The following is a 67,221-nucleotide window of genomic DNA, read 5'->3' as shown; positions in this document are numbered from 1 at the left end:
GCATTTCTCCTTTGGATTCATCTGTACTAGTTCTCTTAGGGAACTTTTCATCCACTCCAACCTCTTGTGAAGAAGGCTACATTTTTCATCAAATGCCCATGTTAATCATGTCAGATCGAAGATGGCATGTTAGTGCATTTTACAAGTCCTGCAAACCAAATAGCTAGGCCTGTAGTAATGTTCAAAACTGCATGTAGGCACTAACACGTTTTCTTCTTTTGCAGAGAAGATTAGGCTCAGTGGTGGATAATGTGATACAGTGTAACAATCACGTCAAATGCCTTGATCTGCATCTCTCAGAAATTACTTTGAACTCCTACCGAGGGACCTTACCAGAGATTATATTCGCCAGGTTCTTTGTTCTCAGAGCAAGGGTGCTGAAGGAAATGAGGTTTGCCCTACATTTATTTCGCAAAAATGAATGGTTTGTTGATCAGCGCCGGTGCCTACGGCGGAATAGAGTAGGCTCCAAAAATGCTGAATTTCATTTTGGAACTTCGGATGATAGAGTAATCGGAAGTCATCATGTCAACCCCATACATGACTTCTCAGTGGCTGCCCCTTCGCAAAAAATGTGAGGTTTCGAAGCCAGACTTAGAAACGGTGATATTAGTTTGAACCTCTCTGATATCCATGTTCAGTGGATGAGCGCGAGCGTTTGCAGCTGATGAGCCGAACTTCATTTCTAATATCAGTTTGAACCTTGTAATCTTCGAATTTGAGCCATATAACTCTGGAATTTGAACCTTGTAACATTTCGAGCTTTTGTGGTACAATCATTGAAATGGCATCGTATGAGACTCGTATATTGCTAGCACTATTTTGACCTTAATATGCAATGGTCTTAGATTTTATTAACCATTCTCGAATCAGTTTACCTTGTCGATCTCACAGCACATGCTGTATAGCTAACTCGACTGCGATCTTCGATATTATTGCACACAGTTGGTTTCTTCCACCGTGTGCAGTGTAGAGCGCAGAATTAATTATCACCCTCGAGTATCCATCATCACCCTTCTGTGTAACTTTGACCTCATAACCCAAGGGTAAACTTATGACCGAAGTCATTCCACACACTTCGTTTTTACAAAGCTTTTTGCCAATAAACGCCCATGATTTGTCCCTCTTCTATCCAACGCGTGGCCAAACTAGCTGGGCGGGAAGCTTTCGCGGTAAACAGCGCGGTAGTGTGGGAACAGGCTCACCGATGATACATTTGGCGCCTCTTCGAGCCCACGTGTGCGCTGCGGTGTTGTCAAGCGTGCACTAGAATCCTCCGCTATGAACGTCGTGACAAGACATGACGATTACAGGTCGGCCAGCCCCCATTTATTACAGCGGCCATTTAACCTACCCTTGTGTCTCTTGAACCTTTCGATCGCGCCCCACCATTGCAAGAAGCACACCCACCACGAGAAATTCTTAGAGGGTATCTTGCGCAGCTCCAATGGCGCTTCGAGCGGCTACCGACGACGAGCAGCAGTTCACCATGCGTGCCGTGGTGGACACCCACAAAAGGTTCATGGACCTCTCGGTGGTGTACACCAACGACCCGGTCTGGGTGGAGCACTCCATCCACATCATGGAGCTGTTGCTTGCCGAGGAGAAGTACAAGGTGGTCGGGTTCGACTTCGACTACACCCGCGCTCGTGTCGGGTCTCGTCCCAAGGTCGCCGTTGCCCAGATGTGCGTGCGCCACCACGTCCTCATCTACCACTACTACCTGGCCACAAGGCCTTGCGAGCATTTCGCCAGGTTTGTCAACAGCCCCCAATACATGTTCGCTACGGTGGACATCACCAACGATGTAAAGGCGCTCAAGAATTCGGGCATCGCCTGCCAGAATCTTGTCGACATCCAGGGCCAATACAAGATCAGGGGCAGCAAGGAGCATGAGAAGGACTTACTGGTTCACCTCGCCGAGGCCATCATCGACCCCTACTACAGAGACATGAAGGATCCATGCAACAAGGACAAGCATGCCTGGCACTCGGCCTGGATGGAGAAACTCGACAAAGCTCACGTCGTGTACGCGGCCAAGGAGGCGTACACGAGCTACGACATGTACAGGCGGATCGTTGACATGAGGAAGTCCCTCCTTCCCCAAAACGTCCAAGGATCCAGCCGGAAGCAGAGCAATGGCAAGCATCGTCGCAACAATAAGTAGATGATTAGATCCTCATTTCTCCTACTTTAGTATGCATGTAATTGCTTTCTTTGGTGCGTGGAAATGTTGTGTGTGTAGTCACTTGTGTAATTGTATGCTTAATTTGGTTATGCAATGCTGTCTTTTTAAGTATATATGTTGATGCTCTGTAGACAGAGCGTAGATGTTGTGCGGACAAAGAAAATCACATCGCACACGGACTAAACAATGGAACCCGTCGGTGATGTTTTCATCAATCACTCACAATTGTATACCAGCAATCGTTTGCTCACAACACACACGGCTTGTTAGCAGTAATCGTCTATGTTATTATCGGTCTTCGCACACGTTTCCGATTACAGACCTGTTTGCCTCGTATCACACACATCTTGTTCATTTGAACCGTTTCTGTTCTCATGTTTCAATGCAAACAGTTCATCCGAGTGAACCGCATGCCGTATATCACACACACCTTTGATCTGGCTGACTGTTTCTTTTGTGTTGCCTAATCACAAACAGTTCATCCGAGTGAACCGTATGCTGTGTATCACACATGCCTTCATCTGGCTGCCCGTTTCTTTTGTTCCTCCTCATCGCAAACAGTTAATTGAACTGAACCGTATGCCCTTCATCGCGCATGCAACTAAAACCTGAACCGTGTTTAATGCATCCGTCATCGCAAACGTTTTATACATTTCTGACGGTTTTCATACAGCACCGTTTGCGATTATTGCATCGCACACAGTTTCTCGAAGGGTCTCTGATCGTAATGTCGTGTTAGCAGCATCCTGCAGTAGTGATACCTTGTGCCTCGTCGAGCCGCTTGTTAATAAGGACAATGTCCTCATCGGCCTGCTTCAGTTGCCGCTTCAGTTCAGAAACCTCCGCGACCTAGGCGGTTGCCGCTAACAGTGAAGCCTGTTTTTTCAGCCAAATAAGTATGTTAGTTCCTGCAGATATATATTGATCTTTGTTCGCCCTTCTTCATGGGCCGACCAGAGTCTCAGGGACTACTATCTATACACAGGCATATTTTTCATTTGCAAAGTGGCTAAAGACATTACATCGCATACCTCGAAGCCTGTTAGTAGGCTTGTAAAGGCTTCATCCAGCCCGCTTTTAGCGGACTGAATCTTCTTAGCCACCGTACCCATCAAGGTATGGTGCTCCTCCAAGATGGACGCACTCTGCAGTTTGTCCCTCAGCGTGTTCGGTGCCTCCGGATTCATGGAGGTCGCCGCAAGAATAGGCGCTCCCCCCTCCCTTGAAGGGGGCCGCTCACTCGACTCCGGATTCATCTTCGGAGCGGCATTTGGCTAGGGGCCGAACAATCCAGGGCCCCCATCCCCGGCCTTCACGGGGGTCGCGCCCCCCGTGTCCTTAACGGCTGAGGTATTACCCTCCGGTGCCATATTGATGGTCCCCTGCACCTCTCGACGATCCGGAGAAATCCTCTGGGATGACACCTCGATGTCATCCACCCTAGGGGGTGAGGAAACTTGTGGAGGCGTCTCGCTCTCCATCATCTCCGGCGGAAAATCCCCTGATGAGCAGGATTGTTGAGGGAGATCGCGGGCCGGACTGAAACACATGATTTAGTATTATCCTCACAATTCATAAAGGAGTGGATGTATGTAAAGCATCCTCGGGTACATACGATTCGGCAAGGGGCTTGGTTCGGGGGCGGGGCTTGGGGATATCCTTGGTGTTCGAATCCGAGTCATCCAAGAGGGATAACTTTTCCCTCTTAGACGCCCTCGCCTCCGGGTCTACAGAGGCCGCCCTCTTTTTCCCTTTGAGAGGAGGGTTATCTTCTTCCTCCTCCTCCTCCTCCACGTCCTCATTTTCGTCTCCCTCGTGAGAGGAGGGAGCCTCAGTCCCTCCAGACATAGCGTCCGAGGTCCCTTCGTGGTGGAGGCCACTTTCGGCCTCCTTGTTCTTCTTCTTCTTGTCCTTCTTTACCGGCACCTGGTATGGCGCCGCGGCTGAGCCTTCGGGAAGGGGGCCGGACACCTGATTTGCTCCGTCTTCTTTGTCCAGACCTGTTCAAAGGATGGAACGGTTGGTGTATCCCCTTGGATTAACAAACCAAACTATAGGCGGAAGCTTAGCCCTTACCGGGGGGCTGATGGTTACAGTCAAGACCAACGTCTTCGGACGTCTCCGGCCATGACTTTTGAGATTTAAAGAGCAATTTCCAGATCTCTTTGTGCGTCGTGCCGAAGAATTGTTGCAGAGTTCGCGGCCCTTCCAGATTAAACTCCCACAAACGGAGAGGCCGTCGTTGGCAGGGAAGGGTGTTCTTCTCTATGATACTCTTGATGCGCTTTTGCAGCATCAGCACCTCATCGGTCGATCCCCAATCTGGACCCTTGTTGGTCCATGACGCGAGTCGTAGAGGGGGTCCAAATCTAAATGCAGGAGTGGCCGCCCACTTGGTACCGCGGGGTTCGGTGATATAGAACCACTCCTGCTGCCATGTCTTGACGGTGTCCACAAAGGCCCCTTTAGGCCAGATAGCGTGAGGAAGCTCGCTCACCATGGCCCGCCGCAATCCACGTGCTCCCCGTCGACCACCTTCGGATTCACATTGAAAATCTTGAGCCACAGGCCGAAGTGTGGGGGGATGCGGAGAAATGCCTCGCACATGATGATGAACGCTGAGATATGGAGGAAGGAGTTCGGGGCTAGATCGTGAAAATCTAGCCCATAGTAGAACATGAGGCTGCGAACAAAGGGGTGAAGGGGAAACCCTAACCCGCGGAGGAAGTGGGGGATGAACACGACCCTCTCGCCAGGCTCTGGAGTAGGGATGACTTGCCCCTTTGTCAGAAGCCTATGTGCGATTTCCGTGGTTAAGTACCTCGCCTCCCGGAGTCCCTGGATATCCTTCTTCGTCACGGAAGAGGCCACCCACTTGCCTTGAGAGCCAGATCCGGACATGGTCGGAGAACGTGGTGGCAATGGAGAAATATTGAGACTTGGGCGATGGAGCTCAAAGATGGGAGGACTAAGGAAGGAGAAGGTGTGGGGTAAAAGAGGGATCCTTATCCCTTTATAAAGGCAACGAATATCAAACGACCTCGCACAAGCCTTAAAATTTGCCTATTCCCAAGGGGTCGAGCGGATGGCACGGTTGGATTACCCGAGCCCTCATTGATGGAAATCCCGCAATTAGGGGACACGATCTCTGCTTTGACAAGACGTGTCACTAGGAGTTGCATCTCGAAACGCGAGACGGGAGGCTGAAAAATCGGTTCAAAATAATAATAAGGCCGGGATTCAATGCCTCGCCGAAAAAGTTGTCAGAAGACATAACCTATTTTTGCTTAAGTATTTTGCCCTTGTGGTTCAGGGTTGTGACTATTGTACACAGCCGGATATAGTTCTTTTGATCAATTACTTTGGAGTATTCGGAGGAGGAACCCGCCTTGCAATGCCGAAGACAATCTGCGCGTTGGACACATCGTCATTGAAGCCTGGTTCAGGGGCTACTGAGGGAGTCCTGGATTAGGGGGGTCCCCGGGCGTCCGGGCTATGTGACGTGGGCCGGACTGGTGGACCATGAAGATACAAGATAGAAGGCTTCCCCCCATGTCCGGATGGGACTCTCCTTGGCGTGGAAGGCGGATATGAAGATTCCTTTCTCTGCAAACCGACTTTGTACAATCCTAGCCCCCTCCGGTGACTATATAAACTGGAGGGTTTAGTCCGTAGTGGCAACCATAATCATACCGGCTAGACATCTAGGGTTTAGCCATTACGATCTCGAGGTAGATAAACTCTTGTAACCTCTATACTCATCAAAGTCAATCAAGTAGGAAGTAGGGTATTACCTCCATTAAGAGGGCCCGAACCTGGGTAAACAGCGTGTCCCCTGTCTCATGTTACCTTTGATCCTTAGACACACAGTTCGGGGCCCCCTACCCAAGGGGTGCCGCGCCATGGGGGGAGTCCTACTAGGACTCCACTCCTAGTAGGACTCGGCCCCCCTTCCTTCCAAAGAAGAGGGGAAAGGGGAAAGAGGGGAGAGGGAGAAGGAAAAGGGGGGCCGCGGCCCCACCCCTTGTCCAATTCGGATTGGGCAAGGGGGAGGTGCGCGCCACCTCCAGTGGCCTACCTCCTCTTCTCCACTATGGCCCATGAGGCCCATTAACTTTCCCGGGGGGGTCCGATAGCCTCCCGGTACTTCGAAAAATCCCCGAACCTCTTCGGAACCATTCCGGTGTCCGTATATAACCTTCCAATATATCAATCTTTACCTCTCGACCATTTTGAGACTCCTAGTCATGTTAGTGATCTCATCCGGGACTCCGAAGAAACTTTGGTCACCAAAACACACAACTCATAATACAAATCGTCATCAAACGTTAAGCGTGCATATACATGACCGAGACACATCTCTGGTCAATAACCAATAGCGGAACCTGGATGCTCATATTGGTTCCTACATATTATATGAAGATCTTTATCGGTCAAACTGCAATAACAACATACATTATTCCCTTTGTAATCGGTATGTTACTTGCCCGAGATTCGATCGTCGATATCATCATACGTAGTTCAATCTCGTTACTGGCAAGTCTCTTTACTCGTTCCGTAATGCATCATCCCATAACTAACTCAATAGTCACATTGCTTGCAAGGCTTATAGTGATGTGCATTACCGAGAGGGCCCAGAGATACCTCTCCGATACTCGGAGTGACAAATCCTAATCTCGATCTATAACAACCCAACAAACACCTTCGGAGACACCTGTAGAGCATCTTTATAATCACCTAGTTATGTTGTGACGTTTGATAGCACACAAGGTGTTCCTTCGGTATTTGGGAGTTGCATCATCTCATAGTTAGAGGAATATGTATAAGTCATGAAGAAAGCAATAGCAATAAAACTTAACAATCATTATGCTAAGCTAACGGATGGTCTTGTCCATCACATCATTCTCCTAATGATGTGATCTCGGTCATCAAATGACATCTCATGTCTATGGTCAGGAAACTTAACCATCTTTGATTAACGAGCTAGTCTAGTAGAGGCTTACTAGGGACACGGTGTTTTGTCTATGTATCCACACATGTATCAAGTTCCAGTTAATACAATTCTAGCATGAATAATAAACATTTATCATGATATAAGGAAATATAAATAACAACTTTATTATTGCCTCTAGGGCATATTTCCTTCAGCGTGAGTAGTTCACCACAGACCTATGGGTCCATAGCTAGTAGCTAGATGGCTTCTTCTCTCTCTTTGATCTTCAATACAATGTTCTCCTCGATGTTGAGTTCTATTCGATGTAATCTTCTTTTACAATGTGTTTGTTGGGATCCGATATTGTGGGTTTATGATCTGAATACTCATGAGAAGTAATTGAGTCTTTTCTGAACTTTAATATGCAGGATTGTTATAGCTTTGTATTTCTCTCCAATCTATCCATTTGGTTTAGCCAACTAGATTGATTTATCTTCACTGGAAGAGGTGCTTTGTGATGGGTTCAATATTGCGGTGCTCTATATCCCAGTGACAGAAGGGGACAAGACACGTATTTGTATTGTTGCCATTAAGGGTAAAATGACGGGGTTTAATCATATTGATTGGGTTTACTTTATCTACATCATGTCATCTTGCTTAAGGTGTTACTCCATTTTTCATGAACTTAATACCATAGATGCATGCCGGATAGCGGTCGATTGATGGAGTAATAGTAGTAGATGCAGGCAGGAGTCGGTCTACTTGTCTCGAACTTGATGCCTATATACATGATCATTCCCTTGGATATCGTCATAACTATGCGCTTTTCTATCAATTCCCTTGGATATCGTCATAACTATGCGCTTACAAGTAGCAGCAAGGTATTTTTGGTTTTAGTAATATGGTTAAAGTAGACCCGGTGCCATAGTTTTCACTAGAGGCTTCTCTCTCGAAACAATAGCATACGGCGGGTAGACAAATTACTGTTGGGCAATTGATAGAAAAGCGCATAGTTATGATGTTATCCATGGCAATGATCACATATATAGGCATCACGTCCATGACAAGCAGACCGACTCCTGCCTGCATCTACTACTATTACTCCACCAATCGACTGCTATCCAACATGCATCTATGGTATTAAGTTCATGATAAACAGAGTAACGCTTTAAGAAAGATGACACGATGTAGACCAAGTAAACTCAAGCAATATGAATAAACCCCATCGTTTTATCCTTAATGGCAAAAATACAAATACGTGCCTTGCTACCCCTTCTGTCATGAGGTGAGGACACTGCAAGATTGAACCCATTACAAAGCACCTTTCCCACTGAAGATAAATCAATCTAGTTGGCCAAACCAAATGGATAGATCGGAGAGAAATACAAAGTTATCATAATCATGCATATAAATTTCAGAAAAGACTCAATTACTTTCAATGAATAATATGATCATAAACCCACAATTCATCGGATCCCAGCAAACACATTACAAAGCACCTTTCCCACTGAAGATAAATCAATCTAGTTGGCAAAAATACAAATACGTGCCTTGCTACCCCTTCTGTCACGTGGTGAGGACACCGCAAGATTGAACCCAACAAACACACAGCAAAAGAAGATTACATCGGATAGAACTCAAAGAAGATTGATGAGAACATTGTATTGAAAATCAAAGAGAGAGAAGAAGCCATCTAGCTACTAGCTATGCACTCATAGTTCTCTGGTGAACTAGTCACACATCATCAGAAGGGCAACAAGGTTGATGTAGAGGCCCTCCGTGATCGATTCCCCCTTCGGTAGAGTACCAGAAAAGGCCTCCAGATAGAATCGCGGAAGAACGAAAGCTTGCGGCGGCAGAAAAATTCTTCAGGGTGGCTCTCTGGGGGTTTCCCAATATTTGAGAACTTATAGAAGTGGAATTTGGTCAGACGGAGCCACGTGGGGCCAACAAGGTAATAGGGTGCACCCTGTTGCCTTGCCCTATCATCGTTTGTCGTCTGGTCTCCTCCCGAAGCTTCTAGGGTCTCTTTTGTCCAGAAAAATTTGTCAAAATGTTTCATGGCGTTTGGACTCCGTTTGGTACTAATTTTTTGGAAAACCAAAAATAAGCAGAAAACAACTAGCACTAGTGAAAGTGCAACTATCCCTGGGTGGTTTTGGTAATTCCTAACAACATATAGCTCATTGAACTAATGCTCTTTCAAGATGATCATTTCAGAAAGTTCGATGATTGGCATGGCATGGACTAGGAATGTGGCCCCTCAAAATGCTATGGACAAATATTGGCTCAAGCTCAAGACTCTACATTTTCATTTTAGTGATCCAAGATCACATTGAGTCCATAGGAAAAGCCAATACTATTAAAAGGGGATGAGGCGTTACTTAATGGCTTGCTTGCTCAAAATTCTTAGTGATATGCTCCAAAAGCCCTCAACCACTTCCTCATATCCACATATGTCCCAAACCAAAAGTCAAACTCGGCCCCACAGAAATGATCTATCCGGCGCCACTGAGTTCATTTGACATAGCCACTGCCAGAAACCCTAGTCAGCTTGGTCTCACCGATAGGGATCTCGGTCTCACCGAGATGGGATTGCAAACCCTCTGTTTCCCTTCGTAACGTTTCGGTCCAACCGAGATAAGCGATCGGTCCCACCGAGTTCACAATGCAAACTCTCTGTTTCCCTTTCGTAACGTTTCGGTCTCACCAAATGAGTGAATCGGTCCCACCGAGTTTGCCTGACCAACTCTCTGTTTGCCTATTACAGAAATCGGTCCTACCGAGTTTATGTGATCGGTCTCACCGAGGTTACGTTATGCCCTAACCCTAATGAAATTGGTCCCACCGAGTTGACATGTCGGTCCCACCGAAAATCCTAACGTTCACATTTTAAACTAAATCGGTCTGACCGAGTTTCATGATTCGGTCCCACCGAGTTTGGTAAATTGTGTGTAATGGTTAGATTTTGTGTGGAGGCTATATATACCCCTCCACCCACTCTTCATTCGTGGAGAGAGCCATCAGAACGTGCCTACACTTCCGCATACATTTTCTGAGAGAGAACCACCTACTCATGTGTTGAGACAAAGATATTCCATTCCAACCACAAGAATCTTGATCTCTAGCCTTCCCCAAGTTGCTTTCCACTCAAATCATCTTTCCACCAAATCCAAATCTGTGAGAGAGAGTTGAGTGTTGGGGAGACTATCATTTGAAGCACAAGAGCAAGGAGTTCATCATCAACACACCATCTATTACCTTTTGGAGAGTGGTGTCTCCTAGATTGGTTAGGTGTCACTTGGGAGCCTCCGACAAGATTGTGGAGTTGAACCAAGGAGTTTGTACGGGCAAGGAGATCGCCTACTTTGTGAAGATCTACCCTAGTGAGGCAAGTCCTTCGTGGGCGATGGCCATGGTGGGATAGACAAGGTTGCTTCTTCGTGGACCCTTCGTGGGTGGAGCCCTCCGTGGACTCGCGCAGCCGTTACCCTTCGTGGGTTGAAGTCTCCATCAACGTGGATGTACGATAGCACCACCTATCGGAACCACGGAAAAAATCTCCGTGTCTACATTGCGTTTGCTCCCTCCAAACTCCTCCCTTTACCTTCATATGCAAATGATTTACATTCCGCTGCTATACTCTTAGACTTGCATGTGTAGGTTGATTGCTTGACTTGTGCTAAGTTGCTAAAATCTGCCAAGACTTAAAATTGGGAAAAGGATAGATTTTTATTTGGTCAAGTAGTCTAATCACCCCCCCCTCTAGACATACTTTCGATCCTACAAGTGGTATCAGAGCTTTGGTCTCCATTTGCCTTGATTTCCATAGCTTTGGTGATCATAGCCTTGGTTTCACAACCTAGGAGAGTATGGCGTCTAGCGAGGGAAATTACCACCGTAGAGGTCCTTACTTTGATGGTACTAATTTTGCTAGTTGGAAGCATAAGATGAAAATGCATATTCTTGGACATAACCCCGCCGTTTGGGCTATTGTGTGTATTGGCTTGCAAGGTGAATTCTTTGATGGGAGAGAACCAAACCGTGAAGCTACCGCGGAAGAGTTGAAGATGCTGCAATACAACGCTCAAGCTTGCGATATCCTCTTCAACGGATTGTGCCCCGAAGAATTCAACAAAATCAGCCGTCTTGAGAATGCAAAGGAAATTTGGGATACTTTGATTGATATGCACGAGGGTACCGACTCCGTCAAGGAATCCAAATTGGATGTGCTTCAAAGTCAACTTGACAAGTTCAAAATGAAGGATGGTGAAGGTGTCGCTGAAATGTACTCTAGGCTTGCTCTCATCACAAATGAGATTGCCGGCTTAGGAAGTGAAGAGATGACCGATAGATTCATCATCAAGAAGATCCTAAGAGCCTTGGATGGAAAATATGATACCGTGTGCACATTGATCCAAATGATGCCCAATTACAAAGATCTCAAGCCAACGGAAGTCATTGGAAGAATTGTTGCTCATGAGATGTCACTCAAGGATAAGGAAGAGCTTCACAACAAGTCAAGTGGTGCTTACAAAGCCTCATGTGATGCTCCTACATCATCAAGTGAGAAACAAACCTTCAATGAGGAATTGAGCCTAATGGTGAAGAACTTCAACAAGTTCTACAAGAGTAGACACAAGGAAAGAAGTTCCAAGTCAAGGTCCTACAATGACAAAAGATCTTCGAGTCGTGAGCGTAATTGCTACAATTGTGGAAGACCCGGACACTACTCCAATGAGTGTACGGCTCCCTACAAAAGAAGAGAAGATTCACCCAAAAGGAGAAGTAGAAGAGAAGAATCACCTCCAAGAGAGAGAAGGGGTAGAGATGATCGCTATGAACGAAGAACCTCTCGGAGAAGAAAGGATTCGGAAAGGAAGGACAGATCATCAAAGAGCTACGCAAAACGAAGACATCATGCTCATGTTGGTGAATGGGTATTCGGCTCCGACTCCGACCATCACTCCGAAAGAAGTTATCACTCCAACTCCGAATATACTCAAGATGAAGGTGTTGCCGGTCTAGCACTTGTGTCAACCAACTCCTATGACATATTTGACTCACCAAATGAAGGAATTGGAATATGCTTCATGAATAAAGGCCCAAAGATATCACACCCCGAATATGTTGACTTCAATAGTGATGAAGATGATTTGCTAGGTGATGATGATTTACTTGTTGACAACTCTAGTGATGAAAACTATGATGAAATTGCTAGTAATCATGCTAATCAAGATAAAACGAATGATGATGATAAGAAGGAGATTGAGCATCTAACTAAAGAACTGAACACTCTTAAGTTAGCTCATGAAACTACCTTGGAAGATCATCGAGAACTTTTAAAGACTCATGAGAAGCTACGCTTTGAAAAGCTCAACCTTGAGCAAGAGCATGGGTTCTTAAAGCAATCAATGATGATCTTCGCAAGAAAAGTTCTTCTTACATTGCCAAGCGTTTACTCTTGTCTACTTACATGCCACAAGTAAAATCTAGCAACAAGAGTAAGAAAGATTCTTCTTCTAGTAGTAACAATGATCATGTTAAATCCAATGTTGTTGCTTCTGGTAGTTCTCTTGATTCCACTAATGATTCTCTTAGCCAAGTTACACTTGAGCAAGAAAATAGCTTATTGAAGGGAATTATAGAGAAAGGTGTTTACAAGAGCCTTGCCGGAAGTAAGCAATTTGAGGAAATTGTACGCAAGCAAGGAAGGCACCGGAAGAATCAAGGTGTTGGTTTTGAACGAAAGTTCAATGCCAATGGAGTTGAGTGGGAAGAAGATCAATACCCCAAGACGAAGTTTGTTCCTCAACAAGAGAAGTATGATCCTACTTCTTTCCAAGGGACACAAGCTCAAGATGATCTTCCACCACAAGACCACAAGCAAAAAGGCAAGGACAAGCTTCAAGAGGAGATTGATGCATTTGAAGAAGCTCCCAAGGCCTTGGTCAAGTGGGTTCCCAAGACTACATCAAGTTCTACTTCATCAAGTACGACTACAACTCCAAGGATTCCCATCAAGATGATGTGGATCCCGAAGAAGAAGAACTAGAGAGTTCTTGAGGGTGACTCCGCCAACATACTTCACTCATATCATTTTGGCGAGGACAAGTGCAAACAACTTCCACATCTTGCACTAGTTCAAGGAGTCACAAACCCTCTTGTTGGTAAGACAAGGGACAAGGTAACCTAATGCTTTCATGGACATCATCTTGTGTGAACTTCACTCTATGTCTATGGATATCCTTGTTTGTTCCTTGTGGGACTAACCCGTGTAGGTATTGAAAGTGCAACTCACTCTAATGGATTGCTCCAAATGATCTACATCAACATTGAGCATCCACATCTTCAACATCTACATGAAGTCATCATCGACAAAACCCAAGGTTAGTTCATCCCTCTTAGGGGGATATCACATCTAGGGGGGCTTTACTCTAAATATTGAGCTAAAGCAACTCTAATGGTGTGAACACAATAATGCTTTATGTAAAAGTGGTAACCCCACTTGCGCTTAAACGATGAGTATGACCTACGATCAAATGTTCTCATTTGACTCCTAAGTCAATATACTCATATATAGATGACCTAGTCATCGCCAATTGCTTGATAGATGCTAGAGTGTTTGTGCATGCTTTGTCACATATTTCATTTGCCATTTTATTATGTGAGCATGTTGATTGCATATTTTACTCATTCGAGGACATCCATTTTTTTCTTTGATTGTTTGGCTCTTTTTCTTTTGCCAAATGGATGGACAGGAATGCCTAAGAATCTCCTCTAGATATCTATGCTTTTCTCGTCTCAAACTCTATTCATGCTACATCACAAAGTTTGATCAAGTCAAATTCGAACACTCTGTGTGGGGAGCACTCGGAGTTCCCGATTCTTCATAGACTTAAACTTCCAAAACCTCTCTATGCATTTCGGTCTGACCGATTCATCGTTTTCGATCTGACCGAATTCACCGCGTTCATCTAGGTTTTCAATATCGGTGCAACCGATTAGAACTTTTCGGTCACACCGAGTTGCAGTAACCGCTTGCGATTCTGCATCTCGGTGCCACCGAGTCGATCCACTCGGTCACACCGACAGGGTCATGATATATATAGCGTCGGGTTGAATTTAGGAAATTTCTCCAAACCCCTTCATCCCGCGTGTGTCCTGCTCTGCTACCTCGGGTCTCCGGATCGTCCTCTCGTCGCCAGCGACCTCCCGCCGCTGGTCTCCATCGCCGTCAACGGAATTCAACCCCGTCGTTGCCGCCGTAGCGAACTCACTGCCGAACTAGGGTATGAGTTCGAAACTTTGTGTTGTTCCTTATTCCGATTCTTAGCACAAAGCAAATGCCATGTTCTTTACCACGATTGAGATCATCCTGTCCAGCAAGAACATCCCTTAGATTATATTTGATTCGAAATTTAGGGTTAGGTTTCCGCCGAACTCATCTCGGACCGACCGAGTTGTGGAAATCGGTCTCACCGATTTGGCTTAGGACATTGCACTTGCATTTTTCGGTCTAACCGAAAGTTGCAAATCGGTGTGACCGAGTTCAACACTCTGTGGAACCCTAGCAATCTCGGAGTCACCGAACTGTGTCTCGGTCTGACCGATTTCACTAGTTTAGACTCCAAAAGTTGCTTCGGTGTCACCGAGTTTAACAAATCGGTAGCTCCGAAATGCTTTGTGTGGAAAACTAAAACTAAGTTTTTGACTTATTTGTTTTGCAAAACCTCTGCACTTTGTGATGCTCATCCACTCTATCCCATCTATATTTATTCACAGGATCTGCTGTCAGTTTGCTTGGCCAGTATGTCTGATCAGAGTGATAGCCAAAACAAGTCAGAAGAGCAAGTGAACATGAGTGAGGGCACTAGTCCCTCTAGCAGCTATGATGAGGGCAGCAGGAGCACCCCAAGCAATTTGCCCAAGCAGCTACAAGGTCAAGGAAGAAGAGAAACTCAGACTCAGAGGATGAGGTTTATGTTGCTGTTGAGGAAGAAGTGAGCTCCAAGAAAAGGGTTGTTAAGAAGGAGTTTGGCTCAGCTACATCCACCAAGCCTGGCATGCACAAGAAGGCACCTGCCAAGAGAGTTCCTATGTCAAAGGCCAGATCCTCAATTCAGGAAACTATGGAGTTCACACTTGAACCAAAGGAGGCTGGTGAAGGCAAGAAGAGGAAAGAGAGGGTCAAGAAGACCATTGCTAGAGTCATTGGGAGATCCTCTATGATAAGAGATCCAGCTGAAGATGAAGAAGACGAAGAGGATGCTGCACCAGCATCAAAGTCTCAAAAGCTAATGGGGGATGCCATCAAGTCTAGGGCTGCCCCTTCAAAGCCCAAGACTGCCCCCAAAGCTTCTGCTCCAGCTCCAAAGACTTCAAAGCCCAAGAGGAGCACAAGGAATATTCCAGCTGCTGAAAAGAACAAGGCCCCAGTGCCTGAGATTGAAGAAGAAGATGTTGAAGCCCAAGTGCCCAGGAAGCTCAAACCCAAGATTCCAGATCATGATGACAGCCATCCAGTGGCAGAAGACATGAACATCAGGAAGGATGCAGGTCTCAGACTTTGGAGACAAGCTGATCCATATGATGTGAGGAGAAGGACTGTTGTGGACTACAGGTTCCATACCAAGGAGCATCAGGATTTCTATGAGACCACCTTGCTTTACAAGAAGCCCATTGTTTGTGATATGAAGTGGGCGGATTGGGAATACATTGATGAGAATAAAGATCATTTTCCAGGAGTGCATGAGAGCTTTAGGCTATGTGGAGTGGACAAGTTTGTGGGTCAAAAGCTGACCAAGTGGAATGATGAACTTATCATGCAATTCTACTCCACAACACACTTCGATCCTGATGGTAGAATTGTTTGGATGTCTGAGGGTACAAGGTACCAATCAACTGTTGATGAATGGGAAAAATTGATCAATGCCCCTAAAGAGCATGAGGATGACTTGGATGTCTATGCCAAGAAGAAGAAAGACCACAACTCAATGGCCAACATGTACAAAGAAATTCCAGACAAATACTTGAAAACTCATAAGCTTGGGTCTGTTCATTATTTGTTGTCTGGTTTGGCCACAATCAACACTATCCTGAGGCATACCTTGTTGCCAAAATCTAGAGATCACAATATGATCAGAGGTCATTCAATCAACTTGGTGCAACTGTTTGATGTGCCCCAAAAATTCAAAGTCATGAGCCTGATTATGTAAACAATCAAGAGGACAGCTGCAGATCAGAAGAGATCTTGTGGGTATGCTCCACATATTCAGGTGCTCATCAACTCCAAGATGGGCACAGACACCTACCTGTTGGATAAGGAGCATCTACCCTTCAGACCAGACTTTGAGGACAACACTGTTTTCATGAATGAAGAAGATCCCACATCTATGCAGGCACAAGAAAAGAGAGAGAAAGCTAGGCTGACAAAGCTGCAAAGATGCCAAGTGTTGAAGAGGCATCTCAAGTGTTCCTCAAAACCAAACAAGATCAACTTGCATATCTGATTCAAGCAACCTTGAGGATTGAGAAGGGCTTGGCCACCCTGACTCAGAACCAAGAAAGCCTGGAAAGGATCATTGAGACTAAGTTCTATGATCTTGATCTAAAAGTTACAGAGATGCAGACAGCAGTTGAGCAGCTCCAGGAAGAAGCTAAGGAGAGGAAAGGGCAGGCTACCACAGATGCCTTTCAAAGAGTGCCAAGAGGTCAGAGATCTGCTGCAGTGCCCATGGCTGACACTAGAGCAACTACATCAGCACCTGCAGCCACAGCATCAGTGCCACCTCCAGTTGCCACTCCACCAGCTCCATCAACTTCCACAGATGCATTCGTTCTTGGAGTCCTCTCAACACCACCTCTCGAAGATCAAGCCTAGAGAGACGCATAGCACTATGCATTTTCAAACTTTTTGGTAACTTGTTGCCAAGGGGGGATGTATAGATCATAGGCTTCGAGAGAGTGTGTTTTTGCTTCTTTTGTCTCTTTTGCTATTTGGTTGATACTTTTGTGTGCTTGCTTAATACTTTATGTCTATGTGTGTGAGATACTTGTATGATCATGTGTTTGATCATATCCTACATTAATGCTTGCGCTTGAATGATGTTATCTTTTATATCTCTTGTATGATCATTCACTTTGCCTTGGTGATGAGTGCATGTTTTTACTTTCTATCATTTTGAGCGCTCCACCAAGATGTATGTGACATGGAAGAGTAACCCATGATCCTAATCGATTGTGCATTTGCATTCAAAAGAAAATTTTAAATAATGCACAAATTTAGGGGGAGCTCTTACTTATCACATACTTCTCAAAGTGACGATGCATTTCAATCTTATTATCATTTGTCGAAGCTTTGATCTATATGTTGTCATCAATTACCAAAAAAGGGGAGATTGAAAGTGCAACTATCCCTGTGTGGTTTTGGTAATTCCTAACAACATATAGCTCATTGAACTAATGCTCTTTCAAGATGATCATTTCAGAAAGTTCAATGATTGGCATGGCATGGACTAGGAATGTGGACCCCCTCAAAATGCTATGGACACATATTGGCTCAAGCTCAAGACTCTACATTTTCATTTTAGTGATCCAAGATCACATTGAGTCCATAGGAAAAGCCAATACTATTAAAAGAGGATGAGGTGTTGCTTAATGACTTGCTTGCTCAAAATGCTTAGTGATATGCTCCAAAAGCCCTCAACCACTTTCTCATATCCACATATGTCCCAAACCAAAAGTAAAACTCGGCCCCACCGAAATGATCCATACAGGACCACCGAGTTCATTTGACATAGCCACTGCCAGAAACCCTAGTCAGTTCGGTCTCACCGGTAAGGATCTCGGTCTCACCGAGATGGGAGTGCAAACTCTCTGTTTCCCTTCATAACATTTCGGTCCAACCGAGATGAGCGATTGGTCCCACCGAGCTCGCAATGCAAACTCTCTGTTTCCCTTTCGTAACGTTTCGGTCTCACCGAAATGAGCGAATCGGTCCCACCGAGTTTGCCTGACCAACTCTCTGTTTGCCTATTACAGAAATCGGTCCTACCGAGTTTATGTGATCGGTCTCACCGAGATTAGTTATGCCCTAACCCTAATGAAATCGGTCCCACTGAGTTGACATGTCGGTCCCACCGAAAATCCTAACGTTCACATTTTGAACTAAATTGGTCTGACCGAGTTTCATGATTCGGTCCCTTTGTGTGTAACGGTTTGATTTTGTGTGGAGGCTATATATACCCCTCCACCCACTCTTCATTCGTGGAGGGAGCCATCATAACGTGCCTACATTTCCAGCATACATTTTCTGAGAGAGAACCACCTACTCATGTTTTGAGACCAAGATATTCCATTCCAACCACAAGAATCTTGATCTCTAGCCTTCCCCAAGTTGCTTTCCACTCAAATCATCTTTCCACCAAATCCAAATCTGTGAGAGAGAGTTGGGTGTTAGGGAGACTATCATTTGAAGCACAGGAGCAAGGAGTTCATCATCAACACACCATCTATTACCTTTTGGAGAGTGGTGTCTTCTAGATTGGTTAGGTGTCACTTGGGAGCCTCCGTCAAGATTGTGAAGTTGAACCGAGGACTTTGTACGGGCAAGGAGATCGCCTACTTCGTGAAGATCTACCCTAGTGAGGCAAGTCCTTCGTGGGCGATGGCCATGGTGGGATAGACAAGGTTGCTTCTTCGTGGACCCTTCGTGGGTGGAGCCCTCCGTGGACTCGCGCAACCGTTACCCTTCGTGGGTTGAAGTCTCCATCAACATGGATGTACGATAGCACCACCTATCAGAACCACGGGAAAACATCTCCGAGTCTACATTGCGTTTGCTCCCTCCAAACTCCTCCCTTTACCTTCATATGCAAATGATTTACATTCCGCTACCATACTCTTAGATTTGCATGTGTAGGCTGATTGCTTGACTTGTGCTAAGTTGGTAAAATCTGCCAAGACTTAAAATTGGAAAAAGGCTAGATTTTTATTTGGTCAAGTAGTCTAATCACCCCCCTCTAGACATACTTTCGATCCTACAACTAGGCACTGGGTTAATAGGTTAGTTTCCAAAAATGACATAAAATTGCATAATAAAGCATATAAAATATCCAAGATTGATAATATAATAGCATAAAACAATCAAAAATTCTCCAACGTATCAATTGCCTGCAGAGATCCTACTAAGATTCCTTTTGTAAGGTTAATAGAGATGGAAAAGAAGATGTACCCTCTCTCCTTTTCTGTAGAAGGTTTTGACCAATATGGTAGTGATGATCCTAATGATGACTATGGGCCTGTGGATATAGATGTGGACAACAATGTTGAAGAAGAAACTGGTCCTATTGACAAAGACATGCTTGAGGATGAGGATGAGGATCTTGGTGAACTTGACTTGGCTAACAATAAAGATGTTCATGCCACTCCTGGCAATCAACTAGGGCTAGCTTATGTGCCAGCCTTGGAATTTCATCCAACTCAGTTTTCTGAAGCTTTTACCCCCCCCTCCTGATATAAATTCCACTCCCCTAACTACTTTTGATATTGGTAAGGGTTTGTTGCCTTTTTCCGATGATGTCACTATGGTGGATATCGGACCCAACTCTATATCTACTCCCTTGCAACTCTCTAGGTCTTGTGCCATTATCTCTAGGATGTCTAAGGATATCATTGAAGACTCTAAGATGTTGCATGATTTTGTTGTTGAGGAAGTTTTACTAGGTAGTGCAGGTCCTGATCCTGAACCTGATTATTCTTGTTGTACTCCTCTCTCTATTCAAAAATCTTATTTTGCTGAAATACTTACGGATATGGACGATTCTGAGTCTGAAACTGATGAGAACCCTGAAGATTCTGATGATGAGATGGAAGTGTTTGATGGGCATGTCCTTAATGCCTTGGAAGAAGACAGCAAAGACTGTCGGATAGAAGTGGGGCCCTGTGGTTATTCAGAGATCAAAATACCAAACACCGTGACAGGGATAACATTATGGCCAAAGCTGCAGCATGTTATGCCTAGTTCTACTCTCCATAAACATGCATGTGAAGTGGATATAGTTATTGGGGGCAATTCTTCTCATAGTACTAATAATTGATGACATTATTTTAAATGAGAAAAGTCGATGCCTTAAATTTGCTAATCCAAATCCCGAGGTTTCATTGCCTGATAACATTGATATAGTTATTGGGATCCCCTTTCTCTAATTCTGTTTAACTTAGTAGCTAATGTTTTTTCTCTTATAGTGGCCTGGTGGGTGGAGCTCCCATGACCTCCTATGCAATGAGCAGTCTACATGCACGACACTCATCAGACTAAATGTGCACGATATGACATATCCCACAATCCAAGTCCAAGGCAAAACAGCTCCAACGGTTGGATTAGCTATCGTCCTGACGTCGTTCACACAACTGTCGTCTGTGTATTAGTTTAACTATGCAACTACCCTTCTTGCACCCAATGATAAAGACCCAACAAAATACCCAACTACAAAAGGAGAATGGCACGCGTGCCGTCCTAGTAAAAATTCTAGCGCCCATGTGCATCGTTCCGTACAAATACAACCTCTAGCTCGACAGTCCGTCTAGCCAGCGCCGCACCATGGCACGATAGCTACCCTGAATTTCTATGATCAGTTCACTTTCACAGCAGGTCTTGAAATTCTCAATCATGTTAAGCTAGTAGATATCATCAACTGAAATAGCATTGCTTTTCCAAACCAAACCACGAACACAACACAGGGCCAAAGGCTAAATAAGAAGCCACTTTGGTTCCGCCTGCTCACCTTCACATCCACCCAACAAAGGCTTCTACAGCAAGCAAGATACTACTCCCTCCGTCCCATAATATAAGAATGTTTTCTACAGTGTAGTATAAAAAACACTCTTATATTATGACACCGAGGGAACATAAAACATCCAACAAGCACATGCGCAGAGTACATAGCTCAGTACCACCGGTACAGACCGTAACGATAGCAACGCACCAGGCCACACGTTACGATGGCTCGGCGACTTTCTCGTCTTGCCACAGGTTCTTTCTTCTTGTTTATGGCATTCTAAAGACACTACTTTCTCCGTCTCAAAATAAGTGTCTCAAGCTTAGTACAACGGAGGGGGTACTATAGAGGAGTCTTGAGATCTAAGCATACTGAAACAGAACAAAAGGGGGCTAAGGGAAACCTAACTAGCCAATCGCTTCTCTTTCTACCACCCGCCTTGCTTTGGCATGCAGAAATGCACTCTGTGCTTGCACATCTACCGTTTTGCCGGTATGACGTATCTGCCCCTCATTCCCTGGCCATCTCCTTTGTTGCTCATCCTAAACTCTTGTCTCACCCAGGCCTCCTCCGCATCCAGCCAATCCTCATCACGAACAACAATAAACTGCAAAAAGGAAAAGATCAATACATGAAACTAACAACGGCTCATCTCCACATCCATAACGAGTTCAAGTTTTTTTGCGTGACTAATACCTCATTGAATAATTCTTCTGACATTCGCCTACAACCATTACGCCGAACAGGCAACTTATCTCGCTTTTTGTACTCAACACCAGTGGGGTGCTTTACATCATCTCCACATCCACAGCACTCGCCTATAATTATGTTGTAGTTTTGTTAATCAACATCTGATGCATAAATCTGATACTATTCAAAATACAAAATAGGACTGGAAATCTGGAACAAACAAACATTCACAAAGATTTTGGCCCTAGCATTATGGAAAAACTAATGAACAAAAATAGCAAGCATAGAGTATACTAAATAGCAGAATGAGTGACTAAAATAATGCAAAATGAGAATTCCTCGGGAGAAAAGCTGCTTCAAAGTCCTCCCAGCCTATCCACTTCGTTGTATTATTTTTGTATCGCCCGATTGGCTAACTTCTACTGCAAACACTCTTACAAAATGTCAGGGGCGCGTCTTTAGGACTAGTAAACCAATTCATTCGAAAATCTACTTTGGACACGGTCGCACGGCTGCCTTAGCGTGTGGTGGCTCGTGGCCGCGTCAGATTTACATTGGGCGCACCCAATCTGCTGGGGTGACACAAGCGTGAATCTTTTCTGCAAGTGCTACACTAACACGACAGTAGCGCTACAGCGAGGCTTGAATGGTTGCTATAGCCTATAGGGACACTGCAGCTTTTGTGCAGGACCTGCTTTTTCTGATGGGGATGCAGGAGATGTATGCATGCTTCTTTTCTTCGATGTTCATGTCTCTCCCTCTCAAAAAATTTATAATCTAAAACAAGACGTGAAATTCATACATGCAGAGACTAAGGTTAAGTACCTTTTTAATTTCAATGGTAACCTTATACCACAAAAATATGTAGCTAATACCGAACCACTGGATAGCACGACCTTTTATCCTTGACGCTATCCTTCGCGAGTATAAACATGTATATACCGTACAAATCGATGAACCTAAACTATAATATTAAACAAACCAATAACTGCTTTGTAAACAACCTAGTAATTGTTTTTCAGAACCCCATAGCTATTGTTAAATAATTAGTCAACTGCAGCAGGGGAACCTAATAGCTACTGCAAAACAACCTGGCAACTACATTTGAGAATCTGGTAATTGCTTCCACAAAACCCGACAACCGCATCAAAACAGTTTGGCAATTATATCTGAGAACCTGGTAAACTGCTTTTGTAAAACCTGATAACTGCAAGTGCAGAATTGTTTTTCCATAAAATCTGATAAATTAAGAGACATGTTGGAATTTAATTCTATACATTATTAATATGGAGCATGCCTGGACATGCTCGTAGCCTAGTGCTTACGGACCATGCATCGCTAGCGTTACAACCATAATTAGATAGTGCCTATACTTGGAGAGATGCACTCCTTCAAATGTCACGCTCTACATGTGTTGTGTGCAAACCACCAGACTCATATGATTGCTTACATAAAACAGCAGGAGCACCATCATTCAGGCCCTATTTAGGCTGTTTCCCGGGCACCATCAGGTTCAAGGTATTGGTATGCTCTTTTTGCACCTAAGAATAACTGGAGAACATGCTCCCATATTGTTAATATTATGGTGGAAAATCTAAAATGTTACCATGATGTTTCCCAGGCACCATCAGGTTCAAGGTATTGGTATGCTCTTTTTGCACCTAAGAATAACTGGAGAACATGCTCTCATATTGTTAATATTATGGTGGAAAATCTAAAATGTTAGACCATGATGGTGCTTCAGCATTTGAACTATGTAGACATCGGATTCACTCAAAACTCTATTGCAGGAATAGCCTTTTGTGGTAGTTACTTAGCTAACTTAGAAAATGTTCACCTTTAAGAAGCTTGACTGTGAGCATACATGTAAAAATAACGAGCTCCAACATTCAGAAAAATGACTGAAAAGAAATAGCAGCGGAGAAACAGAATATACCGTTAGCTTCTGGCGTAACAACACATATACAGCTGAGCACATATTCCTCCAACTCGCCATCCTTCATACATGTAATTTCAGCGAAGAAAAGATCGCCGACGGTACTCGACCCAGTCTTGACAATCAAATTTAAGTGAGAGAATGATCTGCATTTGTATGGAGAGTTTTTTCCCTGAAAATGTGGTTTGTAACTCACAATTTCCTTCAGTTCATATGCAAAATCCTAACATGGTAAACATACATCATATCAGTAATGAAAGAATCAAAAGCGAAGCCAAAAGGGAACGAGGGAGAGAGCAAACCCCAAAAAGATGATGGTCCTCATTGTACTTGTCCAGTAAAGCGTTAAGTACATCCCATTTGGGGCGGCGGTTCATCATCACATCCAAAGCTTGTTTGGAATTCATCCTTGTACCATTAGGCCAGTACAGGGTCTGCCACACATGGATATCCTCCTCTGAAAGATCCCCCATGTACCTAGTGCAAAGAGAATAAGAGATAGACCAAACAACCCCCAAGGCTAACACAACTCATGGTAGCAATAAACAATAAAAGGCTAAGCAAAACTGAATTTCCTACATACTTATAAAGAACTAAGTTCTTCATGCATTATTTTAGGGGGGGGGGGGGGGGGGGGTAATCGCCGTTGGATGTGGAACTGATGGTGCTTAAAACTCACAGCCTATTAAATAAAGACCATAAAATTATCAACACACTGGTCTGAGCTGAGAAAAAATCTAGCATTTATAACAATGCTCATTAAACGCCAATTTGAGGATTTTAATTGAGATAATTATATTCTCAAACCTGCATGGAACCGTTGTCATTTTTCATTAAGAAGAAATCATTAAGATGGATCGAAACCAATATTTACAAACACCCATCAACGGTGAAGCCAAGAAAGAAGAAAGGAAAAACGACCGTCCTCAGCATATAGCCTACGAGCCCTAGCTAACCTGGACCCAAAACAGCACAGGAAACGAAAGGTCCGTTAAGCAAAGTTGTGTGTTGTAGACTCAGGTTCAGGGGCACTTAGAGAGTACCATTGCCGGTGAATGAAATTGATTGGAAAGTTAGTTAGCAAGCAGTATCTGCTACCTTTATTAGGAATTAGCCTTTCGTATTTCCTACTGGTTTAGGTTTTTGTGATAGAAGATGGACTATGACAAAGGTTGGTTACTTGCAGATCACTTCATTTAAGATTGTTCAGCTAATTGCTATGAGTATTTGGATGATTGATCTTCAGATACAGCAGACATTAGCAAATTGATCTTTTGTGTCACAACAGTATTCAGTCCACTTCATTACAACTGCAACTTATCACCATTGGGTGTACCAAATAGTGGCCTAACTGTACAAGTAACGATTGAGCGAAAGAGAACTATACTTGCATATAAGATGATAGCATAGGATACAACATATAAATATAAGCATTTTCCAACACTTACAAATAGAAACAGATTTGAGAGAAGAATCACTTGAATTTACACAGATTAGTGTGATGACAGTCAGTGGCGTCCTGAGCTTCTTGTAAGCTCTAAAAGTAGATTTTGAGAAGGCATACGACAAAATCGATTTGGAGTTTATGTTTTTCAGTCCTAAAAATGAAAGGTTTCCCTAGGAAGTTTGTTCGGTGGACTAAAGCTGTTGTCTGCAATGGCAAGGTTGCTAATACTCTGAATGACATGATAGGTTTATGGCTAATACTTTGTTACTAGGAAGGGGCTCAGGCAAGCCAAGGAGACCCCTTCTCTTCTTTACATTTTATAATGTTGCTGCTGTTGTTGAAACTAGCATATTGGAAGATTAATCGGCCAAAATAACTGGCTACTCTGATCAAAAGAGCCCAATAATAAGGTTTCACTAAAGGCTTAGTCCCTCAGCTACACAATGGTGGGTTTAGCCATACAGAAGTATGCTGACAACACCATTTTTATGCTTGAGGATGATTTGGAGGGGGCTAGAAATCTTAAGATAATTCTGTGTGTTTTTGAGCGTTTGACTGGACTTACTTCCTGAAAAGTGAAGTTTTCTCTTTTGGGGAATTACCGGCTAAGCAAGACATTTATGCTCAGATTTTTACTTGCTCTGTGGGAGATTTCCCTTTTTGGTTCGTAGGATAGGAATGTCATGGGAATAGGAAAACCATAGGAAATGAGATATGTGTCTCAATTCCAATTAGAAAAGAGATGAAATTTGATTCATAGGATAGGAAGTTTTCCATTGGGTCTAGGCTAATTTTTTTTTCCCTTTGAAATGTTAAGGATTCCTATCCTACATAGGAATAGGAAATCCATTCCTACAAACCAAAAGGCTTCAAATTAATTTTTTCTACAAAATTCCTGTCCTCTAGAATTCCTTCAAAATTCCTGTAAACCAAAGGAGGTCTCAACGGTTTGCTCTTATATCACAGCGGCAATTGCCCACAGTGATCACCAACAAGCAACAAGAAGCCCTTAAGTCCTGACCCGTAAAACAACACTGAGCCAGGAATCTGAAAATACAGTCACATAGCTGAGGAAAAGTACAAGCTTGGATGATTGATCTTTTTAGATACACTGACTTTAACAAATTGATATTTTGTGTCACAATACTATCCTGTCCACTAAACTGAAACTGCTACCTGTCACCATGGTGTGTGCCAAGCTAGTAGTGGCTTGACTATAAGTTACGAGTGAGCTAAAAAGAAATACACTTGCATACAAGATGCTAGCATAGGACATAGCATTATACATATAAGAATTTTTCAGCACTTACACATAGAAACAAAGTTGAGAGAGGATTTACTTGAATTTACACAGATTAGTGTGATGGGAGTCTATAGCATCCCGAGCTTCTTTCAAGCTCTTAAACGGACCGCCTCGATGAGGATATGTGTGAAAGAGTCCATCAGCATCAACCCTCAGGAAATATTTAATGAGCAATCTTGTTGGCATCAATGAAGAAACAGGTGGAAAAGGCCTTGGCGGTGGTGGGGCCTCAAGACGCACTGCCTGCTCGGTGTCCTCGCAGCTAAAAAAACAAAAGATGAATAAGACTGTGGAACATAAATTATTATTATATTTTGCAAAGATCGATATCAAGGAGATCTCATTCTACTAATTCTTAGTTGTCTCTAACATACGGTGGAGGCTCTAGCCAACTGTAGGAGCGACCTTCCACTGCCACATCCGCAAGGCGTCGAGATACCCCGTCTATGTCGGTGAAGAGGTCTCGGGGTCGGGTTGTGGAGGCTGCAATCGATGGTGGAGGGGAGAGGAGGGGGGCGGGGTGGCTTGCGGAGGCTGCAGCTAGTAGTGGAGAGGAAAGGATGGGAGCGAGGTGGGTTGTGGAGGCTGCAGCTGGTGGTGGAGGGGATCGGCTTGTGGAGACTGCAGCTGGTGGCGGAGGGGAAAGGAGGGGAGGGGATCGGCTGTTGGTGGAGGGGAGAGGAGGGGAGGTGGCCCTGGATGCGGCGCCTGATGGCGGAGGGGAGGTGGCACTGGACGCTGCGGCCGATGTCGGACAGGAGAGGAGGGGAGAGGGTCGGCTGGTGGTGGTGGAGGAGAAGAGAGGATCGGCTGGTGGTGGAGGGGAGGTGGTAGCTGATGGAGGAAGGGAGAGGCGGCTGCGGGAAAGGTCGCGCTGGCGCTGCATTTCGGAGTTGATTTCTCTGCAGAGATCAGAGACGAGTCGTGGCTCCGATCCGCCGGTGACAAAATCCCCATCGTCGTTGGTGTAGACATTGATGCTTCGACCGTCTGGAAGACGGAATATCAACGGGTGGCCGGGGCGTCGTCTGGGCGGCATGGGGGGCGGCGGGGTGGTTCTAGGGTTTTGGAGATTTCGTCTCGGCGCGGTGAGGGGAAAAGAGAGAAGCTTTCTTCCTGGGCGGGGATGGGGACTGGTTGGGCGAGAGGGGGAACGAACGAACGAAATGGGGAGGGGAGGCTGACGGCGCGCTGCGATATGTTTTTTTCTTCTTCTTTTTTACCGAACTCACAGCGAGGGCCGAGGGTGCCCAGCGCGCAGGAACACCAAGGAGGCTAATGAACCTAGACCGGACTAGAGGAAAGCAATGTTCTTTTATGAAAAAAATAAAATTTTGTCAAAGAAAATAAACACATTGGTCTCAATTGAGTTATAAAAAAGAAACTCATGAGGAAAAACTTCAAAAAGAAAAGTCATGAGGAAACAATGTTGGAGAGAGACGTACGGGGTACGCATCGACATGTTGCCTCTCGTTGCGGCACTTGGGATCGATCACCGGTCACGCACACAAAATTAGTCCCAACGTACGTACGTATCACCTCCGTTTATATAACAAAACAAATGACCATGAATCCGACTGGACTTCCATCAAAGAAATAAAATCCGACTGGACTTCGAAACGTTCTTTCTGCTACACGTATTAACATAGGAAACTACGACAGCTAAGCGGTTATCTTTATATCAAAAAAAAAGAGAAGCGTTTATACAGGAAAGGAAAAAAAAACATGCAATTTTTGTGCTTAAAAAAGGTAGAGGAATCTGTGTACGCGTTGAGAACGTGGGCTATGGCGACACATCTAGGTCTTGCGTGGGCGGCCGCCGCGGTCCGCCTCTACAGCGGCGGCGACATCGCCGTTGCTTCTCCGACCCCTCCGTCAGCGTGGCGGTAGGGCGATCGTAAGTATCTCTAGCCAATTTGCTTCGTCCGATTGACTGTTTTCTCTCCACCTTGTCCATGAACGCTGCTTCATGCCTGGGCGTTTGTCGATGTCCTAGTCGGCTCCTTCAGGTGGTCTAGTGCTTTTCCAGTCCGTGGACCATCAGTCCTTGAGTTGTTGTGATGTCCTGTTGGAGTGGTTGCTCTTAGTTGTACCGCAAGTACGTGCATGTGCCATTGATCTGGACCGTATAGACAGAGAATTGGTTTTGGTTTGTTTCAACAAGGTGTTCGGGCGCCGGGAGCAATGAAAATCTTCAGTTAGAATTGTCGGGGCCTTCTTGGTGCCCGGCAGTTCAATCGCTTCTGGATTTTCCAGAGGCATTTTGACCCAGATGTGATTTTTCTGTTTGAAACACATTTGGGTAATGATAAGGCAGAGGATCTGATGCGGAAACTAAAGTTTGATCATAGACTGGTGGCTCCTAGTATAGATGGAAGAAAGGGTGGACTATTATTAGTCTGGAAGAAGGAGGTGAGGATCTACTCCCGGACGACTACCCTTGAGTTTATTGATGTGTCCATGGAAGAACATGATGGGCGCATGTCTAGGATGACGGGAATATATGGCGATCGTAGATGGGATCATAAGGAAAGGACCTATCAAACCTTAGGGATTTGCATGCACAATTGAGCTTGCCGTGGATGATGGTAGGAGATTTCAATGAGATTCTATACTCGTCGGAGAAGGATGGGGTGCTCCCCGTCAACACTCCCGGCTGCAAGCATTCCAAGATGCCCTGTCAGATTGCATATTGGAAGACATTGGGTACAATGGAGATAAATTTACATGGTTTCGTGGTGGGCTGCAAAAGAGGCTTGATCGAGCTGGCACTAATGCAGCATGGTTGCTACTTCATCCGCATGGCGGTTTGAGCAATCTTGATATAGTAAATCAGATCACCGACCAGTCTTGTTGGACACCGAGCACTTGGCTGGAGTGGCAGACAACCAGCCAAAGAGAGAAAGAAAAAATGAAGTGAGGTGGTTAGCAGAGGAAACGGCGAACAAGATTGTCACCGCGGCTTGGCAAAAAGCACTACACCACGGTCTCTGTCCTACCGCCATGGACAAGATTAATGCCATTCACAAAGATCTCCACGCTTGGGATCGTAGTGTGTTGAAGCAGCCGCAAGCTAGGATGAAGATGTTGGGGAACGTAGTATTTCAAAAAAAAATCTACGATCATGCAAGATCTATCTAGGAGATGCATAGCAACGAGAGGGGAGAGTGTGTCCACGTACCCTCGTAGAACGAAAGCGGAAGCGTTTAGTAACGCGGTTGATGTAGTCGAGCGTCTTCGCGATCCAACCGATCAAGTACCGAACGCACGGCACCTCCGCGATCTGCACACGTTCAGCTCGGTGACGTCCCTCGAACTCTTGATCCAGCTGAGGCCGAGGGAGAGTTTCGTTAGCACGACGGTGTGGTGACGGTGATGATGAAGTTACCGGCGTAGGCCTTCGCCTAAGCGCTACGACGATATGACCGATGTGTAAAACTGTGGAGGGGGGCACCGCACATGGCTAAAGATCAACTTGTGTGTCTATGGGGTGCCCCCATCCCCTGTATATGAAGGAGGGATGGAGGAGGAGGCCGGCCAAGAGGAGGCGCGCCCAAGGGGGGGAGTCCTACTCCAAGTAGGATTCGCCCCCCTTCCTACTTCCACAAGGAGAGGGGGGAAGGAGGAGGAGGAGAGAAGGAAAGGGGGACCGGTCCCCCTAGCCCTAGTCCAATTCGGTTTGGGCTAGGGGGGGGGGCGCCACTCCTTGGCCTGCCTCCTCTCTTCCACCAATAGTCCCATGAGACCCAATAACATCCCGGAGGGGGGGGTCTGGTAACCCCCGGTACTCCGAAACTTATCTGAAACGACCCGAACCATTCCGGTGTCCGAATGTAACCTTCCAATATATGAATCTTTATGTCTCGACCATTCCGAGACTCCTCATCATGTCCGTGATCTCATCCAGGACTCCCAACAACCTTTGGTCATCAAATCACATAAACTCATAATACAAATCATCATCGAACGTTAAGCGTGCGGACCCTACGGGTTCGAGAACTATGTAGACATGACCGAGACACCTCTCCGGTCAATAACCAATAGCGGAACCTGGATGCTCATATTGGCTCCTACATATTCTATGAAGATATTTATCGGTCAAACCGCATAACAACATACGTTGTTCCCTTTGTCATCGGTATGTTACTTGCCCGAGATTCGATCGTCGGTATCATCATACCTAGTTCAATCTCGTTACCGGCAAGTCTCTTTACTCGTTCCGTAATGCATCGTCCCGCAACTAACTCATTAGTCACATTGCTTGCAAGGCTTATAATGATGTGCATTACCGAGAGGGCCCAGAGATACCTCTCCGATACACGGAGTGACAAATCCTAATCTTGATCTATGCCAACCCAACAAACACCTTCAGAGACACCTGTAGAGCATCTTTATAATCACCCAGTTATGTTGTGACGTTTGATAGCACACAAGGTGTTCCTCTGGTATTCGGGAGTTGCATAATCTCATAGTCAAACAAACATGTATAAGTCATGAAGAAAGCAATCACTAGTACAGCGACGTGCTAAACAAACGGTTTTTAACCCCTTTCCGCGACGGCATTTGGAACCGTCGCCAAGTGAGTGTGGGCGATAGGGGGGTCCTTCCCACAGGATGCAGAAATCGTCGGGGATAGGCCCTCCTGGGACCCAGGTTGGGGCCGTGTGCGATCGGGTGAGGCATCGAAACCCAATCATTTCCGTAGGTATGTACATCCCACATGGTAATCCGAGAAAATCATTTCCGTAGGTATGTACATCCCACACGGTGAATCCCAGGAAATCATTTTCGTAGGTATGTACATCCCACACGGTGAATCCCAGAAAATCATTTCCTTAGGTATGTACATCCCACATGGTGAATCCTAGAAAAACATTTCCGTAGGTATGTATATCACACACAGTTCTTTGTGTGGAAACTTTGTACAAGGTGGCCTAACGCAAACAGTTTGTTGCCGGAAGCCGTGTGTGATTGTTAGTTGATCGAACACGCCTACTTTCTAGAAACCGTGCGGGTTGTTTGAGTTCATCGCCCACGTCTGAGTAACCGTTTGCAATAGAAAACCCCAATAAGCAGGGTAATTAGCCTATTATTGATAATCCATGTACTAATCAAACTGATATTTCTTATAAAACACGCCAGATATTTCATATCCGTATAAAAGCAACCAGGATTTCATAATCGAATTACATCAGATAGCTTCGGCACTCAGTTACGCCATTACACAACAGCACCAAGTTTCACATGCAGCATCAAAAACCTTTGGAAAGTAGCATCATACACAGTAAATAGACAGATGAATCTCATCTGGGAAACTACAGAAGCGGACGACAAATATTGATCCTTCAGTGATGTTGAATGTCCTTGCAACTTTAGGCCAGTGGCTATGGATAATTGCCCGCCCAACCTTCGTCCTCTTCAGCAAGACTTCAATATTGTACCGTGGGTGTTGAATGAATACCTTCCTCGCCTCTTGACCATGCAGGTGGTTTGAGAGGTAATCATCGGTGAACTGCTTTGAAAAGTACTGAAAACAAAGCTATGCATAAATCGTTGTTGTAAATTTTGAAATGACGCAAGGGGTAAAAACAAGGTAAAAGAGTTGGTGCCATCCTATAGTTGACTGATGTCTTCTTCATTGTGCAAACAAAGATCTTACTGTTATTCGTCGCAAGTTTCTTCATCCTAACAATCTTTCTGAGTTTCTTGACTTGACTGATATTCATGGACATCTCATTTCCCCATATGCAAAATGGGTCGAACAGTGGGTCTAAGCCTCTGACAGCAGGACCTACATGTGCAAGACCAAATTGTAAGAAACCTAAATATTAGAATGATTCCTGCAACTGCACAATAATGTGCTATTAGCCAAAGGACCCTGCTTGAACAAACCTCGATGGTAAACCGCAGTGTCTCCCATTGTTTCCCTGCAACACACATAAGAAAGATCTTGATTAGGTTAACTGAGAGTTGCCATACTATCAGTAGAATATGTATTGAGTACATCCAAATTCCATTGGTGTCACATGCATAACAATACAAAATTGTACCCACAGCAAATGAAAAATCAAATTGCAAAACTGAACCAAACAATTAAATGGACAGCAGACCAAATGAACCAAAATAGTTAACTGAGCACGACATTGCAGAATAGAAACATGTACTAGAAAGACAGTTAACAAAACAAAGAATGCTTGAGAACAGTACTATGAAATGTAGCAATTGTTGGACCAAAGTGTTAACTGAACATTACATTTCAGAGGACCAAACTGTTAACTGAACATCAGATTGCATATTAACATTATAGAGGACAAATCACTAGAAGGCACTGGCGGTGGCCTCGAGAAAACATCACAAACTGTATTTTAAAGTAGACAACCGTGTGGCGGTGTCGACGGTGGCCTCGAAGACGAGGTGCTCCTCCAAGATCTGGCGGTCGACACGCATGGCAGCCATAGCGACCTCGTTCGCGCGTGCGGCCGCATGCTACTGAGCCCCACGTTATACTGTGTGCAAAATGGTTGTGGGTGGCGCTTAATTGGAGGAGGGGGGCAGTGATTTCGGTGGAAGGTGTCGCTCCCTCGGTCGGGGCATGTGGGACGGGAAAGCAGGAGGATGGTGTGGGTGGGGTGTGGATTACCTGACCATATTGACGAGGCCGCGTAGCAAGAAGAAGGGTCGGCGGCGAGGAGGCCGCGCAGCAAGAAGAAGGGTCGCCGGCGAGGAGGCAGCGCTGCAAGAAGAAGGGTCGCCGGCGAGGAGGCGGCGCTGCAAGAAGAAGGGTAGCCAGCAAGGAGGCGGCGCTGCAAGAAGAAGGGTCGCCGGTGAGGAGGCTGAGCTACCAGTAAGCAACAGTGAAGGTTTGAACTTGGAAAGCAAGGAAGAATAGTGGAAATGTGGCTTTTGGTAGGAGGGAGGGGGCGGGGAGATAGATATTTCCGCGGTGGCAAAATTTTTTTGCTCGGTGGCGCAAGAAAGTGGCGCGCAAGTGTGGTTCAAGCGGGGGCGGTGGACTGTAGACGACGAAGCTTCCTGTGTAAGGCAGACAAGACGGTGCGCCAAGATATTTTATATCGCATCCCACACGATTCTTTCTAGTAAACTATTTGTGGTATACCTGATTTTTTCATTATGTTTTGAAAGACAAAATGGTGTTATGGAGGGAAAGGATGGTGTTTGAGTTGCTACAACATTTAAGTACGGTGAACATGCAACTAGTACATGAGTGTCGTGTTTAAATTTGGAATTACTCCGGGTTCGTTTGGCATTTTTATGCATTAATTGAGTTTCTGGGCATTTAATGTGCATAATTCAAATTTGAACTACAAGCACATGCTCCAATGCACCAAAGTTTGTTGAAAAATCACATGTGTGTCTTTGGGTGAATTTATAGGTCCCATGCAATAAATGGGAATGAAATTCAAACATCTGGGCATCGTGGCTCGGCCGGAATGATTGAGAAACTTAGTTTTTCAATTCCTGTAAATCCAAAACACGCCTGAAAATCATGAAACTTGGCATGGTGTCATGACATGGCACCAACATGTTTGAGTAAATTTTTTGGCCGAATTGGGACAAGCTTTGGTGTAAGCTTCTTGCAAACCGGAGCTTCCGTCAAGAAGGCTCGTGGTTCCGAGAGGGAACGTGTCACCTCCGTGTGTGAAATGACATACGTACACTACCTTCTCCTGTCTTAATTTTTTTACACTGGCAGATTAGACCAAATAGAAGTATCATGCTAAATTTTGGAATTATTCCGGGTTTGTTTGGCCTTTTTATACATTAATCGAGTTTCTGGGCATTTAATATGCATAATTCAAATTTCAACTACAAGCACATGCTCCAGTGCACCAAAGTAGGTTGAAAAATCACATGTGTGTCTTTGGGTGAATTTATAGGTCCCATGCAAGAAATGAGAATGAAATTCAAACATTTGGGCATCGTGGCTCGGCCGGAAAGATTGAGAAACTTGGTTTTTTAATTCCTGTAAATCCAAAACACGCCTGAAAATCATGAAACTTGGCATGGTGTCATGACATGGCACCAACATGTTGCGGTAAATTTTTTGGCCGAATTGGGACAAGCTTTGGTGTAAGCTTCTTGCAAACCGGAGCTTCCCTCAAGAAGGCTCGTGGTTCCGAGAGGGAACGTGTCACCTCCGTGTGCGAAACAAGATACGTACACTGCCTTCTCCAGCCTTAATTTTTTTACACATGCAGATTAGACCAAATAGAAATACCGTGTTAAATTTTGGAATTATTCCGGATTTGTTTGGCATTTTTATGCATTAATTGAGTTTCTAGGCATTTAATGTGCATAACTCAAATTTGAACTACAAGCACATGCTCCAGTGCACCAAGGTTGTTTGAAAAATCACATGTGTGTCCTTGGGTGAATTTATAGGTCCCATGCAAGAGATGAGAATGAAATTCAAACATCTGGGCGTCGTGGCTCGCCCGGAAAGATTGAGAAATTTGGTTTTTAATTCCTGTAGATCCAAAACACGCCTGAAAATCATGAAACTTGGCATGGTGTCATGACATGGCACCAAAATGCTGCGGTAAATTTCTTGGCCGAATTGGGACAAGCTTTGGTGTAAGCTTCTTGCAAATTGGAGCTTCCCTCAAGAAGGCTCTTGGTTCCGAGAGGGAACATGACATCTCCGTGTGTGAAACAAGGTACGTATACTGCCTTCTCCCGACTCAATTTTTTTACACAGGCAAATTAGACCAAATAGAAGTATCGTGCTAAATTTTGGAATTATTCCAGGTTCGTTTGGCATTTTTATGCGTTAATTGAGTTTCTGGGCATTTAATGTGCATAATTCAAATTTGAACTACAAGCACAGGCTCCAGTGCACCAAAGTTGTTTGAAAAATCATATGTGTGTCCTTGGATGAATTTATAGGTCCCATGCAAGAGATGTGAATGAAATTCAAACATCTGGGCATCGTGGGTCGCCCGGAAAGATTGAGAAACTTGGTTTTTTAATTCATGTAAATGCAAAACACGCTTGAAAATCATGAAACTTGGCATGGTGTCATGACATGGTACCAACATACTGCGGTAAATTTTTTGGCCGAATTGGGACAAGCTTTGGTGTAAGCTTCTTGCAAACCAGAGCTTCCCTCAAGAAGGCTCGTGGTTCCGAGAGGGAACGTGTCACCTCCGTGTGCGAAATGAGATACGTACACTGCCTTCTCCCGCCTTAATTTTTTTACACATGCAGATTAGACCAAATAAAAGTATCGTGCTAAATTTTGGAATTATTCCGGGTTCGTTTGGCATTTTTATGCATTAATTGAGTTTATGGGCATTTAATGTGTATAATTCAAATTTGAACTACAAGCACATGCTCCAGTGCACCAAAGTTGTTTGAAAAATCACATGTGTGTCCTTGGGTGAATTTATAGGTCCCATGCAAGAGATGGGAATGAAATTCAAACATCTGGGCGTCGTGGCTTGCCCGGAAAGATTGAGAAACTTGGTTTTTAATTCCTGTAAATCCAAAACACGCCTGAAAATCATGAAACTTGGCATGGTGTCATGACATGGCACTAACATGCCGCGGTAATTTTTTTGGCCAAATTGGGACAAGCTTTGGTGTAAGCTTCTTGCAAACCGGAGCTTCCGTCAAGAAGGCTCGTGGTTCCGAGAGGGAACATGCCACCTCCGTGTGCGAAATGAGGTACGTACACTGCCTTCTCCCGCCTTAATTTTTTTACACAGGCATATTAGACCAAATAGAAGTATCGTGCTAAATTTGGAATTATTCTGGGTTCGTTTGGCCTTTTTATGCATTAATTGAGTTTCTGCGCATTTAATGTGCATAATCCAAATTTGAACTACAAGTACAGGCTCCAGTGCACCAAAGTTGTTTGAAAACCACATGTATGTCCTTAGGTGAATTTCTAGGTCCTATGCAAGAGATGGGAATGAAATTGAAACATCTGGGCGTCGTGGCTCGGCCGGAAAGATTGAGAAACTTGGTTTTTTAATTCCTGTAAATCCAAAACGCGCCTCAAAATCATAAAACTTGGCATGGTGTCATGACATGGCACCAACATGTTGTGGTAATTTTTCTGTCCGATTTGCCAAGGCGCACACATTAACAATCAACAAAGTCATTTTGGAACAAGTGTTGTCACGTTACAAATCGGAAACACAAGTATTATTGAAACCATGGGCGTTCTACTTACCAATTACGTGCGGTCACGCGTCCCCTTTTTTTATTGGCTAGGAGGTGCCGTGCGGGGTAGCTATTTGAGTACGGGAGGCGTGTGATCAGACCCCTGCGCGTGCTCATCGGGAGGAGAGCCCTTTGACCGCTACCCGCCGCGCACCTCCCTCCCAACGTCCCCATTAATGGCGGCCGCGCACCTGTTCTATGGTGTGGCTATATGTCTCACTGGACTGAGATTTAAGAGAGAAAAATGAAAATCTGAAAAGAAAGTTTTGCATGGATATTGATGTAAGATCCGACGGACCTATATAGCATCGACTGCAACTTATAACAAGCATGATGAATATAAGGACGATGACAATGGATAATAATTGTCATACATATTTAGGAACATAATTAAAAAAAGCCACATGCGGCAACGCCCGAAATACACAAGGGCAAAAGAAGAAGGAAGACAACGATCTGGCTCGCTGATCTCTACTTTGTTAATGCGTTGCTGCAGGCCGTGGGAACTAGTCTCCGCGGCGAGCGGTGATGAGCTCTTTCTTGTCCTCAAGATGCTGCTTGAGAGCATCCACGGATTCCTCCACCAGCCTTTCGCGCTTGATGCGCAGCATGGCATTCTCGTCCATAAGTTTCTCGATGATGACGTTGGTCCTCTTCAACAAGGCAGTGGTCTGCTCCTGCTGCTCTGCACTTTCGACGATCTTCGCCCTCAGCAGGTCGCGCTCGGCCTGGAGCTTCACATTGCTCTCATTTAGTTGCCAGATGACGTCGGTAGACTGTTCAAACGAGGCTTTCAGGTCATCCTGCAACCTCGCCCACCTGGAGATCTGATCCATCTGCCTAAGGACGAGGGCACGCATGCGCCAGTAAGAGTCCTCGCCTGCCCGCGAGACATTTTCCCAGGTCGCTGCGACGCGGGAGGACATCTCTGCTGCATTCGCGGCGCGGCGGGACATCTCTTATGCTTCCACGGCACGGCCGGACCATTCTGCTGCATCGACGGCGCGGCGGGACCTCCATGATGCTTCGGCGGCGCGGCGGGACCTCTCTGCTGCTACGGCCGCGCGGCGGGACATGTTGGCTGCTTTCGCGGCGAGGCGGGATATCTCTCGTGCTTCCGCTTCCAGGCTCGCCTCTCCCTGGTGGCAATCTCTCGACCCAGAACTCACGCTGGCCATGGCAGACGCAAGGGAACGATGATGAATGACTTTTTTGTTTTTGTGGATGAGGAGTTGAGGAGGAATGTGCGGTCATCTTGGAGTAGTAGTATTTATAACCGAGTAGTAATACGCTCCTAAGTGGGAAACCGTTTAGGTTTTGATCGGTGTGAACAGGTTTGCAATTTGGAATGTGACGGGACGCGGCCTCCCTGTTCTTCTAAAAAAATTGTGACGGGACGCATGCTCAAAATTTATTGACGATTATAAGTGCGGCACTATTCCCGGAAGGCGTAACGTGGGCACGTATGCTTCTTGGCCGCGTACGTGGCGTTTGCACCATAGGGTGCACCGCAATAGGCAATGTCAGCACACATCTTGTTCCAACAACCGTGCGCGCTCGTTATTATCATCGCGCACGCTTCTTTTAATTAGAATGTGTGTGCCCGTCTAGCGCACACACGTTGATATATCTAACTGTTTCAGTCTGTTGTGGCTAATCGCAAACAGTTCATCCATGTGAAGTGTATGCCATCAATCGCAGATACTTTGATCTGGCTGACCCGTTTCTGTTTTGTTGCCTAATCGCAAACGATTAATCCTTTTGAAGCGTATGCCCTCAATCACATACACGTTGATCTGGCTGACCGTTTTTTGTGTTGCCTAATCACAAACAGTTCATCCGAGTGAACCATATGCTCTATATCGCACACACCTTCATCAGGCTGCTCGTTTCTTTTGTTCCGCCTCATCGCAAATAGTTCATTGGACTGAACCGTAAGCCCTGGATCGCACACGCAACTAAAATCTGAACCATGTTTGATGGCTCCGCCATCGCAAAAGTTTTGCACCTTTTTTGACGGTTATTTTACACCACCATTTGCGATTATTGCATCGCACACAGTTTCGTTGAAGGGTCTCTGATCGTAGTGTCACGTTAGCAGCATCCTGCAGTAGTGAATAGCAATAAAACTCAACGATCATAATGCTAATCTAACGGATGGGTCTTGTCCATCACTTCATTCTCTAATGATGTGATCCCGTTCATCACATGACAACACATGTCTATGGTCAGGAAACATAACCATCTTTGATTAACGAGCTAGTCAAGTAGAGGCATACTAGGGACACTCTGTTTTGTCTATGTATTCACACATGTACTAAGTTTCCGGTTAATACAATTCTAGCATGAATAATAAACATTTATCATGATATAAGGAAATATAAATAACAACTTTATTATTGCCTCTGGGGCATATTTCCTTCAGTCTCCCACTTGCACTAGAGTCAATAATCTAGTTCACATCGCCATGTGATTTAACACCAATAGTTCACATCACCATGTGATTAGTTCACATCGCCATGTGACTAATACCCAAAGGGTTTACTAGAGTCAATAATCTAGTTCACATCGCTATGTGATTAATAGCCAAAGAGTACTAAGGTGTGATCATGTTTTGTTTGTGAGAGAAGCTTAGTCAATGGGTCTGTCACATTCAGAGCCGTATGTATTTTGCAAATTTTCTATGTCTACAATGCTCTGCATGGAGCTACTCTAGCTAATTGCTCCCACTTTCAATATGTATTCAGATTGAGACTCAGAGTCATCCGGATCGGTGTAAAAGCTTGCATTGGCGTAACTCTTTACGACGAACTCTTTATCACCTCCATAACCGAGAAATATCTCCTTAGTCTTCTAAGGATGATTTTGACCGCTGTCAAGTGATCCACTCCTGGATCAATATCGTACCCCCTTGCCAAACTAATGGAAAGGTACACAATAGGTTTGGTACACATCATAACATACTTTATAGAACCTATGGCTGAAGCATAGGGAATGACTTTCATTCTCTTTTTTTTCTGCCGTGGTCGTGTTTCGAGTCTTACTCAACTTTACACCTTGCAATACAGACATGAACTCCTTCTTTGACCGTTCCATATTGAACTACTTCAAAAATCTTGTCAAGGTATGTACTCATTGAAAAATCTTATAAAGCGTCTTGATCTATCTCTATAAATCTTGATGCCCAATATGTAAGCAGCTTTACCGAGGTCTTTCTTTAAAAAAACTCCTTTCAAACACTCCTTTATGCTTTCCAGAAAATTCTACATCATTTACGATCAACAATATGTCATACACATATACTTATCAGAAAGGCTGTAGTGCTTCCACTCACTTTCTTGTAAATACAGGCTTCACCGCAAGTCTGTATAAAAATATATGCTTTGATCACACTATCTGTCGGGGATATACCCTGCGGCGTAAACCGGCCGGAAGTATAACCCGGCCGGACTTGGCGGTTTACTTGAGACCCGACTGAGAATTGACGATCCACTGGCGACCCGTTTGGACCTGGCGGTTTACGATTCATTGGTAATCCGGCAGGCGGGTCAGAGGAGCGACAAGACCCGGTGGCCCAACGGGCGGTTCATGAAGGACGGTTCATACTATGGTGGGCCAGTCTAAGAGGAAAGGCGTGAGGAATATTTGTCTTACAAGGAGTTAAGACCTGGACTTGTATCCGGTTTGTATTAGAGATAGACTAGTCCTAATCCTAATAGAACTCCACATGTAACCTGCCCCTTCAACATATATAAGGAGGGGCAGGGCTCCCCAAAGAGGGACAGGCAAAAATCAACAATCTCTAGGGCTAGACACAATTAGAGGAGAGCCGGTTTACGGCGACTCCCTCATGAGCGTAATGAGATCTAGCCTCAAACAGCATGTAGGGTTATTACCGGATGATGTTTCCCGGGGCCCGAAGCTGTCTAAATCCTCATCTTGTGTTGCGTCTCTCGATTCCGCTCAACCCCTCTCAAGCTACCACATAGATGCGTTGGCCTCACGACTAAGTCCTGACACTAAGGACATCTGCCGTGACAAAACCATGATAGTTGGCGCCCACCGTGGGGCTCGCGCACGATGGTGTTGAGTTCTTGGAGGGATCTCTTCCAGGGATCGAGAAGTTTGTGATTTTTCGGATGAAGAAGAGCCAGGTTGAAAAGATCTGCGTCAATTTCAAAGTTTATAATCTATGAGGTCTGACGAAATTAAAATCTGTGTGCGCCGTCGCATGCAAGCAGATGATCCGTCGTGGCCAGATCACTTTTTTTTCCTTCGTCGCTGCGAGACAGCCAAGTGCAAAGGGGGTTTTCATCTGCACATATCGAAGTCGCCAAAATACGGTTGCTTTGTCTGATTCGCCGAGTCGCCGCCGCTACGTACAATAGTCGCCGAGACCGATAAGCAAACAGTTGTCCGTATCAAGATCGAATCCGGAGATTTCCTTTTTCCGTTGAGATTGAAGAGAATCGGCTGCACCGAACACTTACGTATTTTGGTGTCTTCTGACTACTGCTACTCCCGAGGATAGGTGACAAAAACAAACACATCAACAGGAGCTGTCGGCATCAGTCAGAAGATGAGGTGTTGAAAGGAAAGAGCGCCAGGAGTTGATCCCATGAAAGGAAAGGACAAGTTTTTGGCTTCGGTGCGTCACACTGCTGCTCCACGCTCGAGTCAAAAGCTCTAAGTCCTTCGCCTCCGTTATATCGGGTGTTTTTGTTGTCTCAGCCGCCTCGTCTTCAAACTGTCGTTCCGAACTGCCAGCCGCCTTTTTTCTTTTGCTGAGGCGTCCATCTTGAGCCGGTCGCGCTGCCCTCCTACTGCCACGGCTGTGTCCCGCTCTGGCCTATGCCGCCGCGCCAGCGCCGCCTCGTTCTGGTCTTCTCCAGCTCGTCCCGCGTGTGGCCCGGCCATCCTGCCAGCTTGCCTTAACTCCCCTTCGCCTTTTGCCGCTGAGCCATCCTGCCCTCTGCTCTCGAGCGCCTGATGCTGCCTGAAGAAGAGGGGAAGTGGGGAGTGTTGAAACTGCCTGGCCGGACGCCGTTCAGGACTCCAAGGACTTACTACTACTGCATGGCTCCAAGGACTTACTACTAGTGCTAATTGAAAAGCACAATGGCGCAATTTCCAAGGAGGACCATCATCCATCACGTGAAAGACAAAGACTAGTCAAAGTGATGAATCAATTTCTCCATTACTGCTCCACAGCGACGACGACGCTAAACTTGTTATGGTCAGACGTCGTTCCTGCTGTCCGATGAACGCGTGAAGGGCCCGACAGTTTGCAGTCCAACATACGTTGGCGCTGGAGGCCGTGCAAGCATCTGTACCATGCCAGGCTACCGAAAAGTTCATCCAGCACCAGCATCCTTGTTTATTTGACAAAAATGCCAGGTGTTATTTACCTTATTTATTTTTAAGCACATATTAATTCATCTGAAACAAAACTACTTTGCCCTGCTATATTTTATATGCAGGAGAATTATCTATTACAAAGTGGTATTACGCCACGGAGATGGAGGCATGCCAACATCATTCGACACAACTGGTCGTCCTTACTCAACGGATTCCCGCAACGGCTTACAACGCCATGGTTATTTCTCGCGTCCGCGCCGGCTTACAACGAGGAGGACAACTTACTCGTCCACACCGGCTTACAATACCACGGTCGACGCATCTGTTGTCCGGGCGAATCAGGTGTTGTCCCTCCAATGTATTTTATCAGTACATGTTAATTCATCCGACAACAGTTACTCTGGCCTGTAATATTTTTATGCAGGACGGCTATTAAAAGAAAAAGGGGTGGTATTATACCGCGGAGGCGCGTTCAGCTGTGCCGCGCAGCTTCACGGACACGCGTATCGCGGTCCGGTTTACATCAACGCGCCGGCCGACTCGCCCGTCCGCACTGCCTTACAACACCACAGATGAATCGCCCGTCCGCCCTCGCGGCCGGTTCATGCGTCCACGCCGGTTTACAACGCGGAGAACAATTTGCTCGTCCACACCGGCTTACAACGCTACGGCCGACTCATCCGTTTGCTCCTTCGGGTGACTCATCCGTGGTTGATTTTAGCTTCACCGTGGTGACCATCAACTCCATGGCGGATAATTTCCGGCCTAACATATCACGTGACATCTATCTAAGTCTATTTTTGACACATTGTTTTTTGTCAAAAGAATAATTACTTTGGACCGTATATTTTGATATGCAGGACAATTGTTCATTATAAAACGTGGTTACGGAGCACGCGCTGGCAACGTCCTGCCCGGTGTTCGTCCGTGTCACATTACACGGTGAATGAACGTGAGCAAGTCGCCGTCCCTGTGGCCCGGTTTACATCAGCTTGCCGGGACCACGCCTGCGATTAACTCGCCCGTCTGTGCCGGTTTACAACACCGGTGCCGATTTTCCCTGTCCGCACTGGCTTACAATGCCGCGGCCGATTCATCTAAGCTGCCTCTGAAGCCGCGGTCGTCTTTGTCGTCCGTCTCTCGCAGCCTGGTCTACATCAACACACCGGGCCGCACCTATCTGCATGAGCTGTTTATTGAATATAAAGCAAGTCACAGCTTGGTTAGCCCGGTTTTTCTTTCAACAAATTGGAGGCAAATTATCATATACTATCAACCGCCGTCTGCACTGGATAGCTCAATGGGCAGGCACGCAAGTCGCCGCCACTACAGTTTGGATAACTCCAAATAGCCAGTTGGAAGGAACCATTGGCCGAGTTGTTGACACGGCTCGTACAGATCATTTATAAACCGCCGCAGTCACCTCAACCGTCCATGGATTCACATTGTGCTATCAACACCAATGATATACAAGTTATGCCGGTTTATCTCACGGTCAAATATGGAGAGTCTCAAGCCAACTCCTCGAGTCACCTTTGAGACTCGGGGGCTACGATGACATGACTCAGCAAATCTTGCCAGTTTTAGCAAAATTAAGAACCCTAGGACGATGGAGGGAAAGATAACCCGGTCCCGGAGGCTACTGTTATATTGATGAAAATTTAAAGGCCGTCAGAAAATTTCCGGCTTAGAAAATATATGACAGTTACAAAAACCCCGCTCAATCAAGAAGTTTCGGGTCATCAGAAAGGATTCCGCTTTAAAATCCGGCTCAAGGGAAGTCAGTCTCACTGAAGCTCTCAAATATCCGGTTTACAATCCGATTCAAGGGAAATCTGTTCTCCCACAAAGCTCTGAAGTGCTCAAATCCGGTTTAGAAATGTCCGGTTCAAAAAGGAATTAACTTCTCGCAAGTTCGAGTTGAAAGGCCGTCAGAAAATTTCCGGCTGAAAATGAAGATTCTGGTTTGCAATCCGGTTTAAGGGAAATCTGTCACGGCCGGATTTTTGGGATATAAATTCCCAGAAAAACGGCCTGTGTGCTCACCAGCCCCAGGATTACTGTTAGCTGATGAGGTACCAACTTGATACAAGAATTCCAAGCAAGGAACAAAAATATGTAGTACAAGACCATTTAGGCCTGGGAGTACAACACTTGGTTTCTAATAGTTGAGGGCGGAAGCGGTTGGAAACATCTGCGCCTATGGGACTCCATTTCCCACAAGAACAGCTGACCAGGATAACTCCTATCTTCGCGAGGCTGCAAATGTCAACACGTAGGCTCCGAGGTTGTCACCGCGATGCATACCTCCACGCAAGGCAATCTGGCCAAGACAATAGCCAGGGACAAGCCAGTGAGTACGTTTGAATGTACTCGCAAACATTAAGAACACGGGTATAATATACCCAACATACTCCAAATTTAATAGACGATCATACATCCGTCACGAAATATACAAAAAAAAAATCATGATGCACACATATGGATAAAAATATACCAAAATAAAATACTGGGTGCCAAACGAGTGTCTGAATGACTCCTCGAGCGGAAAAATGCAGAATAGTAATACTGGTGCCAAACGAGTGTCTGAATGACTCCTCGAGCGGTAAATGCAGAAATAATAATACTGGTGCCAAACGAGTGTCTGAATGACTCCTCGAGCGGAAAATGTAGAAATAATAATACTGGTGCCAAACGAGTGTCTGAATGACTCCTCGAGCGGAAAATGCAGAAATAATAATACTGGTGCCAAACGAGTGTCTGAATGACTCCTCGAGCGGAAAATGCAGAAATAATAATGCCGCAGTCGGGCGTCGGGGCGACACCACCTAAAGGGCTTATAAGAGAATAATCACAGTGAATATCCAGGAGGTAGAACCGTCCCAGGGATACTCAATAATATACATAAAATAAATGGTTAGTCCATAATAATAAAGATCATAATCCAAAGGTGCCATAATCATAAACAATATTTAGTACAGTCGTTTCTCCATCCGAAAACCGATAATTCAGTCAAGTCGTATCTCCATCCGAATACCGTTACTGAGCTCTAGTTAAACCGTTCTCCATCCGAATACCGTTACAGAGTTCTAGTTAAATCGTTCTCCATCCGAATACCGTTATCAAGATTTAACCCAGACTGTGGTCCTATACTCAAGAACATGACTATCCAACAGGATGTATCCTCTGCAGAGGGAGTACCATTTTCCACGAGTAACGGGATTACTCAGTCCCTCGGGACTAATTCCGTCTACGGTCTTTTGATTGAAAACACGCCTGACCTGCACACACCAGCTTAACTCACCAGTGCCTGGAATCACCCACGACACCTGCCAAGCAAAACTCTAAGTGGGGAGGCTACAACCTCGACGTAGCATGGGATCACAAAATTTATACCGCGCGCAAACTGGGGAAGCTATCCCCTTCGGCTACAACCGAAAACACCCATGCCCCCGGACCGAATGACAGGCTTTAATCCGTGGCCACGGGACCTTCATCACGGCCTCTCTGTACGGTGTGTGCTTTGGAAAGGGGTTGACAACCTACTGAACCATACCCTGTCCCCTGCAGGGACAAGTGGTGGTACCGACAAAAGGAAGCTACTGAACAAGACTCGGTCTACAACCGACTCAGGTGATCCAAGTATCCACCAACAATATTACCACTAGTGAAATAAATCACCACTCCTCGAGCCTCACCATGCTATGCCGGGCATACTCGTCACAACGAGGGATTAGGGACAAGCTCGTGTCTACCCAAGACCACGACTTTCCCGCTTCCTACCGGTGTGCAAGAGAAGCTCACGAGGGCGATACAAATCCTTAGGGTATCCATTGCTGGCCACAAACAACTCCAAAGTGCACTCATGCACGAGACTACATCGATACATAAACTGTCACTTATACTCCAAGAAAAAAGGTGCTGTGATCGTATCCAAACACCACAACAAATATTATGCCAGAGTTCAGAAATGCTTGCCTTCAAGAGTATGCAAAGGATGCACTTAGTGGAAGCTTTCCTTTTCCTCCAAAAATCCTATTTTGCAAAATACACAAAATACAAATATTTCAAACACAGTACCAAAACATGTCTCAAATATTTTTGAAATAAATCTTAAAATAAACTAGATGAAATTTGAGAGAGGTAGGAAAAAGAATCAACTCATTTGGAGTTTTATTTTAAAAGTTATAGCCAGTCAAAGTTTGGTCAACTCTGTTTTTAAATAAAACCAGAAAAAAGGAAAACGCTTCGAGGGAAATACGCTTACGCAGCAGGGAAAGCGCATTCGGGGTGTTGCGCCTCCACTTAAACAGGGAGAGGGCGCCGCACGAGTCACTGACAGTGGGTCCAGAGGGCCCACTAGTCAGGTTTGACCGTTCCTTCCCTCCTTCTCTTCTCTTCTGCCCGACGGGAGCGGGGCTCCGGCGATCGCCGGCGATGGACGGCGGCTCCTCGAGGGCATCTGCGGGCGGGGATGGAACGGCTAGACCGAGGCAGTCCTTTGGGTGGTTGAAGGGTCGACGGAGGTGGCAGGAATCGCCGGCGGCGAGCTCCGCGGCGGGGAAAAGCTACGGTGGTGAAATGACATTGTTGCTCCGGTGGCCTCCGATCGAGTTTGGGCAGCTGGGCAGCTCCGCAAGACTACGGGGAAGCTTCTGGTGGTGCTGGTTGGGCGAGAGGGTGGCCGGTTGCGACGAATCGCACCGGGGCTTGGCGGCGGCCGAGCTGGCCGGAGTTGGGGAGGACGGCCACTACAGGCCGATCTACTGCGCGAGGAGCTCTACGGGGGAAGTCTGATGTCGCGTGAGTGCTCGGAGGGGCTCGGGGACCCTTTATATAGCGTGACGAGGCTGGCTCCGCGGTGGCAGAAAATAAGCTCGTCGGCGACAGCCGTTGCTGTAGTTGCAGGGCATCGCAGCGGCGACGAAAGCGTGCCGACGAGCGGGAGGATAAGCACGAGCTACTCACAGGGGCAGCTGGCGTGCGCTGGTGGTTTGGGCGGCGCTGGTTGGGCGAGAGGGTGGCCGGTTGCGACGAATCGCACCGGGGCTTGGCGGCGGCCGAGCTGGCCGGAGTTGGGGAGGACGGCCACTACAGGCCGATCTACTGCGCGGGGAGCTCTACGGGGGAAGTCTGATGTCGCGTGAGTGCTCGGAGGGGCTCGGGGACCCTTTATATAGCGTGACGAGGCTGGCTCCGCGGTGGCAGAAAATAAGCTCGTCGGCGACAGCCGTTGCTGTAGTTGCAGGGCATCGCAGCGGCGACGAAAGCGTGCCGACGAGCGGGAGGATAAGCACGAGCTATTCACAGGGGCAGCTGGCGTGCGCTGGTGGTTTGGGCGGCGCCGTCCGCGACAGAATCCACTGCCGACGCCGGCGTGCCGCCAAGGGCGCGGCCAGCGGTGCAGCAGGGTGCCAGAGTGATCGTGGAGCAGGGGGCGACTAGTGCGCGGCTCAGCGATGCAGAGGGACCAGGGTCGGGTCACGTCGAGCGCGGCAGTGCGGCGTGTCGGCGTAGTGCGCGCGCGTGCAAAACGTGCGCTCTGGGCGCGCCCAGAGCACGCACGGCAGGTGCTCGACGGAATGCCAGTGTGGTCTAGAGCGCGAGGGTGGAGCTGGCAAAGCACAGATCAAGGGTAGGGGTGGCTAGGAGCTCAGTGGACAAGGTTGTTGGGGCTGGGGTACAAGTCCACAATGCAAACCAGGGAGCTTGCCAAAAATGACTGTGCACACCAGGTGTTCGACAGAATGCCAGATGCACATAGGCAATTCTTGGAGTGGCCAAACTCTCCAGATCAGTGTCTCTTTAGACACAGAAGATGGTGGTGAGATAGTTTGGCAAACACAGAGGGTTGATAATGCAAGCTTTGCAAAACTCCAGTTTTGGGCAGAAAGAAAAGGGGTTTAGAACATGCACTTCAAAGCCTCCAATGAGCCCAATCTCCTGGACTTAAGAGTTTGGTAGGGAGGGCTACAAGTAGGAGAAAGCTCAGGGTCACTAGAGCAAGGAAAAGTATGGTTGTAGTACAAATCACCAAATTGGACCAGAATGCAAAAGAGGTTGATCCACTCAAATCTTCCAAAGAACATCATTGGGTTTTTGCTTGAAGATGAATTGTATGCATCCACTGTCATCTCGAAACACTTGGAAGAATTTTTGAAGAAATATTTAAATGGGTTGCAGTGCAAAAGTGCCTACTGGACCAGATTGGAAAAATTGGTGTAGAGCTCAAAGTCTCCAATGGCCAGAAGGTATCTTTGCATAAAAGTGATGTGGAAACATCACATGACATCCCAAATTTTGGTGGAATTTTTAAAAGCATTTGTCAAGTGGTTGTAGTGCAAATAGGCCCCAAATGCAAAAGGAATCATTTTAAAGAAAGAAAGCTTTTTGAATAAATAAATCTTGCAACATTTGAATCCACTGATAAATAAAGGTTTTATTATGGAGAGAAATCAAGTCCAACAATACCCTTGAAGGTTTCTCCCACTAGAGGCAAAAATCCAAAATCACAAAAGGTAAAACTTGACAAATTGGAAAAGTTTTATTTCCTGGCAATATTTAATAAACAAAATAAGGCCAAAAATTTTGGGTGTCACAACACTACCCCCCTTAAGAAAATCTCGTCCTCGAGATTTGTTAAAAGTTGTAACGATGATGCGCGAATAAAAGGTCTATGCCGGGAAAATGCATATATACGCAGCAATAACTCGGGGAAAAGAAATATCCTTGAAAACATGTTGCGAGAGAAGAAATAATTAAAACAACACTAACAGCAGTAACACTGCTCACAAAACAGGAACTAAAGAAAGTCGGATCCGTTGCATAAAGGATTTTACGAACATGCTGCAACACATAAATACAAGTACTGGGACAATAAATACATCGGAGGTGTTCACATGGAAAACGGTAAAGCGACAGGGTCCTGAGAAAACGCCTCTGGCACTGGGGCACACTCCTCTTCTATCGGGGGAAGCGGGTTGACCAGACGGTGAATGCGCCCTTCTTGGTCAGGCCTCAGTGGTCTGCCAATGGCGATCCGAGGATTTAAATCAGCGAGGCTCTGGAGATAACCCATTACCCGCTGAGTTAAACGCTCTTGAGCGATGACGTACTGGGCAAGGTTGGCCAGCACTGGATCTCTCTCAATGCGCCCACCGGGGAAAGATGCAACTTCTCCTGGTGCTGCACGACCCGGAAAATAATAGTATCCTCGCTCGCTGGCATAGGGTACCGCGAATCGAAGGCGGGTGACGCCTCGTACGCGGCAGCTTCTATGGCCATCTGCGGAGTCGGCATGGATTTCCCCACGAAGGAGACTTCCGTGGGATCTTGGTTTGGGTAGGCGGGAGGGATGTGCACCACTGCCCAATATTTCGAGGTGGATGGAGTGATCCTCGATTTGAGCAGCTCGTACTGGGGTGGACGGGTGGCACTCATAGTACTGCAGGTAAAGTCCCACAGAAATTTGACAAAGCTGCCGGGGGTTGCGTCTGGGGTTCTCAGATAAATGCTGGGGGTCGACATGGCAAGGAATGGCTGTGGGTGCTGCGCTCAAAGGTGAGGGGTGCTAGGCAAGGTCACGGAGTGGCCTTTATATAACACCGGGGCTGGGATATCTACCAGGGTAAAAAGGCGACTGGCTGACGATCCTGTACTCGGGTCAAAGCCACAGATATACATATCACATAAAGGTGACGCATTACTGTGGGCGTTGACGGGGTTGGTCTAGGTGGCTGCGCCCGAGAAAATAAATAAAAAAAATGCAATTGTACGCCAACGTACACATGCATAGCTACTACTCCAAAAATAAGAGCGCTCAAACAGACAGCATGCAACAAAAGCGATACAAGGCCACACATTACAAAGCGTAGGGAAACTAAGGCTCGATATAACTTTGAGCGACTTAGTCTACTTCGTTAATGTCCAAGTGGGCTGGCCTTGCGGACGCCGATGCTTCTCCATGGTTCTCACCGTCGGGATTTGCTGGTTGAGGCTGAGATGCTGCAGGGTCGGGGAGATGGTGATGACCATCCCGGGGGTTGTTGGCCCAAATCCCGTTGGAATGAGTTTCCAAAAGGCGACGAAGCGCTTCTGGGGTCACCAAAGTGCTCTGGTGGATGGCTGGAGCAGACCTCGGGGATCGATCGGGTGTCCGAACAGCACGACTGGGTTGTCGGTGTCGGGCTCCGCTTCTCTCCTCGCCGGGGCTCGGCGAACCAGCTCTCCACGGGTTGCGATCAGATCCAGAGTGACCTGGTCGAATAGTTGCTCTAGTGCGCTTACATAGCGCACCAGATGCAACAGCGCAGGATCCGTCTCGTGGTCTCCGTTGGCAACTTGGGGCGGCCTACCATACCCGTCACGACTGGGGTAGTAGTAGAACGAGCGACAGTTAACTCTGGGCGACAAGTGCCGGAGTTGAACTATAGCTTCTCGGGCTGCCAGTTGGATGGCTTGTGGCTCAAAGGAAGTTGTCCTTCCAGTGAACCTGTAGGGGCGTTCTGGCGACAGACCCCTACCGTAGATGTGCACAGTGGCCCAGTACTGACGGCTTTCACCGTACATGGGTCCTTGGTACACAACATACTCAGGAGGTTCTTCTAACGCGTAGGCACAGCGGGTGAGGTTTGCGAGCACGGTCACAAAACCTCCAAGGTTGGTTGCTGTGGTCTCGTTGTGAACAATGGGACCAGGCATCGTGGCTGGGTTTGCGGAAAGAGGCTGTGCGGTGCTGTGTCTAGCATGCCCTATTTATAGGAAAAGGGGACGGAGTCTTCCTCCGCACGCTTGCGATAGAGACGGGTTGGACGTCGGTCACTGGCGCGTGATCGACGGGCTAGGTTGATAGGTTGGGCACCGTCCGCCGAAAAGGCGTCGGGTCACTGTGGAGCTACCTTACGCGGGAAGCTTGACCGGGGTCAGGCTAAGGTCTGATGGTTTGGTTAACCTAAGTTTATCGACCTGGCTAAGATAGGATTAGCCAATGGTCAGCCTGGCTCTGATACCAAGTCTGTCACGACCGGATTTTTGGGATATAAATTCCCAGAAAAACGGCCTGTGTGCTCACCAGCCCCAGGATTACTGTTAGCTGATGAGGTACCAACTTGATACAAGAATTCCAAGCAAGGAACAAAAATATGTAGTACAAGACCATTTAGGCCTGGGAGTACAACACTTGGTTTCTAATAGTTGAGGGCGGAAGCGGTTGGAAACATCTGCGCCTATGGGACTCCATTTCCCACAAGAACAGCTGACCAGGATAACTCCTATCTTCGCGAGGCTGCAAATGTCAACACGTAGGCTCCGAGGTTGTCACCGCGATGCATACCTCCACGCAAGGCAATCTGTCCAAGACAATAGCCAGGGACAAGCCAGTGAGTACGTTTGAATGTACTCGCAAACATTAAGAACACGGGTATAATATACCCAACATACTCCAAATTTAATAGATGACCATACATCCGTCACGAAATATACAAAAAAAAATCATGATGCACACATATGGATAAAAATATACCAAAATAAAATACTGGGTGCCAAACGAGTGTCTGAATGACTCCTCGAGCGGAAAAATGCAGAATAGTAATACTGGTGCCAAACGAGTGTCTGAATGACTCCTCGAGCGGTAAATGCAGAAATAATAATACTGGTGCCAAACGAGTGTCTGAATGACTCCTCGAGCGGAAAATGCAGAAATAATAATACTGGTGCCAAACGAGTGTCTGAATGACTCCTCGAGCGGAAAATGCAGAAATAATAATACTGGTGCCAAACGAGTGTCTGAATGACTCCTCGAGCGGAAAATGCATAAATAATAATGCCGCAGTCGGGCGTCGGGGCGACACCACCTAAAGGGCTTATAAGAGAATAATCACAGTGAATATCCAGGAGGTAGAACCGTCCCAGGGATACTCAATAAATATACATAAAATAAATGGTTAGTCCATAATAATAAAGATCATAATCCAAAGGTGCCATAATCATAAACAATATTTAGTACAGTCGTTTCTCCATCCGAAAACCGATAATTCAGTCAAGTCGTATCTCCATCCGAATACCGTTACTGAGCTCTAGTTAAACCGTTCTCCATCCGAATACCGTTACAGAGTTCTAGTTAAATCGTTCTCCATCCGAATACCGTTATCAAGATTTAACCCAGACTGTGGTCCTATACTCAAGAACATGACTATCCAACAGGATGTATCCTCTGCAGAGGGAGTACCATTTTCCACGAGTAACGGGATTACTCAGTCCCTCGGGACTAACTCCGTCTACGGTCTTTTGATTGAAAACACGCCTGACCTGCACACACCAGCTTAACTCACCAGTGCCTGGAATCACCCACGACACCTGCCAAGCAAAACTCTAAGTGGGGAGGCTACAACCTCGACGTAGCATGGGATCACAAAATTTATACCGCGCGCAAACTGGGGAAGCTATCCCCTTCGGCTACAACCGAAAACACCCATGCCCCCGGACCGAATGACAGGCTTTAATCCGTGGCCACGGGACCTTCATCACGGCCTCTCTGTACGGTGTGTGCTTTGGAAAGGGGTTGACAACCTACTGAACCATACACTGTCCCCTGCAGGGACAAGTGGTGGTACCGACAAAAGGAAGCTACTGAACAAGACTCGGTCTACAACCGACTCAGGTGATCCAAGTATCCACCAACAATATTACCACTAGTGAAATAAATCACCACTCCTCGAGCCTCACCATGCTATGCCGGGCATACTCGTCACAACGAGGGATTAGGGACAAGCTCGTGTCTACCCAAGACCACGACTTTCCCGCTTCCTACCGGTGTGCAAGAGAAGCTCACGAGGGCGATACAAATCCTTAGGGTATCCATTGCTGGCCACAAACAACTCCAAAGTGCACTCATGCACGAGACTACATCGATACATAAACTGTCACTTATACTCCAAGACAAAAGGTGCTGTGATCGTATCCAAACACCACAACAAATATTATGCCAGAGTTCAGAAATGCTTGCCTTCAAGAGTATGCAAAGGATGCACTTAGTGGAAGCTTTCCTTTTCCTCCAAAAATCCTATTTTGCAAAATACACAAAATACAAATATTTCAAACACAGTACCAAAACATGTCTCAAATATTTTTGAAATAAATCTTAAAATAAACTAGATGAAATTTGAGAGAGGTAGGAAAAAGAATCAACTCATTTGGAGTTTTATTTTAAAAGTTATAGCCAGTCAAAGTTTGGTCAACTCTGTTTTTAAATAAAACCAGAAAAAAGGAAAACGCTTCGAGGGAAATACGCTTACGCAACAGGGAAAGCGCATTCGGGGTTTTGCGCCTCCACTTAAACAGGGAGAGGGCGCCGCGCGAGTCACTGACACTAGGTCCAGAGGGCCCACTAGTCAGGTTTGACCGTTCCTTCCCTCCTTCTCTTCTCTTCTGCCCGACGGGAGCGGGGCTCCGGCGATCGCCGGCGACGGACGGCGGCTCCTCGAGGGCATCTGCGGGCGGGGATGGAACGGCTAGACCGAGGCGGTCCTTTGGGTGGTTGAAGGGTCGACGGAGGTGGCAGGAATCGCCGGCGGCGAGCTCCGCGGCGAGGAAAAGCTACAGTGGTGAAGTGACATTGTTGCTCCGGTGGCCTCCGATCGAGTTTGGGCAGCTGGGCAGCTCCGCAAGACTACGGGGAAGCTTCTGGTGGTGCTGGTTGGGCGAGAGGGTGGCCGGTTGCGACGAATCGCACCGGGGCTTGGCGGCGGCCGAGCTGGCCGGAGTTGGGGAGGACGGCCACTACAGGCCGATCTACTGCGCGGGGAGCTCTACGGGGGAAGTCTGATGTCGCGTGAGTGCTCGGAGGGGCTCGGGGACCCTTTATATAGCGTGACGAGGCTGGCTCCGCGGTGGCAGAAAATAAGCTCGTCGGCGACAGCCGTTGCTGTAGTTGCAGGGCATCGCAGCGGCGACGAAAGCGTGCCGACGAGCGGGAGGATAAGCACGAGCTATTCACAGGGGCAGCTGGCGTGCGCTGGTGGTTTGGGCGGCGCCGTCCGCGGCGGAATCCACTGCTGACGCCGGCGTGCCGCCAAGGGCGCGGCCAGCGGCGCAGCAGGGTGCCAGAGTGATCGTGGAGCAGGGGGCGACTAGTGCGCGGCTCAGCGATGCAGAGGGACCAGGGTCGGGTCACGTCGAGCGCGGCAGTGCGGCGTGTCGGCGTAGTGCGCGCGCGTGCAAAACGTGCGCTCTGGGCGCGCCCAGAGCACGCACGGCAGGTGCTCGACGGAATGCCAGTGTGGTCTAGAGCGCGAGGGTGGAGCTGGCAAAGCACAGATCAAGGGTAGGGGTGGCTAGGAGCTCAGTGGACAAGGTTGTTGGGGCTGGCGTACAAGTCCACAATGCAAACCAGGGAGCTTGCCAAAAATGACTGTGCACACCAGGTGTTCGACAGAATGCCAGATGCACATAGGCAATTCTTGGAGTGGCCAAACTCTTCAGATCAGTGTCTCTTTAGACACAGAAGATGGTGGTGAGATTAGTTTGGCAAACACAGAGGGTTGATAATGCAAGCTTTGCAAAACTCCAGTTTTGGGCAAAAAGAAAAGGGGTTTAGAACATGCACTTCAAAGCCTCCAATGAGCCCAATCTCCTGGACTTAAGAGTTTGGTAGGGAGGGCTACAAGTAGGAGAAAGCTTAGGGTCACTAGAGCAAGGAAAAATATGGTTGTAGTACAAATCACCAAATTGGATCAGAATGCAAAAGAGGTTGATCCACTCAAATCTTCCAAAGAACATCATTGGGTTTTTGCTTGAAGATGAATTGTATGCATCCACTGTCATCTCCAAACACTTGGAAGAATTTTTGAAGAAATATTTAAATGGGTTGCAGTGCAAAAGTGCCTACTGGACCAGATTGGAAAAATTGGTGTAGAGCTCAAAGTCTCCAATGGCCAGAAGGTATCTTTGCATAAAAGTGATGTGGAAACATCACATGACATCCCCAAATTTTGGTGGAATTTTTAAAAGCATTTGTCAAGTGGTTGTAGTGCAAATAGGCCCCAAATGCAAAAGGAATCATTTTAAAGAAAGAAAGCTTTTTGAATAAATAAATCTTGCAACATTTGAATCCACTGATAAATAAAGGTTTTATTATGGAGAGAAATCAAGTCCAACAATACCCTTGAAGGTTTCTCCCACTAGAGGCAAAAATCCAAAATCACAAAAGGTAAAACTTGACAAATTGGAAAAGTTTTATTTCCTGGCAATATTTAATAAACAAATTAAGGCCAAAAATTTTGGGTGTCACAAAATCTGTTCTCCCACAAAGCTTTGAAGCTCTCAATATCCGGTTCAAAATCCCGGTTCAAGAAGGATTTATCTCTTGCAAAAAGTTAAAGGGTGCCAAAGAGGACCTGCTGCTATGATGCGCGGTTCAAACATGGGTATCATGCCTTATTGGCCTATCATATTATTGATCACTTGGGGGCTTGGTCGTATCCAAACCATAGCTACACCTCTTGATCGGCGCAATGCCACAGCATCACTTGGGGGCTTGGTCGTATCCGAACCATAGCTACACCTCTTGATCGGCGCAATGCCACAGCATCACTTGGGGGCTTGGTCGTATCCGAACCATAGCTACGCCTCTTGATCGGCGTAATGCCACAACATCACTTGGGGGCTTGGTCGAACCCGAACCATAGCAACGCCTCTTGATCGGCGTAATGCCACAGCATCACTTGGGGGCTTGGTCGAACCCGAACCATATCAACGCCTCTTGATTGGCGTAATGCCACAGCATCACTTGGGGGCTTGGTCGAACCCGAACCATAGCAACACCTCTTGATCGGCGTAATGCCACAGCATCACTTGGGGGCTTGGTCGAACCCGAACCATAGCAACACCTCTTGATCAAATTTGGGGCCTGGCAGCCCGTGAAAAGCCTCGGCTACAACGGACCTTTATTTGCCTTTTGCTGAGTTTTCTTTGTTTTCATAAGATTTGTGACGTTTTTAAAACCGGTGTTTATCAACCCGGTTAGGCCGTCAACTACAAGTTGACAGTATACAATCAAATTATAATCCAGAGACTATCAGCCCGGTCTGGTTTTGACTCAAAGTCACCAGTATTATATATGGTTAATCCGGTGTTTATCACAACCCGGCACGGTTTTATCATAAACCGGCACGATATGGAAGGAGTTATCAGTACTCAAGATTGGGATTATCACCCTTACTACAAAAAGTTGGTAAAACCAACAATGTGATTCAATGTCACAGGTATGATATATTTCATATTTGATTATTCTTAAGTGCAACCTTGGTTATAAACCCGGGTTATATGTTGGGCATTATGACCCGTCCGGCGGTAAACCGTCGGGACACTTTAAACTTGTTGTATGCAGAAACAGGTTGAATAAAGCATGATGATAAATTATCCGGTGTTTATTAAACCGGTCTAGCTTTGGACTATAAGTCACTAGTATATATTTGGATTGCGCCATTGGAATCATGCGCTTATAAATCATTGGGTTATATTATTCAAATAGCCAAACTTGGCTGAATTTTCATTATGATATTGAATGAATAAGGTTTTCATACCGGATTATATTATCTTGAATAGCCAACATGGCTGGATTTTTATGGTTATTAATAACCGGTATTATTGAGGTTTTCAAAGTCGCTTTAGCGCAATGGCTATTATTTTATCAAAGGATATGATTTATTCTACAATGGATGGAATAGTCCCGAGTCGCTGCAGGCTTACGACCCGGCACTTGGGGGCTGCATTATTCAAATTGAGATTACATGCAAGTCTCATGTCGCTGCAAGCATGCACCATGACACTTGGGGGCTAATGCAAAGTCATTTTTTATTGGCCTTATTGAAGACCCGACTCATCACATCATAATGAGCCGGTCCTTGGGGGCTACCAATTGCTCCTGTCAAACATTCAAGGTATACAAGCCTTAATCCATTATATTAAAGGGTTCATTGCTCAGTTGGTAAAGCACAAAGCTCTTAACCTTGTGGACATGGGTTCAAGCCCTACGATGGAAGCTACATTATAAGATGTTATTTTCATTGAAGTATATATCAAGTCCCGGTTCAGTATCATCTTACTAAGCTGGCCCTTGGGGGCTACACATCACTGCTAAAATCTACATAATTATATTTACAAAGTCCCTGCTCATTATTGCATAATGACCCGGCCCTTGGGGGCTACACTGGTTGAAGTTTTTATAAGCAATTACAAGTCCCAGGTTGCTGCAAGCATGACAACCCGGCACTTGGGGGCTACATATATGGAGTATTCAGTTTATATGATTGAGATGAACAGACCGGATTTCTTCAAGGTTGAAAACACTTATTGGAGCAAGTCTTAAGTTATCACTATGTTCTCCTCTTAAGACTTGGGGGCTACAGGTATTATGCATATAAAGGAGGAACGTCTTCAGTTTATCAGTTTTGAGAAAATCAGGAAGATCAATTACATGACCCAGTGTCGACAACAATTATGACCCGGTGCCATCAATATTTATAAACCGGCAATTTTGACAATGATAAACCGGCAAGTTCTACATTTTCAAACCGGTGGATATCAGTTGAATATTTGAAGACCAATATTTTTGTCAAGTCAGCGCATTGAAGGAGGATTCAAATGGATTCTTTATTTATGAAATATCTTCTGCAAGCAAATTGATTATGAAGCTGGTCTATTGACTCAGATTTTCTAGAAGGAGGAAATGACAAGGACTTAAGGATGATCAGATGCCAGTTTACAAGAATTCTTAACCCGGAGCATAATCTGTCAAATTTGTTCTTGTGTTTGTTTTACAGGATCAGTTTAACATGGATAAATCCAAATTAAACTGGGGGCTAATGTCGGGGATATACCCCGCGGCGTAAACCAGCCGGAAGTATAACCCGGCCGGACTTGGCGGTTTACTTGAGACCCGGCTGAGAATTGACGATCCACTGGCGACCCGTTTGGACCTGGCGGTTTACGATTCATTGGTAATCCGGCAGGCGGGTCAGAGGAGCGACAAGACCCGGTGGCCCAACGGGCGGTTCATGAAGGCCGGTTCATACTATGGTGGGCCGGTTTAAGAGGAAAGGCGTGAGCAATATTTGTCTTAGAAGGAGTTAAGACCTGGACTTGTATCCGGTTTGTATTAGAGATAGACTAGTCCTAATCCTAATAGGACTCCACATGTAACCTGCCCCTTCAACATATATAAGGAGGGGCAGGGCTCCCCAAAGAGGGACAGGCAATAATCAACAATCTCTAGGGCTAGACACAATTAGAGGAGAGCCGGTTTACGGCGACTCCCTCATGAGTGTAATGAGATCTAGCCTCAAACAGCATGTAGGGTTATTACCGGATGATGTTTCCCGGGGCCCGGAGTTGTCTAAATCCTCGTCTTGTGTTGCATCTCTCGATTCCGCTCAACCCCTCTCAAGCTACCACATAGATGCGTTGGCCTCACGACTAAGTCCTGACACTAAGGACATCTGCCGTGACAAAACCACGACACTATCAAAGCGTATATTCCAACTCCGAGATGCTTGCACCAGTCCATAAATGGATCGCTGGAGCTTGCACACTTTGTTAGCACCTTTTGGATCGACAAAACCTTCTGGTTGCATCATATGCAACTCTTCTTTAAGATATCCATTAAGGAATGCAGTTTTGACATCCATTTGCCAAATTTCATAAAATGTGGCAATTGCTAACACGATTCGGACAGACTTAAGCATCGCTACAAGTGAGAAAATCTCATCGCAGTCAACACCTTGAACTTGTCGAAAAACTTTTTGCGACAATTCGAGCTTTGTAGATAGTAACACTACTATCAACGTCCGTATTCCTCTTGAAGATCCATTTATTCTCAATGGCTCGCCGATCATCGGGCAAGTCAATCAAAGTCCATACTTTGTTCTCATACATGGATCCCATCTCAGATTTCATGGCCTCAAGCCATTTCGCAGAATCTGGGCTCATCATCACTTCCTCATAGTTCATAGGTTTGTCACGGTCAAGTAACATGACCTCCAAAACAGGATTACCGTACCACTCTGGTGCGGATCTTACTCTGGTTGACCTACGAGGTTCGGTAGTAACTTGATCAGAAGTTTCATGATCATCATCATTAGCTTCCTCACTAATTGGTGTAGGAATCACTGGAACTGATTTATGTGATGAACTACTTTCCAATAAGGGAGAAGGTACAACTACCTCATCAAGTTCTACTTTCCTCCCACTCACTTCTTTCAAGAGAGACTCCTTCTCTAGAAAGGATCCAGTCTTAGCAACAAAGATCTTGCCTTCGAATCTGTGATAGAAGGTGTACCCAACAGTTTCTTTTGGGTATCCTATGAAGACAAATTTCTCTGATTTGGGTTCGAGCTTATCAGGTTGAAGCTTTTTCACATAAGCATCGCAGCCCCAAACTTTAAGAACCGACAACTTGGGTTTCTTGCCAAACCACAGTTCATATGGTGTCGTCCCAACGGATTTAGATGGTGCCCTATTTAACGTGAATGCAGCTGTCTCTAATGCATAACCCCAAAATGTTCGTGATAAATCGGTAAGAGACATCATAGATCGCACCATATCTAATACGGTTATGACGTTCGGACACACCATTACGCTGTGGTGTTCCAGGTGGCGTGAGTTGCGAAACTATTCCCCGTTGTTTCAAATTGTCGGGGGAAACGACACCTATGGGATCACAAAGAATCCCTTCTGCTGCGGTTGGCGGGCGCAGGGCTGTGGGAAGAGCGGGATTAGAAGATCAACGCGAGGGGATTATCCAGGTTCGGGCTGCAAGTGATGCGTAATACCCTACTCCTACTGGTTTGTGTTTATCTGGTGTTCTTGGACTAGCTACAAAACGTGCAGGGTCCAAAAAGTCCGAATCCCCTCACAGTACACCACGGGCCTCCTTTTATAGTCAAAGGGGCCGCCATAGTGGCACACAGGAGGTGGAAAGTCGTACAGTAGTCGAGTTTATCGCCTGACATCATAGGACAAAACGCATTAAATGTGCTACTGAGGTGTCTTCTTGCTTTTTCGGGGACGACACGAGGCTCGTCCCGTCCGTCGCTGCTTCGCCTTGTTCCGACACGCGTCCAGGCCAATGAGGCATGCAGCGCCATGTAGGCTAGCAGGCTGCTGAGCTAGTGTGGTGGCAGGGTCTTCACGAAGATCTACATGCCACCACGTAGGTGCTTCACTAGTTGGCTTAGGAGCCACGTACTGCCACGTGGGTACCTGCTTAGTTCATGGGTCGGCCGCTGAGCTAGGGCGGCGACGGGGCGGCAAGGCCTTACCACGGTCTTGCTAATATTCCCGGCAAGGGTCTTGCCGGGGCCTTGTGGGCGCCCTCGGCAAGAGTCTTGTCGGGGCCTCGTGGGCATCCTCGGCAAGGAGCCTCGCTGTTGTCTTGTTTTCTGGTTCTCATCTAGTCTTGTAGGCTTCTGATTTTCACAAAGATCTGCATGCCACCATGGAGGCGCCTCCCGATCCTTGGTTCCAATGAGTCGATGGTGTCGGAACTCTCAGGCTCAAGGGTGGCGGCCTCATTGGTGTCGGGCAAGTTGCCCCGGCAAGGCTCTTGCCGGGGTCACGAAAGCTTCCCTGACAAGGGCCTTGCCGAGGGAGTTTCACCTCGCCCCTCTGCTCTTCATGCTTCTGGTCTTGAGCAGGGCTCTGGTAGTCTTGTGACTTTGCTTCCTCTTCTGTCCCGCCAAGCGCGGCTGCGGGTGCGTGGCTGCGACTGCCCGCGCACAAGTAAAGGGGGTGCAAAAAGGACCCCTACTTTTGTACACCGACAGGAGCCCCCTGGCCTGGGCCACATGTAAGCGCGGGGCGTTATTGGGCCAGGCCCAGAACGATGCGCGGGCGCGTGCGCGACGGAGTTTTACCGCAGTAACTCCCTCGCTAGTTGCGCTTCCCCACAACCTGTGTTGCATGTGTGACGTGGGGGTCGTGCGTGGGGCGATTGCAGCACGCCTGCATCACGTCGCGGTAAATGGTAAAGAGGTGGCCCGCGTTTCCCCATAAAAAGGGAAGACCGCAAGGGCACTGCTCATTTACCCTCGGCGCCCTCTCCAATCTTGGAACCATCGCCCCCTTCTTCTTCCTCAAGCTCTTGCCTTTGCTCGTCGCCGCCGTGCCCTCGTTGCTCTCAATCCCTCACCCCCCTCTAGCCGACATGGCACCCAAGACAGGCAAGGGCAAGGGAGTGGCCAAGGGCGCCAGGGAGAAGGAGGCACCGGAGAGCGAGTTGGCGGTGCTGCGGACGTAGCTCGCCTACTTCCCCTCAACGGATGATGCGGTCCACCTCAGGGACTACTTCTTGCCCCTATAGGGGAGGGAGACGACGGGGCACCCTGCCACGCGCATTGTCCCCGCCGATTTCGCCAAGGCCGGCCCAAATCAGTACCGCTTCTTTGTCGACTTCTTCTCTTGCGGGCTCTGCCTCCCTTTCTCTGATTTCTTCAACGATGTCATGCACACCTACGGCTTCCATCTTCTGGATCTTACACTGAATGCCGTGGCTTGCATGGCCTTCTTCGCCCATCTCTGCGAGGGCTTCGCCGGAGTGCTCCCTAGCACGACGCTCTTCCGCCACTATTTCTACCCTTGCATCCAACCAGGGGTCCCCATCTCCAGCTGCATCACCTAGATCCTGAGGACCCAGGAGAAGGGCACGTACCCGGAGGGTGCCCAGAAGGAGAGGTGGGAGGAGTGGCAGAGCCGGTGGTGCTAGATCAAGGAGAAGGATCCGCAGGAGTTCTACCGAGTTCGTCAGAGCCCGCCGACCCGCCGCAGGGACTGGAGCGACCTTGACGCCAACGACAAGAAACTTACGGTCGCCACCACTAGGATCCATCGCCTCACCATGGCCGGGCTCACCCTTGAGATGATTGGGGCTGATTTCATCCGTTGCTGAATCGCCCCGCTGCACAACAAGGGGAGGCCGGCCTGGGATTTCAGGAACGCGGCCGACATCATGAGGCTCCGCCCTGGCCTGAAGCACAACTTCACGGTGATGGGGCCTGCCCATTTCTGCCAGAGGCTCTTTCAGCTCAATGTGGACGGCGATGGCAGGGCTGAGAGGACCGGCAAGGCCGTGAAGGCCGGCAAGGCCATCAAGGGGCCTCTGTTTGGGTTGCCGGCGGGAGTGGTCCCGCTAAGCAACAACTCTCGCCAGTCCGCTATCATCGCCATGATGCCGGACTTCAACGCGCACGGCCTCGACCCGGCCTGGGGTGAACCGCCAGCAGAGAGGGTGCAGGAGTTTTTTGACAACCTATCAAAGAACTATGTCCGTGACGAGCCGCTGCTCATCCGCGACACCACCAAGGAGGAGCTGGACTACATCGCCGCCAGGGCGGCAGAGGCGTTGCCAAGGAGGCCGGCAGCGTCGGCGCCGTGGAGGACGAGGCCGACACGGCCGTGGAGGAGAAGGAGCTCGCCCAGTGGGCGGAGTCTGCCGGGGAGGCCAGCGGTGCCGGCACCGGGGCCCCCCTCGTTGAAGACGTGGGCGATGAGTCACCCGACGAGGAGGCCGAGGCGGACGCCCCCCCGGCTGCGGGGAGGAAGCGCGTCTTGCGGTGGGCCAGCTCCGGCGAGCTGGTCCGGCCCGGCAGGACTGCAACGGCAACCGGCTCACGAGCAGCTCGTGCGCCAGACGAGGGCGATGAAGGCCGCGACAGCGAAAGAGACGGTGAAGTCCATAGTGGCGAAGAAGACAGCGACTGCCGCCTCCTCGTCCAAGTGGTGCTGGACCCCATCCCCTTCTCCTCCTCCTTTGGACAGCGCCTTGGAGGCCGAGTACGACCTCGAGTCCTTCAGCCCAAAGACGAAGAGGAGGCAAGAGGCGGAGGACGAGTAAGCACCTTGCCTTTCATCATTTTTGACCCTCAGCTGGTGTCATCCCGTTTAATGTGATTTTGTGCTTTCAGGGACATGGAGATGCTGGCTCAGAGGGTGGCAAAGAGGGCCAGGATGTCGACAGGCGGCAAGCCCCCCGCGAGCACTTCGCGCACGCCGGAGTTAGTGGAGATCAACCCGGACAACAGCCCCCGGTGCAGCCCCCGCTTCAGCCCCTAGCATGTGTCCACTACTCATCTCCTTGTCGACGGGCACTGGGTGTAAATTGTTGACGCTGACCTTGCCGAGATCGTAGTGTTGGAGATATGCCCTAGAGGCAATCATGTATGATGATATTTCCTATGTGTTTATGAATAAAGATAGTCCTTGGACATTATCAATAATGTGTATCAGCAAGTACGTGACTTGTTTGTGGGACTATGCATTGTATGATGACTGTCCTAAAAGGTCCCTAGTCGAAAGGGCTGTGTGGACGCGCAGCCGACTAGACTAGCATATGACACGGTCGATGGCTTGGTCTCACTAGCCATGGAGCATTGGATGCTAACCGCATAATATGGACTTGGAAGGATCTGGTCGGATTCTACGTAGTTGGATCCGAGTCGAGATAAGGTCCGAGTCGGACAGACCCAACTATGAGACGCAGCGATATGTCATCTGTGAGTCTCTAGTACAATATACGTTCTATGTCCTAAGACCTGAGCTGACACATGTACTCGGGATGGTGACAGACTTGCTTTGGGCCGACCAAACGCTACTCCGTAACTGGGTAGTTACAAAGGTAGGTTTCGGGTTTGTCCAGACCCATGCTGCGAGATGTGGTCGAGCAAGATGGGATTTGCCCCTCCGATCAGGAGAGATATACTCTGGGCCCCTCATGTGATCCGACCAGGATAAGTATGGCCATGCGACAAGGATTATGAGATAATCCGGTTTGTGGTCGGCATCACTGGAACGAGAAAGAGGTCGGGCTAGCACAAGGATGACATACTCGCCTTGAGCCCGAGAACATATATCGTGTGGCAAAAGGAATGGAAGTGTGATGTACAGGTTTGCCTAACCAGCTTCATCGTCTGCTTGGTGGTCGGCACGCCTTGCTTGAGGCCGTTGCCAGCCATGTAGTCCGGAGGTGATCCGAACTGCGACCAAGCCTGCTTGAACCTAAAGGGTCGCGCGCTTAAGGCAAGGAACCTACGAGGTCGGATCCGAGGAAACTGGTCGAATGTGATCCGAGCTGTATTCGGATTGTGGTCGAGTAGACTTATGGGCTTTAGGGTCCGTGCGAGGCCCAAGTGATGAGCCCGCGACGGACGCCTTTATAAAGTGGGGTGCGGCACACTCATGCGGTTCGCTTCAGCATTATCACTAGGGTTTGCATGTGTTGCGAATAGACACCTCCACTCGCCGCCGGTTGTGTGATCAGACCTAGCAGTCCGCCGCACGACGTTCCTCCTACACACGCGGATACCGTTAGAGGCGGTGCACCTGCGCTGCTCTGGCGAACTTGTACGTGGGATCCGGCGACCAGCTGTTTGAGGGAGATCGGACGAGGAGGAGACGATCCACACGGACGCGCTGCCCCAACTCTTCTTCCGCTGCACGACACTGTGCGTCTAGTGGTAACGATCTGTGATCCATCTCCCGTAGCATGTTCTTGGTAGTTCTGCGCGTAGGAAATTTTAATTTGCAGTCGACGCACCCTACGGTAGAACCCAACACGTAGGAGGACAGCCTCTGCTGTAGGATTGGGATTCAGATCATATGCATATTAGTTATGTGGAGGCGGCAGATGAGATCTGTTGTCGTTGATGAGATCGGCTATGTGCACGGTTGATGAGATCAACTGCACATGGGGATCGATGTGTGTCGGTGTACAAAAGAAGGGGCGCACTTTTATACCCCTTTACCTGTGCACGGACAGTCGGAGCCGCGCCCACGGTCACACCGAGCAGAGCAGGGGAGGTGAACCGAGGTAAAACCGAAGCCCGAGGCAGCCAGAGCAACGCTAAGGCTAAGACCACAAAGAGCAGAGGGACGAAGCAGATTCCCCCGGCAACACCCTTGCCGGGACAGCCTCAGTGGCGCCGGCAAGACCCTTGCCGGGGGGCTCGCCCACACCAGCAGAGGCACCACCCTTGAGCCCACAGTTTCCAACACCATCAACCACGTCGGGCCAGGGCTCGGGAGGCGCCTCCATGGTGGCATGCAGATCTTTGTGAAGACAAGGAACACTCAAGATCAGATGAGGATTAGAAGACGACGATCCTCGGCAAGATCCTTGCCGAGGAAAGCCACAAGACCCGTGGCAAGATCCTTGCCGGGGACGACCGTGCGCCACGGCAAGACCCTTGCCGGGCCACCCGGCAAGGCCCTTGCCATGCCACCCGGCAAGGCCCTCACCAAGGGCGCCAGCAGGGCCACTGCCAAGCCCACACCTACCAAGTCTCCACCGCCGTTCGCATGCAGCTGCCATCCCAACCAGCTGAGCGGGCACCTGCGTGGCAACATGTAGCTTCCAAGCCAACTCAGCACACGCCTGTGTGGCGGCATGCAAATCTCCGTGAAGACCCTACCACCGCGCCACCTCAGCTGCCTGCCTGCCGACATGGCACCGCATGCATCTCTGGCCAGGGCGCGTGTCGAAGTAAGGAGGAGCGGCGGCGGACGGGACAGGCCTCGCTCCCGTCCCCAATAAAGCAAGAGGACACCTCAGCTATGCATTAAATGCGTCTTGTCCTGTGATACGAGCGATAGGCTCGTGGTACTGTATACCTTTCCACCTCATGTGTGCCACTGTGGCAGCCCCTTTCGACTATAAAAGGAGGCCCATGGCATACTGGAGAAGGATTCGGCTCTTTGGAACCACGCACTCACCATAGCTAGTTCAAGAGCTCAAGAACACTCAATACATCCACCAAAGCAGGACTAGGGTTTTACACATCCTCGCGGCCCGAACCTGGGTAAACGATCCTTGTGCTGATTACTAATCCTGCTCTTCTCGCAACCCTGCGCCCCGACAACCGTAGTAGGGATTCTTGTGATCCCATCGGTGTCGTTCCACACCGACATCTTTGGCCTGCCAGGTAGGGGGCGCAATTGTGGGAATCTGGTCTAGTAGTTAGCCTAGCAGCTCTTCGTCGCTACTCCGTAACTGGGTAGTTACAAAGGTAGGCTTCGGGTTTGTCCAGACCCATGCTGCGAGACGTGGTCGAGCAAGATGGGATTTGCCCCTTCGATCAGGAGAGATATACTCTGGGCCCCTCATGTGATCCGACCAGGATAAGTATGGCCATGTGACAAGGATTATGAGATAATCCGGTTTGTGGTCGGCATCACTGGAACGAGAAAGAGGTCGGGCTAGCACAAGGATGACAGACTCGCCTTGAGCCCGACAACATATATCGTGTGGCAAAAGGAATGGATGTGTGATGTACAGGTTCGCCTAACCAGCTTCATCGTCTGCTTGGTGGTCGGCACGACTTGCTAGAGGCCGTTGCCATCCATGTAGTCCGGAGGTGATCCGAACTGCGACCAAGCCTGCTTGAACCTAAGGGGTCGCGCGCTTAAGGGAAGGAACCTACGAGGTCGGATCCGAGGACACTGATCGGATGTGATCCGAGCTATATTCGGATTGTGGCCGAGTAGACTTATGGGCTTGAGGGTCCGTGCGAGGCCCAAGTGATGAGCCCGCGACGGACGCCTATATAAAGGTGGGTGCGGCACACTCATGCGGTTCACTTCAGCGTTATCACTAGGGTTTGCATGTGTTGCGAATAGACACCTCCACTCGCCGCCGGTTGTGTGATCGGACCTAGCAGTCCGCCGCACGATGTTCCTCCTGCACGCGCGGATACCGTTAGAGGCGGTGCACCTGCGCTGCTCCGGCGAACTTGTACGTGGGATCCGGCGACCAGCTGTTTGAGGGAGATCGGATGAGGAGGAGACGATCCACACGAACGCGCTGCCCCAACTCTTCTTTCGCTGCACGGCACTGCGCGTCTAGTGGTAACGATCTGTGATCCATCTCCTGTAGCATGTTCTTGCTTGTTCTGCGCATAGGAAAATTTTAATTTGCAGTCGACGCACCCTTCGATAGAACCCAACACGTAGGAGGATAGACTCTGCTGTAGGATTGGGATTCAGATCGTATGCATATTAGTTATGTAGAGGCGGCAGATGAGATCTGTTGTCGTTGATGAGATCGGCTGTGTGCACGGTTGATGAGATCAACTGCACATGGGGATCGATGTGTGTCGGTGTACAAAAGAAGGGGCGCACCTTTGTACCCCTTTACCTGTGCACGGACAGTCGGAGCCGCGCCCACGGCCACACCGAGCAGAGCAGGGGAGGTGAACCGAGGTAAAACCGAAGCCCGAGGCAGCCAGAGCAACGCCAAGGCCAAGACCACAAAGAGCAGAGGGACAAAGCAGGTTCCCCCGGCAAGACCCTTTCCTGGACAGCCTCAGCGGCCTCGGCAAGACCCTTGCCGCGGCGGCTCGCCCACACCAGCGGAG

At 47.4% G+C, this 67,221-nt stretch overlaps 1 protein-coding gene across 2 annotated transcripts; it reads right to left on the bottom strand.

Moving 5' to 3' along the window:
* Positions 1-21,053: 21,053 nt before the first annotated feature.
* On the bottom strand, positions 21,054-27,792 carry LOC123165537 (uncharacterized). Of its 2 annotated transcripts, none has more exons than XM_044583203.1 (6): positions 27,724-27,792; positions 26,316-26,540; positions 23,831-24,005; positions 23,529-23,751; positions 21,599-21,720; positions 21,054-21,509 (listed from the first exon to the last, which is right to left on the bottom strand). In XM_044583203.1, exons 1-6 carry the CDS (start codon positions 27,738-27,740, stop codon positions 21,381-21,383), a joined length of 891 nt encoding a protein of 296 aa, XP_044439138.1. In that variant the 5' UTR covers positions 27,741-27,792; the 3' UTR covers positions 21,054-21,380. The 2 variants fall into 2 exon arrangements, with proteins under 2 accessions (XP_044439138.1, XP_044439137.1); XM_044583202.1 differs by lacking the exon at positions 27,724-27,792 and adding an exon at positions 26,653-27,466.
* Positions 27,793-67,221: the final 39,429 nt, after the last annotated feature.

The sequence above is a fragment of the Triticum aestivum genome, chromosome 7D (genome assembly GCF_018294505.1).
Source record: "Triticum aestivum cultivar Chinese Spring chromosome 7D, IWGSC CS RefSeq v2.1, whole genome shotgun sequence".
Classification (NCBI taxonomy): Eukaryota; Viridiplantae; Streptophyta; class Magnoliopsida; order Poales; family Poaceae; genus Triticum; species Triticum aestivum.
This window is presented reverse-complemented; position numbering and strand designations above follow the sequence as displayed.

Excerpts from the sequence above, each read along its gene's own strand:
- LOC123165537 (XM_044583202.1), bottom strand. The coding sequence starts at position 27,317 with ATGCCGCCCAGACGACGCCCCGGCCACCCGTTGATATTCCGTCTTCCA. Across the intron at positions 23,752-23,830 it reads AGGACCATCATCTTTTTGGG|GATTTTGCATATGAACTGAA; the intron begins GTTTGCTCTCTC and ends TTACCATGTTAG. Across the intron at positions 21,721-23,528 it reads TGTTACGCCAGAAGCTAACG|GCGAGTGCTGTGGATGTGGA; the intron begins GTATATTCTGTT and ends ACATAATTATAG.